This window comes from Camarhynchus parvulus, chromosome Z (assembly GCF_901933205.1).
Source record: "Camarhynchus parvulus chromosome Z, STF_HiC, whole genome shotgun sequence".
Lineage (NCBI taxonomy): Eukaryota > Metazoa > Chordata > Aves > Passeriformes > Thraupidae > Camarhynchus > Camarhynchus parvulus.
In genome coordinates this window covers 37,824,633-37,896,721 of record NC_044601.1, presented here as the reverse complement: position 1 = coordinate 37,896,721, position 72,089 = coordinate 37,824,633, and the positions used below count along the sequence as shown (strand labels likewise).

General features: G+C 39.0%; 1 protein-coding gene across 1 annotated transcript; it reads right to left on the bottom strand.

Annotated features, from left to right (window-relative positions):
* Nucleotides 1-32,642: 32,642 nt before the first annotated feature.
* On the bottom strand, nt 32,643-70,467 carry SLC28A3 (solute carrier family 28 member 3). The gene is made up of 18 exons (XM_030968942.1): nt 70,351-70,467; nt 62,688-62,792; nt 58,670-58,752; nt 56,087-56,178; nt 54,510-54,699; nt 52,495-52,639; nt 51,063-51,176; nt 49,617-49,694; nt 45,124-45,204; nt 44,082-44,162; nt 42,958-43,083; nt 42,527-42,657; nt 41,584-41,752; nt 39,742-39,939; nt 37,074-37,155; nt 36,152-36,250; nt 34,240-34,363; nt 32,643-32,745 (listed from the first exon to the last, which is right to left on the bottom strand). Exons 1-18 carry the CDS (start codon nt 70,405-70,407, stop codon nt 32,643-32,645), a joined length of 2,058 nt encoding a protein of 685 aa, XP_030824802.1. The 5' UTR covers nt 70,408-70,467.
* Between the last annotated feature and the right edge of the window lie 1,622 nt (nt 70,468-72,089).

Genomic DNA, 72,089 nt, shown 5'->3' with positions numbered 1-72,089 from the left:
GGAATGCCAGGACCTGAGACCTGTGGGAAAATCGGGAGTGAGGAAGTTACCTTTGGTGCAGAGGATCATCTTAGGGAGTGTTTGAACAGAGTAGACGCATGCAAATCCATGAGACCTGGTGGGTTGCACCCACAAGTGTGGTGAGAGCTGACAGATGTCATTATGAGACCACTCTCAATTCCCTTTTAGAGGGTGTGGCAAGTGGGAGAGGTTGTTGGGGACTGGAAAAGACAGAATGTCATTCCTGTCTTCAGAAAGGGCAAAATGGAGGACCCAGGGCACTAGAGGACTCTCAGCCCCTGGAAACCTGATAGAGAACATAATCCTGGAAGTAATTTCTATGTATATGAAGGGCAAGAAGGTGACATGAAGTAGTCAGCATGACTACTTGAAGTAGTCAGTTCACCATTTGCAAAAGGAAACCATGTGTGGCTAGCCTGATAGCCTTCTAAAGCAAAATTACTAGCTCAATGAGTGAGAAGCAAAGAAGATTAGGGAACAGTCTTCTCAGTGGCACACAGCAAAAGGACAATGGGCATATATATATATATATTTTTTTTTTAGGTTTGTTTTGTTTTGGTTTTTTTTTCAGTAAGGGTGATCAACAGCTCAAGCACGAATCTTGGAAGTTGTGTTGGCAAGACTGATATGTTCTTAGTGTACTCGTTTGCTGTGGTCCCAAGGACCTGACAAAAAGACAGGAAATCTTACTTTTTTATGAAGACAGAGTCAAACACACCCATATTTAGCTTTGTTTTGATGTCTTTCTCCCATCCTAAAATGCCCAAATCATGCCAGCTGAAGAACAATCTGAAAATAACAATGGCTATAAACTGATTTCTGTCTTCTAGCTTCAAAATAGCACCACAACAGATGCTGTGCAAGGCAAGCTTTTTTTCACCAGCTTTGGGGTGGGAATTTCATAATTTCTTGCATACATAAATGCTAAGCTTCTAAAGAAAAGCATTGTTCATGTGGTCACTCAAGTATTTCAGAGCAACAGAGCTCAGTTCAGAAAGCCAGTACTTGGCCATCTGAATTGCCCAAACTAGAAATGGCTGCTGAGCTGGTTTCCACCGTACACTGGCATCATCCCAATAAATTACTTAAATGAAAGCCAAGAAAGCAAGAAAGCCCATGAAAATGTAGAAGAAAAAATTCATTTTGGGTCCCCTTATCTGAGGATGTCCTCTTTTAAATATTTACAATATTCAGCATTTAAACATGCTACTAAATTTTAAGATCTATTTCTGCATGCATTTGAGTGCATACAGATTTACTGAGCCAAAGACTGCTCCCAAAATATCACTGCCCTCAAAAATATCGGACACTCCTATTTGGGCAATTTCTACCCCCTTTTGAAGCATCCAACAAAGTAACGATATAGCACATCTGGCAACTTTGAGAGCAAGGTGATTTGTTACACTCACAAATGTTTATGTGCAAAAGAAGTGTAAAGATTAAACACTCTGTGATGGGATGTAGATCTGTTCCCCTCCATATGTGCGCTGGATCTGGTACAGCCTGTCTGGAGCTGAACTTGTGTGTGGCTGTCTAAGGGGAAAAACTGAGGCAGTCTTATTTGAAGTTCTAATGACAAATATACCTTTTAGAAGTAGCAAGCCATCTTCTCTAGAGATATTGGCTGGCTACTCAAGGAGTTGTCCTGCACAGGGGTGGAAAGTGGAGTGAGGTGAGAGTGAGCCAGTGAAGGGATATTTCTGAATCTCAGTGAGAAAAACCCAACATAATAAGGCATCTGCTTTAATAAAACAGAATAAGAAGATGATAATAGGTAGTGAGAAGCACCTTACATCCCCTTGGGTGCTGGGCACTCCACGTTTGTGCAGCATCAGGCAGGGTCCTTTGAGTTTTGCCATGGCTAGAGCATGGGGAGAAACTCTCCTTTTCTGTCATTCACAGTCCTGTATAACTTCCTTACATGTAAACAATTTTGGGAATAATGATAAAATTATTTATCTGCATTATGGATTCTGTCTATCCTGCTGCTATCAAGCTTTCCCTGTGGGTAAGTGATTATTGATATGACAGAAAAATTCTTAATTTTTTATTCCAAAGCTATACCACAACACTGTTAGAGACTCTGAAGCACAATGTCATGTCCCAAGGCAGAAAAAGGAGGTTGTTGTTGTTGTAAATAACCAAGATGTAATTGCTTAACACTGTCAGCAATAAATATGTGGCTTTTCTACTTCAGGTAAACTCTAATTAATTTCTAATAATGATTAATATGAAAGACCACCGTGTCAGCTTTCAAATTTTCATCTCTCTTACAGGTAATATATTTGTAATACATTTGGGGTAATAAATTATAGCTAAAAGAAATTAAAATCAAGCTGGCTGGGAATTTTGTGCTTGAATTTGTAAAAGAGAGTTCTTATTCTATAGCAGGAAAAATTTACATATTACGTAGAAGACAATAATAATTTTTATTTCTGACAGACACACTAATAGTAATGACATGAGAATTTTGTAATTAAATTACAAATCCTGCAGCTAAAGGAGAGAAGTTGTATTAGTCATCTTCCAAATCAATCTTTTATACAAAAAAAGATCTGGGAACAGTAAATGTCAAAATTATATATAGTTAGTTATAGGTGAAATATAGTGCTGCAACTTTGGATTTCTGAAGGTTCTGAGTTTTTTTTTTTTTTTTTTTTTTTTTAGGCAAGCATTACTGCAGGCCATGAACTTTAATCCTGACAGGCCCAACAGTCCCTGCACTAATGGTGATTTGCCAGGACACCATAGGAATGTCCTATGAGTGAAGGTAGGGATGGAGAAGGCTGGCTGCTCTCTATAGGCAAAGAGGGTCAAGAGTCCTTGGAAGAGCAAGGATGAGAGGAAGAATATAAATTACACAGATATGGTCCAGTGAGGTACTGCATGGCCTTGTTTTTCAGCTGCTTCACAGGATCCACTTTAAACTGGCATTAGGCCACTCTCTGCTGGGCACAGCAAATTTACTAGGTCACTCATGCCACAGAGGAGTGGTTAGTGGTTATTTGCTAGAATAATACTAGATCTCCTGCCAGGCTTTTGGGCAAGAAATATAGGGTCTGTGGCAGAACTGACACATCATAATTTTTCTTGCACCTCTGCAGTGATTGAAGGACACAGACCCTGCTATGCAAGCAAAATCACTTTATTACACTAATCACCAGTATTTATAGTTCTCTAACTTACGTACAAAATTTTCCACTTGGATCCCTTTGCCCCTGTTCCCTTAGCAACACAATCTTTGTGGTTATCAAGTCATGCTTACATTCTTTTGTGCCATCACTGTCCTACTTACATCTTCCCTCGTCAGAGCAGTCAGAGTGACCAGACATGACATCTTCATTTCTTGTTCTTGCCTTGAGCTTAACTCTCCCACAGCTTTCACTGTGCCAGGGCCAGGAGGTCTACAGCACTACCCAGCTCAGCTTCTCTAGCTGTCTGATCTTCCACACTCCTCTTAATTCTTAGTGGTCGCATTCTGTGAAAGAATCTGTTTCCCTCTTGCACAAGGAAAATTGTCAGATTTGTAATAATTAAAAGAAACATGATGACAATGCCTTCTTTCTCCCTTCACACACTCCTTCTGTGAGCATGCCCCCCTCCCTGGGGCAAAGAGTGGGCTCTCGCCCTTGAATAGTCTCCCAGTTTCCAGTTAGTCCCTGTGATTATGCTGGTGTTCATCCTCCATCCTACCCTCAGTTTCCTCTTCTCCCATGACAGGCTGGAACTCAGAGATGAGCTCTTGCTCTTTGGTATCCCCCACTGCATCCTGCTCTCCTGTCACCAAGAGCTCCTGTAGATGACCCTGCTTGCCACAGACATGTGTGATCTGTGCCCTTATTTGTCTCACCCCAGAAGAAATGGCCCAGCAGGATTAGAGGTCATCACTGAGGACAGCTAATACTCCAGCTCTCTCTCCATGTCATGCCTTTGTGGTGTCACTCTGGATCATTTTTATAACAGAATCACGTGGCATGTCCTCATAGTCATTATCTTAAAAGGCTCAATCCCAGGCATCTTTAAAGCCACTATCAGTTATTCCCATGCTTAACTGAAAGAGCCACAAGGGGATACTAGAGTCTTCTTGATTATCAGCAAAAGCCTTCCCAGGCTCTTTGGAGAAGAAAGGGTCTGAGCTGCCAAAAGTTGCTGAGCTACACCACATAACCTCCTTTGTAAAAATTGGCTTTGAGGTCAGAGACAGAAAAGGAAAACATGGAGAAATGTTTACCCTAGAAAGTCTTTCAAGAGCCAGCTGGTAACATTTCTTGAGTTGTGTTTCACTGCACTTGATTGCCATTGTATCATTACCATTTATTTTTGCACCAGTGAAATAAGGTAGGCTGCATACAAAACTGCTTTGCGAGAATTATTTCCCTAATTTTTCCTGTATTACAGTCCTGCTACAGATTGTGCAGAGGAAGTATATGGTTACCATAACATAAGAGTAGTTAAAAATATTGAGAGTTAGTAAACTTACAAAGTCTTTGAAAATGCTCTTTGCTAGAATTTTCAGAACTTTCCTAAATACTGTGACCTATACAACAAGAATCCCACTTAAAAGATAGCCAACAGTGATTCAGAAAAAACTTCAGCAAGATGTAGATTCCCTATTCCAAAATTATTAATTAATCAATCAATTAATTCACTGCTGGAGCACTAAAAGGCTCTTTCAAAAGCTGCTATAGTTCCTACCTAAACTCAATATGAGAAATCACAAAGTTCTGCTTTAGTTTTACCAGAAGAGTAATTTAGTAAGCCTTAAATGATTTCAGTGAGCCATGAGGAACAGCCTTCTGCTAAAAATTTTAAACATTTTAAAAGAAAATACTTTTCTTCTCTTCCTTTTTCACAGAATACGTAAAATCCGGGATTTGACTTGAATGCGTTAGAAGCCTAAACAGCTATTAAGTAGTTTGTCATTGCAGTTTACTTATATAACTTCTATGTCTACAAGAAATATGAAACAAATCTAGACTTCATAATATGGGAACAGGAACATTATGCCTCCTGGCAAGAGTGCATGAAAATGATAAGAACATGCTGCCAATGTACAACAATTACCTCTGCAGGTAATTTTTGTCTTCCGTTATAAATGAGATAGATTAAGAGTTTATGAATGATTGCACCTTCAGATCACATGCGCCTTCTGTGATTCGAATGTGCAATAAAAATATTAGATTAATTCTTTTAAATTAACACACTTGGGTGAACATACTGTATATAGGGAATTAATAAGGTATTTACTTAAAAATCACTGATTGCCTTCAACACCTTTCTATTTTTAATAGTAGCCTGACTGTCAGGCCAATCAGTACTAATCAATAATCAATACATTGAGAGCGTGAGAACTCTCTTGGCTCTTAGCTTTTGGTAGTGCATGCCACACTCAGCCTGGCTTGAAACACCAGTTATGTACATAAATACAGGCAAACTGATGCTGATACACCATGTCCCTGGGGACCACTCCTTCATGTCAGAAGGAGTTTCCAAAGCATTGTTTTCTTCTCTTCAAGCCCTGACATCATTACATTCTAATGCCAGATGGTCAAACACCTAACAGACCTTCTACCCACACTCTAGCTCTTATATTTAATCTTTTCAGTGGTCATAGCAGAACCCTTGGTTCAAATAAATTAATTTCCTTTATGAGCAGACCCAGCACCTTCAGCCTGGAAAGCATCATCATCAGGTTACAAAAGTCACCAATAGCTTGGTTAAATTTCATTAAGCCTGGATCTCATGTTTCTGGTCTTGATTTCCTCAGACTCACATTCAGTTGGATGGACACATAATAACATCAAATATTATGCAGCTACTAGCTTTGCATTAAGCTGAAGTTGCAAAACACAATTTTTTAGTAAGTACAGCGCTCAGAAAAATAACATGAGGGTTTTGATTGTAGTCTAGATGAAAACTAATCCATTACTGAGGATAAGGAGTAGTGGCCAAAGCAAGGCAAGATGAACAATTGTATAAGAGCATGTTATAATCCCTGAGATGCACTAAAGTGCACTTCAGAAAATCATAGAGAACTTGTAGTTACAGAGATATGAGGTTTTTTCCTTCTCTCTGCCTCATTTATCTAGAAAACAAATTGGTATACGTTTTGTTTGAGATGTTTACCTTATTTCACCCACTCCAGCTTTATTTTTTTTTTAACTTTAAAACAAAATATAGAGGCAGGTTAGTGCCATCTGGTAGAGTTGAACAAGTTCTGATGTATGGGTCAGCTTGGAAGCTGAAACAGCTAATGGTCAAAAGAAAGGCACAATCCCAAACAGCTACAGTGTGGCAACTTCACACTATGTTTGTCTCTTGGAGAACAAGCATTTGACCATGTACGACTGACACAATCCTTTCAAACAAAAGGTTTTTTGAGCAAATTACACAACCTTTGCCTTCACGAAACTTGGGAACTGAAGACCTGGAACAAATTCTCTTTTGTATCAATTTCTTTTGTTTCATGGCAAGTACTTCTTAATACAGCAAAATTCATATTGTATCTTTGCCTTGCCCATTTGCATTCTATTTCCACCAATGCCTGCTGCTGATATAGATTGCACAGTTAATAATTTTGAATCCCAGAGCAGTCAATATTCATTAGGCAGTTAAATTATTGTTTTAAAACAGCTTTTGTGATATGGAGGACAAGTTTTTCTGTCATCTGCTCAATATTTATTTTAAGCATTTTAAACCACCTCAGGAATATTCAGTGCGTGAAAACCTTTTTATGTTTGAATGTATTAAATTTTCAACTCCAAATTTAAGACATAAATTGCATTTACATGGTTCATTCTCCACAAAGGGGAATTTGTTTTGTATGCGTAGCTTTTAATATATGCAAATGAAGATGAAAATACAACACATGTTGCTAACCTGGAGTTTTTAGACCGTTTCAACCCCAGGCTGATGATCATTCTTTCAGTAGCTGTGTTTCACAATTATGCAGCATGTACATGTGCTCTCAAATAAAAAGGAGCAAAGTAAACTCAAATAGATCTCACTTTGGCTCTTAGGAATATAATAATGCTTCAAAAACTATTATTAGGATTTTGGTTTTTAGCATAAATAGGAAAAGGTAACTGGGGATAAGCATCATAATTGAACAGAAGGTTAGGCATTAACTGCCTTTCCTTGTCAGATTGAAACATCTGCAAGAAAAACAAAAACAAGATCAGATACTAATTAGGATTCGGCTTTGATTTAAGAAAAACTAAGCGTTTCCTAGAGTTAACCAATGCATGTAACCCTTTTGTCATGTTTGAAATTGGGAGAATTTATGTTTATAAATCTGTCATTTTGAAGTCACAAATCCCACTATAATTTTGAAACTATGAAGTGACTTGTACATTTTGAATAGTTGATGTTAGCAATTTGTTTTGCAAAATAGAAAAAACTTAGTATAGCCTACTGGTCAGTTTTAGAAAACCTGTCTTGTATCATACTAACAACAAATAGTGTTCTTAAGTATAAAGTATGGAAACTTCATAAGGTGTTTGATGGCCCAATCTTAATTGATTTGTGTTCATTTAGATGTACTTAAGAAATCAGATTCCCATGTTTTTCTCTTATCAGCACATGCTAGCTTTTTAGGTCAATTGGAACATTGAAATTATCCTCTTTCTTCTGCCTTTAACATGTTTTTTCATTGATTAAGAAGAGAAACCAAATCCAAAACTGTCTACACGCACCTACCTGGCAGTCACAAATAAAATAATTGATGCCTAGGCATTATTTGAGTGAATTTGAAAGCAATATTTAAGCCAGCTCATTTTTTTTAAAGTTTGTTGTCTCTGTCTCTTTCAGCAGAATATATGTACACAAATTCAATCATCTGAAGACAGAATTATGCCACTCTTACGGATTTATGTCCTATTAACTCACACAGACACATAAATTAAACTTAAGATTAATGTGGACAGAGGTTCTAGAACTGTAATTATTAGTAGTATTATTATTTGTTACCTCAGCACATATTTCTAGAGCCTGAATACTCCTGCATTGCCTTGCTTCAGTGATGGGTCATCTTTCATTTATTAGTGCCACCTCATAATGTGTATTTCAGCTTTCATTCCAAAAACTCCCTAAATGATCATGTCTCACTAAAATAAATGCAAGTTCATACCAAATATATAAAAGAAAACAAAATTAGACCAACAGTATGGTGAGGATACAGGCTAGTACTTTGGCACTAAATTTTGTACCCTTGAATACCCTTACAAAACACCTCAATGGTCCCGGTTACTGGGGCCCTTCTTGCAAGGATGCTTTCCTCATGGGAAACAGCTCTCATGTTTAAACATGTTTCCACCCATGCCTGTGTAGGACCTCCAGTCAGCAACTATGCTCTCTTCTGGGTTTTGTCTTGTATGGAAAACAGCCGTGGGGATCACACTGATAAAGTGTGCAGACATTGGCAGCTTGGGGTGATCTCAGAAAAGATACTGTGTTAAACAGAAAGTAGATGTGCTTACTGCCTGTTAGAGACTGTTCAGCAATGTCTGCCTTATGTCAGAGCCTACCTCCACCAGGGAATGACATGGTGCTTTCTGAATCTGGAGGTGCTGTTATCAGCAGAAAGCACATTTCAGTTTAATTTTTTTTTAGCTGATTGGGACCAGCTGTGGGTTTATTCACTGCACTCCAATCCCTCACCCTCTGTGGAACTGTAAGTAGCTCTGAGTATGATATGGGTTTTACTGTTCATGGCCTTGGTCTTGTGGCTACCACAGGACTTGTGCCATACTTCTAGAGGAACCAAAGCAGTTTGTACTGCAATCCCCTTATAGTCAGGGAACACATGTTGGTGTCTCCCTTTTCAGCTATGGAAAATCAGTCAAGGAAATTTGCAGTGGAGATAATACAAAAAAACCCAAGACTGCTGAGTCTGGTTGGGATGTAGTTAATGGTCTTGTAGCAGCTTGCACAGTGCTGTGTTTTAGATTTGTGGCCAATACAATACTGATAGCACAGCTGTATTGGTGAGCAGGGTTTTCCCAGCATCCAGGGCTTCTCTGTTTCTCCCTCTGCCACCCCAGTGAGGGGATTGGGGGTGGGCAGGATGTTGAGATGGGACACAAGGTAGATGAGCTGGTTTAACAAGAAGATATTCCACATTGTGTCACACCACAGGCAGCAATGAAATAAAGAGGAGAGGGTTTAGAAACATTGGCCATATTACTCTTCAGTCTCCCTGTGAGAGGTGGTGCATGGTTTTGCAGCACTTGTTTTGTTTCAATGTGTTCCTTTCTTCTTCTACTCCTTCACTTACTGAACAAATTTTAGCTGGATCTGAAAGGTTTTTTTTCCAATGCACTTCCTTTGCTCCTCCTTCCACTGGGGGAGGGTGCAAAGTGAGAAAACAGCGGTGTGGTACTTAACTGCCTACCAGGGGTAATTCACATCATGGCAATTAATGTTTGTAGGGCTGAAGTTTCTGCTAGTTTTGTGCTACTGTTCAGACAGAGACAAGTGGACTTGGAAAGTACATCTAGGTCAGAAAATGCGAAGTGTTGTGGGCACATTGTGCTGAAGTCTGGCTCTGAGGAAAGTGCAACATGGGGCTAACACAGCGTCACAAGCCCTCATCAGAAAGATGTGTAAGGTCTCTTTAGAGAAAGGAGGGTGTAACCAGGTCAAGATTGGTCTTTCCTCCCAGGGAATCACTTACAGGACAAGAGGACACAGTCTTAAGCTGCATCAGGAGAACTTTAGGTTGGACATTACAAAAAGCTTCTTCACAGAGAGGGTGGCTGGACATTGGAATGGGCTGCCCAGGGAGGTGGAGGAGTCACCATCCTTGGAGGTGTTTAAGGAAAGACTGGATATGGCACTTGGTGCTACAGTCTATGTGACAAGGTAGTGTTGGTTCATAGGGCGCAGTGATTTTCCAACCTAGTTGGCGCAGTGATTTTCCAACCTAGTTGGTTCTGTGATTCTGTCTTCCTCCTTCACTCTTGTGTGGAAGGACTGTTTGACCAAGACTGGAGCTGTTCAAGCCCTTATTTCACAAGCTATAAGTGCATATTTTACCTTTTTATTGCTTAAAAATAGCCCATTGAATAAAAGATGATTACCAATGAAATCATGCTTTCATTCAACTTGTGCTGTCTCTCAAACTCCACAGAAAACACAAGCTGTGCTCTGAATGCCATTTGGTTCTCTGATCCCCATGTCCTGCTGATGCACTCACTCTTTTTCTCTGTGCTGTTATATCAGATGGCTCCCACTCCCAGCAAAACTGCTGGCAGTCAGCCATTTGGAATAGACAGCCACAGCATGCAGAGAGACTCTTCCTCTGCTTAGTAAATGGATTTTACTGGACAAAGAGTCATCAAAAGCTGGAATTTTCCTGGGAAGTGGAATATTTGAAAGTGGTAATTTCCTCCCTTTTTTAAATTTTATTTTTGCAAGATGCTGTTTGTTTAGTAATCTATGTCTCAGTCCCTCCTCAGTTGCAAGTTCATTAAATAGAGCTTCTCCTGCATGATGATGGTTACAAAATATATTTCAGAGAGAATGATCTCCCTGTTTGACAAATAAACAAATACACACAGGATAAACCTTCAGTCTTACAGTTCTCGTAAGAGGGAATGAACAATGTCAGTATTAGTACTGGATGCAGCTTAGAGTACTATTTGAAAGAGAAGAAAATCAGGGAGTGTATAAACACTGGACCCACAGGAAATACTTGGAGATTTACTCTTTGTTCTGTTTGATTTACATCCTGCAGCAAAGTTGCAGGAGCACAAGTACCAAAAGCAAGTAAATTCTCCAGGGAAAACTCAGTTCAAGCAGAAGGGCAGCAGAAATTATTGCCCTAGAAACCTCAGCAACAGATATTGAGGATAGTTTGTATTAGGATGAAGCAAATATATATATTTGAGTGCAAAAGTGTGAATTTCCTGAACATAATCACTAAGTTCAGTTTAGCAAACATCCTAATTTCTTTTATTTGCCATATCTAGGGCTGACGTTTCTCATCAACTGCTTTCTATTCCAGATATGTTAAATCATTCAAAGTAAAGAAATATGTCCATGAAATAAATTATTCCAGCTGGATTTTCCAAGTCTCTCAGACTTCAAAAAAGGACTTTTGTTTTTACTATTACTCATATTTTCAGCAGCTACTTTCAAATCAAGGATTTCAACTAAAAAAAAAAAAAAAAAGAAAACCTTTTCCTCCGTCTACTTTTCATTTTTGTTTTTGGGATTTTTTCCAGCCATATTTTTTGCCAGTGGATCAGCTTTCATTTGAAAGCTTCCAATGAAACTTTTGGAGCTTAAATAAGTAAACAGAAATGCCAGGTAACTTGAAGCTGCATCTAAAAAATTAGTGAAGGGAGACGAGCCTTAGAAAATAACATACATATTGCACTGATATACTATGGACACAATGAGAAAGGTCTAATCCAAGGATTTTTGCTGCAATAATATTGTTCAAACAAATAACAAGCTTTTTTCCCCTATAACTGCATTTCCTTACCCTGCTGCTATTATATAATAAACCTGATCCAAAAACCTCAACTCTCCATCTGACCCAGGTAAATCCCTTCTCCGCTTGAATCCCACAAATGAACCTCTTCAGTCTTCTTTAGGTGCTGTTCAGGGGTTGTGGACAACCCCATCTGGATTTTCTGTTCCAGTTCCAGTACTGCAGCCAAAGTACAAAGAGTTGTTTGTGCTGCTTTCAGTTTTAAAGTAAGTTCGTGTAGCCCTGCATGTGGGAGAAAATAACACACCACAGTATTACTAACATTTTCAGGGCATTCTCAGGCCTTTGGTCATGGGGATTTTTTAAGTGCTTTAAGTTCCTGAAATGTAGGATGTTATAGAAATGCTAACAATTATTGATCCGTCCCAAATTGTGATTTTTGAATTGTAAAACCCAAGGACAAATTATTGTAGTGGAAGGGAAAACTCCCATTTTATAGCTTTTACAGAAAAATTGGATCCAGTCCCAATGTAGAATATGCTGCACATTAGCATTTAAAATAGCAGCACTTAGAAAACAAAGCAGCAATAATAAAGCAAGGTCCATTTAAATTCAAGATAAAAAGAAATAACTAGAAGTAATCAAAAAGATAAAGACTTTAAGCAGGTCTCTGGTGATATATACTTGAAAAATCACTACTCTGATACACATAAAAATAAAATTAATGCATTCCTTAATAGCCTCCAAGTGCTCAACATGCCTACATACACAAAGGGCTGACGTTGAGGAGCATTTGTTGAGGAGAGCATTAATTCACTGAATTATAGGAAAATAGCTGGATTGGATGTTTTCCCATATAAATTCTATGAAATATTTAAAGAAACTCTGAGTTTCATTTCCTGTGCAACATTCACCATGGTCCTGAAAATGGTGACAAGCCAAGACATTTGGCATGATCCTCATTGAGACTGTACATATCTAACATCTTGTCATCTATCTGCGAAGGCATTTCCAGAGGACTTAAATCTGTGTTTCCCCATTACTGAAAACCAGAAGTAGATAAACTTTTTAAACAGACATTATTTATTTAATAATAAACATATTTATGTCTTTCCTGTATTAGTCAAAGTGAGTAACAAGAATCATTACTCATGAATATTTGGTTACAAAGTCTTAACTTTGAAACAGTGGTAAATACGTTCTACATCTGTGTTAGCAAATTGCACTAGATTTTTCAAAAGAGCTTTTGTTCCTTAAGTATATAGAGCCTGGAATTATTCAAAACATCCTTTTCCTCCCATAAAATGCAAATTTCTCAAACAAAAAATGTTTTTGAGGAAACAATAATTTCAACAAATTCTTGAGCTCAAAAATGTTTGGAGAAGTTTCAGAACTATCAGAAAAGTCTCTTCAAGATGCAAAATTGAGTCTTTTTCTTGAGTGTGAAAAATACTAGTTATAGTGGCAGTTTTAATAGATTGTTGGAAGTATGCCAAAGAAATACTTTAATCAACCTTAATCAGTATGTCCCCAAGTTGAAGGGCAGGGCATCAAGACTGAACCCTTTCACTGTATTTCCCTGTTAATAGTTTAGAAAGATACTCCTGTTACTCTGAGGCAAGCAGCTCCTTCTGGCCTTCTTACTTAGCAGATCTATACATTGCTCATAGCAACGGACTGAAGGTTTTCATTCACTTTGTGTAGGCCAGAACTGGCCCAATATTTTCTTAATCTGGATCAACTGCTATCCTTTTGTCATTTTTTTTCTTCACAGGGAAATATACCATAGAAAGAGGTTTAATGCATAGGGAAAAAATTGGTATCTGTAATTGTGGCTTGCATTTGCATGCTTTCCTGGGGTTTTGAATTATTTAATGTCCTAATAGGGTCTTCTCTGATTTTTATTTCCACTTCATCATCCTGGTTCTATAAATTCAGTGCTCCTACTCAGTTCTGCAACCTTTCTTTCACTCCATCTACTTCGTTTCTTCCATTCACCCCTTTCTTTTTAATCTCTGCCCAAATGACAGCAGACTGTTCAGTTTCTTTGGCAAGCAGAATTAAAAATGAAAGCAAGAGCAAATTACAGTAAGACAAATGAATCAACCTGTGGAAATTATACCTACAGCTCACATTCTCATTTTAGAGGGAAGAGGGGAGATGTGGTTTTAGGCCCTGCTGAAAATTAAGAACCACACAGAACTTGCTCAGCCTCCACTGTCTCCTCCTCACTCTCCCCCTGTAAAATGGAGAGGAGAATCAAGGTAAGATTTATAGGTTAAGAACGGTTAATTAATTGAGTAGAAATTTAATAAATTGAAAATAAAATACAGTAATAATAGTTAATAATAATAGTACTAAAAAGGAAAAAAACAATGTAATTGCTCACTGACCACTGAAGGATGCCAGACCCTGTTCCCACGCCCAGATCTGCTGCCCTTTCTGGTAACTCAGTTATACTCTCTCCCCCCAGTTTATACACTGGGCATGATGTTCCCTTTTGCCAATTTAAGTCACCTATTCCAGCTGTGCTCCCTCCCAGTTTCTTTTGTGCTCCTACTCACTACCAGAGTATGAGACTGAATGAGTCCTTGAATCAGGATGAACACAACTTAGTAGAAAACCAAAACATCGGTGTTTTATTAACACCATTCTCATTCTGAATCCAAAACACAGCATTGTAACAGCTGCTGAAAAGAAATTAACTCTATCCCAGCTGAAACCAAAACAGAAAAGTATTTCTTCTTCAAGGATGACAAAACCCATAAATCCATGAACTGCACTGCCACTGAGGGTAGTAACAAGCATTCAGCCCCTCAGGGTTCCAATGTGGCAAGCCACTTGAGAGTCACTCATAATTGCCATGTAATCAACTCCTCAGTATGATGTTACATTACTACAGCTCCCAGTAATGATTTTTCTCTTTCAATAAAATATAACTAATGCTCTGCAAAAATTCCATTTGAAAATCCTTAGATAGGCATCTCTTTACTTAAGCTTTAAAAGCTTCCTTGTTCAGATATTGATGTCATTCTTCAAGTTTCTTCAGGGAAAAAGAGGCAAAACCCAAGGGTTTCACTCATTAATTCAGATGTAAATCATATAAGAGAACTTGTTAGTTGCTTAGTCCTATATGAACACATATTTACTGTGGATATTTTCAATCTCACTTCAGAGTGACCTTGAAAAGACTGTGTCAAACATCTAAGCCTACACAGTATCTGTTACATGCAACCTCCTTCCCATCAGTTTCCCCTGACAGTGGCAGCTCAAGAACTCACATACATTGTGTTTTTTCCATTCACGTGCTTCAGGTTATAAAATGACAGGTAACTTAATCAATGTTTTACATATACAGATCTATTAGTTCATCATTTTACAATAACATATTACCACATATATCAATAACCTCAGCTACTGTCAAACTCAAAAGTACTCTGAAATTATTGTGACTTCCTCTGACTCTGCTTGCATTTGAAACAGGCCCTACACTGTGTGACTCTCTCACAGAGCAGTAGACAGGAAAGCTTCCTAATGTTTGGCATGGCCTTCTCCCCCTTTTATGGTCAGATATTAGTTACATGGACATTTAATTACATATATTTACAGCTGTTCCCTATTCAAAAATAGACTAGAAAAACAAGAGAAGGATGAAATCCAGTAATGAGTGAGGGAAGCCAAGAACCTAGGAATGACTGTGACTGGATGGTCCACATATGCTTAATTTTCAGAAAGGCTGAACTGTTCAACAGGTTTGTGAGAAGGGACTAGAAAATAGAATGCAGTGTAGCTGATGGGCTCAGAAAAGTATTTTTAAAAGTGGAGAACTACAGAAACACCACACAGCTGAATCAGTAGGACATGAGTGGAACAAAGCCAGCTTAAACCAGTGAAAAGAAGCAAGGAAGCAATAGTTTAAAAAAGAGGAAATTTTAGAAGATGGGAGAAGTTTCTAAAGTAGATGAAATTCCCATTATTCTCAGAGAATGAAGAGGTTAGAAATGAGTTTTCTATCAGCCAGAGATGATGAGGTGCAAAAGATCAAACATGCCTCTGTGAAAGTCTACATAAAATTTGGAGTGTTGGAATATTCTGTTTTCACATTGAAACCTAGAGTTTTCCAGAGATGGGTGTTTAAAAGTAATAGGTCTCTTTGGGCTCAAGAATGATTACTGCAGAAAACTCACTTGATGAAAAGTGAGTGCACTTACTATTCTGTCACCTCTCAAATGTTGCGCTTATCACTTCTCTGATGCTTTGCAAACCCGAGCTCAGAAAACTTACAATTAAATAACAGGAAGCTCAAAGTGAGAGCAGCCATTCCCACAAAGTGGTTGGCCCGTGGATACAAGCCAGTTTCAAGCCTTTCTTTCTAGAGCATTTCTCATCACAGTAAATACACTCTAGCTGTGTGAAGAGGTGTTGTGGTAGACAAAACAAATAAACAAACAGACAAACACTCATCCAGGAAATAAAGAAGTTGACAAAGTAAAAATTAATTCCAGCTCTGAAAAACATTTCCAGTCACCCCTCTGTTTTTAATTATTGAAAATTTAAAATTATTTTTTTGGAAACCAGGTGACACAAGTACTGCGAAAATATCAGACAACAAAATTAAACATATACATTCACAATGAGATTCACAAATAAGAGATGGAGGAGTCAAATTTTCAACATTGATGGGAGTTATTACACATTTTTCTGGATATGCACATTGTTAAAATGTTGTCTGAAAGCTAATTTTAAATTTAAGCCTTTGCCACCATCTGTGTCAGAAAAAATACAGCTTTAAACAAATTGGTCGATTAGCAGCAATCATCATATGTCATATGTCAGTTGTGTAACACATAATAATTTTGGTAGGTTGGGAAGTCCAAACACAGAGCACTAACAAAAATGAGTGATGGTCTCAGCCATCATATGGAAAACCAAAATGTGTTCTGAAAAATCTCTCAGAAAATAATAGTTGCATGGAAAATATACAGAGGTTTTAATTTCCTACTGTTTTGAATTTTGTATTTCAGGTCCACTTCCCAGGGTTTCTTAACTGCTGCCATCTTTTACCTTTGGGCTGGTGAGAAATTTAAGGTATTTCTGCGTATTTCCAGACTACTGAAAATCCTATTGGAGTATGAGAGTCCTCAGCTCATGAGCAGTGTTTAGGTTCTTGTTTTGCAAAGACAGCTTTGAAACTGGGTGCTTTTCATGTGGTCAAAGCCCTCACTCCCATCCCACCCCACACCATGCGTCCCACAGCTCCTTTCCCTACACCCCTTCCTCCTTGTGGCACCCTTTGCCCTCCTTCTTGTTCCTCAGAGGGAAAGCAGTCAACTGGGAGGCAGCAACACACTCTGCCCTCTGAAAAGAGAGACAAGGAAACACTGGGAACCACAGAGGGGAGAACAGAAAAGAAACAAAAAAGTGTCAGTGTGAGAATGGAGAGAGGAGCAGGGAAGTCCCCATTCCATGGATGCTGGGGAGCGAGTCCACTGACCTTTGGAAAGCTCCTTCACAAAAGGGTCAGAGGGGACATGAAGAAAAAAAAAGAGATTTGAAAATCTTAAAAAGATGACACACACTTAAAGAAACCACAAACACTTAAGTAGGAGGAGTCATCCATGCTTTCCGTGCTTGGAGATCCACATTCTTTCCTGCCTCCCTACCTTCTTACTCCTCAGGAGAAGACTGATGCTCAGAACCCTTCACAACATATGCTACAACATATGTCAGTATGCCACCAATGCCATATGGATCATTACAGTCTCACAGTGTAAACAGTATGGAGGGCATTTTTCAGACCTAAGTACTAAATGATGACTAGAAATGGCTCTAAAAGCATACCCATGATGGGTTAGTGGTTAGGATCCTTCAGTCTGAAGATTTCAGACTTTTCAATTGTAGCATTCATCTATTGAGAGAATATAATTACATTAAACTCCATGGCATAAAGTTTTACATTTCTTCAAGAAATCCTGTGAATTGCTGCTTTGTCCTTGACTAGAGCTGAAATCCAGAGGAATAGGCAGTACTCTCTACATAGAATAGTACGCATACTTCAGGGTACTTCAGGATACTTTATTACTGATGGATGAGCCCTACAAAGCGGTCACATGGACCTCTCAACCCAGGGAATGTTTCTCATTCAATCCTGCACACCCCATGCCATACTTGCTGGTTGTTTGCTGTTTTCTAAAATTATTTTCTTTCCTGACATATGTTTGTGGAAGAATCACAGGATGCTCTGGCAGACTGAAGTGAAGCGGTCAAGCTGGGGAAGGATTGTCCTTCTCGGACGTCCCGGCTAGCTATCCAGCACCGCTAGCAGTTAAAGGAGCACTATCCCGATCTCCGTGGTTCGGCACAGCACCTAAGGCAAACGCCCTGTGCTGTGACAGCAGCGCTACCTTGTGGTAGGACATGGCTTGGCTTATGGCTACAGTCAGCAGAAGAAGAAGAGAGCACTCTCCAGCCGCGGTGAATCCAGGCTTATTCTGTCCCAGGGGAAACCGACAACTGAAGAGAAAGAGAGAGGGGTTGCAACAGCTTATAAGGAGGAAGGGGAACAGGGGAGGAGTCAGTCCTTGGACAAATAGGGTTTTAGAGGGGAGTGGGATACAAAAGATTGACTTAGGGAGAACACCAATGGGGATAACTTGAGGGTGGGGCCCTGGCCCCTGAACCAATCACTCGACGCTCTAGCTGGAAGTTTCTGGAGAGAAGGGTGGGAGTGCCAAGTGATGGATAGGGCACCGGGGAGGGATTTGAGAAAGGATACCTTAGTCTCCAAGGCAACTGGGGAGGAATTGGGATAACTGGCAGCACAAGGGAGGGGAAGGAGAACCAGGGCAGAACCATTACATGACGGGGGGAACAGAACAGTCCAACTTATACGGACACAACACAACACTGAAGCAACCTTAAAGCCATTTTTAAGTAGAAAAATGCTGATGAGGAAGGTTCATTTGAAAAAAAAACCTTGGCTGATGACAGAGACCACCGCAGCTCACAAGCCTAAACCCCGTAGAAAGTCTTCTGACAAGTTTACCCGGGGAGCATTGTTGGTGCACAGTTTGGGAGGGGCATGAGTCCCATTTCAGCATCAGATGTACAAGACTCTGGATTCTCACCTCTCTGGCCATTCTGGCCAGCGTGCAAAGTTCTTGATGATGAGCATGTAAAAGATGAGCATTGCCTTTATGTGAGACACGCTTGAAAAGCTGTCCCCAAACTCTTCTAACATGTTCACAGCAGCATGGCAGCTCTGAGCTTGGTCACTTCTTTTGTGGTTGCACCCAAACTTCTTGGGAGTGGAACCACAGGGCAGCCCTGGTACCAGCATGATTGAAATGCCTAGGCAGGAGTGTTGGAGTGGGTGATCTTCAGAGGTCCCTTCCAATCCTAACAATTCTGTGAGCTCTGTAGAAATGCATACAAGAATAGAAACAAAGCCTGCCTCTGCAGATGTCCTTTTCCTTCTTTAGACTTTACCAGGTTTTAGGTAGGTTTTAGCTATTCAGGAACACATTGCAGCTCAAGTAGCTGAAATGAAAAAAAATGAACTTTATCCTTAAAGACTCTTAAAATTTATATGAGAAAAAATAGCATAGATTATGGTCACACTAATTAGAAGGGTCAGACAAGTTAATGTAGCCCCTTTTTTTGTTAAATAATATTGTTAAACTGGCTTGTTCTGTATTTCTAGTGAGACAGAAGGATAGTATAAAGTGTAATATTTCCATTAGTTTTGTTTATGTTATTTCTAACTCTTTATTAATAGACAGCACTTGGAATTTGTTTACTGTTTTCTTTTTCATGTCCAGTCTGCTGGGGCACTCAGACCAATTTCATAACCTGAATGTTTTCCATAGCTGCACATAGACAGTCTGTGGAGGTATTTTCATATACAAAATATGTGGACTTCAGTGGTGGGTCTATTTTGGAGCTTACTGTCTGACATGTGAACGGCTCTTGTCTTTTATTGCAAAGGTTAAACATGCAGCCCCTCACTACCAAAACCTTGCCACATAATAAGAATATACCTCTTCCTTTGTGCTTGTGTGCTGAAGTGCTCCAGCAAGGGCAGCTCCATAACTTCTGACATTGATTTCAGAAGAGCTCTAATGGCAGCACCTATATTGGTTTACAGTGCCAGTCATAGAACTAATGTAGCACAGAGCTGAACAAGATAGTGCAAAATCAAGATATTCTTTCACTTTTGGTCATTATCAAGCTGACTAGTTATAAGTGAGCAAACAAAACCTCCAAACAAAATTGCCTCCCATCCTCTCCCTTTACAAACACTTATGAAAAGTTTGCCTTTGTTGACAGTTTTTAGGCCCTACAGGTGCTGCCAGCAGCACCATGGGAGTCATATGTCCCATGGCTCACTCCTGGTCTACCTAGACTTGTGGGGAAGTGACCAGGGCTAAGACTGGTTAAAACAAAATACTCACCCTGAATACTCTTACTGATTCTATAGATATATATGAGTGTCTTCAGAAGACATATGTATATAAAACTCAAGTTTCAACCCACTGAGAGCCAGTGTTTTTCTGTGCTGTGAACAAAGCCCCACAAGCCCATCTCTGATAATAAAAGAGACCTTTGTATCTTATGCATTGCCAGCAATGGATGTGACTGATACAGACATACCAGTGGGACACTAAATGTTTTCAAAAGCAGGAGATTATCTGATTGCAGCATATGGTTTTACCAGCAGTTGAGGACTGCACTGCATAAGTAATATACAAGTGTAACACATTCATACTCTTGCTTAGGAAAAGAGGCCTAGTCATATTTGTATTGCGCTCTGTATTGTATCATTAGTGGCTGCTTAATTTGTACTGACTTTATGGTGGTGCTTCTATGATCCCCACTGCATGCACCATTGTCTGTTGTTGCCTCCAGCTCTACACGTTCTTCCGTTTGCTCCATAAAAATTGGATCAAAAGGTCTCTGTAGTTTGGTCTATTTCTTTCCATAATGTAGACTAAAAAGGAGGTTAGTGCCTGTTTATTGTCCCTGATAAAGCAGTAATATGCTCAGAATTATACCAACTGTGCATTAGAACATGTTTTGCCAGAAACAGTGCCATCAGACAGAACAGGTACCATCAACATAGTCTTATTTTGTCACAATCAGGAAAAAGACACTTAGTAGCAGGTATTTTGGTGGTTTGATTTCTGGTTTTTTGTTATTTTCTGTGGCATTGTTGTAGTTTAAACCCAGATGGAAATTAAGCAACTTGCATGCTCAACCCCTAATCTCTCCCTATGATGGATGCCAGACCCTGTTCCCACACACAGGTCAGCTGCCCTTCCTGGTGACTCCCCCAGTTTATATACTGGTGTGGAATATCCCTTTGGTGAGTTCAGGCCACCTGTACCAGCTCTGCTCCCTCCCAGTTTCTTTTGTGTATGGCCTAACTGGCAGAGCATGAGACAAGAAACAAAAAGTCCTTGACTCAGGATAAGCATGACTTAGCGGAAACCCAAAGCATCAGTGTGTTACCTACCCCACTCTTATTCTGAATCCAAAACACAGCACTGTAACAGCTGCTGAGAGCAAATTAGCTCCACCCTAGCTGAAACCACGTCAGGCATGCAAGCATGAGAGGATCTTCCAAGAATTCTAAATGAGATCACTTTTACAAAGACAACAGTAAGGGTTCCCAGAGTCACCATAATAGTTCCTCACTAACTTGTATCAGCACCTTAGGATTCAACTTTCTCTCTCTGAAATGTCTATATTTACAAAGATAATCTGCAAATGGAAGATTTCTTGTATTTTGAAAACTGGTTTCTTCCATCTCCCCTACCAGAATAAACCAGGAGAAGAATTAACATTCTCCTCTGCTTTGGACAGCATTATCAAATTTGGTTCAATGGAAGCTTTCTTTGGTAGATTCATGCTTGTCAGATAATGTGGGGGGTTTGTTTGGTTGGGTTTTTTTGTTGTTGTTGTTGGGGTTTTTTGTGTGTGGGGTTTTTTTTTTTTGGTTTTGTTTTTTAATTGACCACTAGAGCAGCTAAGTCAAACAGTTCTCAGCTTTAGGCTCTCTCTCTTTTTGATGGCTAATGAGTAAACTACCTGACTGGATTTGTGTAGAACTATAACAAATGTATCTGGGAAAGCATAAAGCATGAAAAGAATGCAGTTCGCCAATTGTGGTCACCTAATGCAGTTTTAATTGGGAGGCAAAGACTTTGAAAAATACATTTTTTGTCTAAGCACATGCAAATGAGAATAGTGCAGAAGCCATTTTTGCCTGATTTCTGTATTGTAGGATTTTGTGAGATGTTTGCACAGACCAAAGACCTTGTCTCAGAGAAGAAATAAATCTTGATGCAGCTGAAAGCACCTATTGCTATTTTAGGGATTGTTTAAAGAATAAGGAGGGGTGAAGGTAACTTGTAATGCAGAAATAAATTTGGTATGTTTTTAGCATCCTATTGAATCCTTAAAGATCTACAAAGGACAAAGTCTTTATAGATCAGAAAAGCAATGGCTAGATAAAAATTTATATTTTTATAGTTATTGCAATATACTCAGATGTGGAAAAGAAATTCTTCCCCTTGGCATGAATATTTTGAAGGAACTTTAGGGACCAGGCTTTATGGAAAGTAAATCTACTTCTATTTAAAGTCTAGAATTTCCCTATTAAAAAAAATATAGAAAATACTATGGTGGATAATATCAACATTTTAGTTTTTTCCTTTTGACCATTATTTGGCAAAGTCTTCTTTGGAAGCAGTCAGGTTGAGGTTACCAGGAAAAAAAAAGGACCAAATCTGGGTAATGCTTGTGATACCTTAAGTTTTATCTTTCCTATTTTTCAGATTCTCTGTTGCCTTGGTGTGTAACTCTGAACTTCATATTAAGTGTTAGCAGGTTCTCTTCACAGGATACGCAGACAAAACAATCCTTTTCCAGGTTGAGACCAAGGACAACTGCTACAAGCCTCAAGCCCAAAAAGCATAAACAGTGAATTGAAGAGGCCAAACGAGGATGGGACTTCATAACCTGAAGCTGTAATTGGACAATTAACCCCAATATGTAAATGGACAATTAGCCCCAATATGTAAATGGACCAAAACCTATAAAAGGGTGAGACCCCGTGACCGGTTGTCCATTTTGTGACCATGTTGGGTCCATCTTGGGTGTAGTCCTGGGCAGGCTCTTGTACTCCCCAAGGTGCATCCATTGAGGCCTTTTAATAAATACCTACTATATTCTTTTATCTCTGTCTAGTCTTTGTTCCAGGTCAGCCTCTCAAGGCATGGCTAGTAAGAGCAAATCCACCACCCATCCTGTACTGCTCCCAAGGGCTTCAGTTCATTCTGTTGACAAACATACACACCAGGCTTTATAGAATGACATAAGGAAAAATGAAGAAAAGCTAATGCAAGAAAGTCGAATCTATCTAGGCTCTCAACAGTACATTGTTGTTGAAGGACTTTGAACCCTTCAAGTTTTTTGAAAGTGTTTTTTGGATGGTTCCTGAGGAATATGTGCCCTTATCTTCTATATGCCTTTCCTGAAGTTCCCATTAACAGTCATAGATCTGACAGATGAAGAACAGCCCAAAGTCAGTAGCTGTTGTCTCATGTTGTTAGATGAATCCTTTCACAGTAGGAGTGAAGGTAATGGTGAGACATTCTTATTTAGGTATTGAGAATACTATACCCATCCAATTTCTTTTAAGGAGCCTTTTAAATTCTCTTGAAGCTCTTGCAATGCACTGTGAACAGGTTACTGCTCTGAAAAGTGGATTACTTTGCTGTATTTAGAAGTAAGTATTTAAGCTCTTGAATAGTGGCTCTGGTACCTCTGGAAGGCAAGGAAGGCTCATTGTTCTTCCCTCTTCCTTGTAAACAAAGAGTTTGCCAGACACTGCAACAATCAGTACTCCAGAAACAAACCATTTACTTGAGTAAATGAGTACACCTTATAAGGATGTCTTGTCATTGTTTTCTCCACAATGAGTTTCCCTCTTCTTTCCAAGGGTACCATTTTCTATTACTTGTCCTCAAAGTTTTGTCATCACTAGTATGTTTGTCTGAACCCTCTCTCCCACAGTGAGATGATTGCTCCTGCTCCCCCTTACGTCTACAAGGCAACTAAAGAAAACTTTATCATTGCCTGGAATAAAACACGTATCTTTCCCAAACAGCATTAAAATTATTATACATAAGCAAATCCTTAATTGAAAGGCTTTCAAGGTGCACAAGATGGCAATATGCACACATAGTGTTTCTGCAATTTTTTTAGGGCTAGTTGATTTGTATTGTCCACTTAGAAGAACAGTTGATTAGGTAATTTCCCCTGCATTCTGCCCCAATGGAGTTGTTGCAGGGGCTTTCTTGTTATGACTTTTAAGTTCTAGTGGAAAACAAAGTGTCCCTGCTAGTCTAAAAAGCAAGACTAAGCAGAATTCCAAGAAGAATTCCATATTATCTTGGAAAGTGCAGCTACTATGTTAAAGTGATAAAGAGTTAGAAACTATACAGCTACACATTAAAATCTACAAAACTACAGATATACACAAAATGCTAAGATCTTTAGGTATCAATATCAGCTTGCAAAAAGCCTTATTGTATCCAGCAGTCCTGAAGGCAGAGGACAAGCTAAGAGGTGCACGGGTGGTGGGGATTACAATAAGATAGACTTTGGAACAATTATTGCTGTTGCTATTCTAGGCCATGCAAAATTTTTAGAAACCTTTAACCTCGTATTACCTGCAGGTAAAGAGAACAAGGATTTTGTAGCAGGATACACAACCACCCTCTTCACACCTCCATCTTCTGCAAGTTCTTTCAGCATTTAAATTTTATGTATTCCATAATTCATTCTACTACTTTCTCTAAGGTTACTACAGACAGGCACTAAACACCCTTCACCAGAACCTATAATGGTAATAAGAAATGTAGGGCAATCAGCACACATCATTTTAGGAAAAGATGATCTTCAGGAATGCCTGTGTGGCACTCCAGGAATTGGAGCTGTAAGGTGCCCAGAGTGGCCCCTTAAAAGGAAACCACCTTAGGCAAAGCATATCACGTTTTTAGATGAAAAAAAAAATCTGAAAACAGGGTAAAAAAAGTATTTAACGTTACATTTTGATCAACAAATACCCGGCGTGGACCACACACTAAGTAAAAAGGCTACATGTATCCCTACCTATTTTCTGGGGAAGAGTTTTTACTGAGTCTCTTCTGCCATCTAGTGACCCAAAAAAGGAAAAATTCCAACATTTCCGTGGTGATGTGTGAAATCAAAATAAAGGTAATCAAAATTAACAAGTAGAGAAAGCAAGATGGGAAGTGTGCTTCTGTAAAGTCATAGAATGATCAGAGTAAAAAAGGATGAAGGGAGGGAAGCAAGACGCTTGGGAATTCAACAGCTCTCTGGGAAAGGAAGTCTCAGTCTGGGCTCTGCTGTGGTTCTGTTATGGCAGTGAAGTAGCATAGGTGGCAAAGTCATTGTTATGGAGAGATCTCTTATTTTTCCTAAATCTGGTTTCAGGTGAATCCAGGTCCCATAATCACTTATGAATGGAAAATGTGCAGAGTACAGAGGGTACTTCAGCTAACTTCATCTGAGCAGTCTGCAAGAATAGCACATAGCTGCAAGGATCAGTTCCTTTTCTGAAACGCCTGAGCATGATTATTCCAAAAACTGTGGAGGATGAATGTCTTCCATGTGGTATTCCTGGACTGAAAATAGAGAAAGTCTTTTTTTAGTGGCAATCTGGGGAAGTACCTTTAACATAAAAAGTATTCCAAATAAAGACACAAGATACGTCAGAGACTTCTCTTATGTAATAATTATTATAATATGGCCATATAGCCAGCTAGAGTCAAATGACAGTTTTGTAAGACAATTTCAGTCAGCAGTTAATGAAACGTGGATTATTTAGGGCTATGAACAATGTGGAAGACAGGTGAGATTGTGTGATGTAACTAATTGTTTGGTATGAACACCAAATTTGTGTCCCTGCTGTTGCTTGAGCTAAGATGCTGCAGCAGTGTGAGAATTTTTCTTCAGAGAGAGGAAATAACACTGGTATGAACCTATCCATGGTCTTGTTTCTGAACCAGAAACCACAACTGTTAGCTCAGGCAAAGTACCATGCTGGTTAAATTATCTGTTTCAAACCATGTATAAGAGACAGAAACTAAGGATGTAATGTATAGTTTCTCCTTGTTTTTCAGCACAGAATCAGGCAGATGGATTTCCTGGGTGTATAATCCCACACCTGCAAAATTCCACTCTCTCATTTCTGATAACAACTTTTGTTTTAACACGACTCACAGCAATACACCCAGGTAACTGCTTCATTTTACAGCTCAGGAACAGAGATAAGAAACTTTCCCAAGTGAACCTGGGGTACACTCACAAGTGGACACAAATTCAGCTTTATTATATTAGGCATAGGGCTATTCTCCCTAACATGGGGATTCCAAACATTGTAATGCAATTGATGTTGAGGTAGGAACACTTCCCTAGCAAGTGGAAAACAAGTAAACAAGAAAACCCAAATTTGATATTTCTTACCTATGTTTAATTCTCGTAACAAGCAAGGTTTTGCATATAAAATTTCAAACTTTTCTCATTTCATCTAGACAAATGTGATCCTTATCTGCCATCTATATTTGCTGTCAGGGAGCAAGCAGATTGTCATGTAGGGTGCTCCCATCTCCCTCATATTTCTAGCCACCTGACATCAAAGGCATCAATCAATATAGCAAAAATTAAATATTCACTGTGGCAACCATGGCAACATATGCATTCTGATCAATGTCTTATGATGTAATGCACTGGTTGCTACAGTGAATACCTATGCTGCAGAATACCATAGCAACAAGAAAATACTTTGATTTCCCCCCCCTCTAGAACACCATTAAGACCGAAAGAGTGAATGGGTTTTCATCAGTTAAATTTTCTAGTTTTGTATTCTCATGCTTCAGATGCATAGTTTCACAAAGCAAAACAGAAGCATGTGTACACATACAATACACAATGTTTTATGAAATGCTTTCATTGGGGAAACAACTCCTGTCTGATTTACGTTGTCATAAGTGTATAACTCCAGCTTCAGTGAAGATCCACCAAGTTTAGACCGACACAAACTAGAAGAGAATTTGATTCAGCCTCTTTTATATGAAAGTTTTGTGACCTGATGCTTGTTTTTATGTTGATACCAGAAAACACCCTAGGGTTGCAGCAGACCTAAATATTTTGTGGGTCTGCTTGCAGAACTGAGATGGTCTCACATAGATGAACTGTGCCCACAATTGTCACACACCAGCTGCTCCCAGGGCAAATCCAGCTGTGCTGGTGGCTGCAAAGCAGGGCTGGGTCCCCATGCCATGTACCTCAGAAGGACAGGGAGCTTCCCTTGCCCTGCACCAATGCCCTTGACACACATTTGTCTCCTACAACAGCTGGTGGGTCTGAGGTTCACAGACACCTTCACACCTCTATGGCACTGCTAAGCATTTAGTCAAAGCTGTTTCTGGTTGAAATTTGGAAGTCTGTCAGTGATCCACAGACTCAACTTTTAGCACCAATGAATTTTTGGCACTGTATAGAGAGAAGTAGACTGACTGCTGCACAGCAAAGTTTCAGTCTGTAGAAGAATAGGGATTAATATTCTCTATCCTTGGCATATTACCTCATTCTATTTACGACTTTTGTAAGAAACAGGTGGTACTTATTTTGGAGAACACTGATTTGGCTTCATAACTTGCTGTGTATGACATGCCTCTTGGACCGTGTCCTTGTTTTGGCTGGGATAGGGTTATTTCTCTTCCCAGCAGGTGATAAAATGCTGTATTTTGGATTTAGGATGTAAATTATATCGATAACACGCTGATGTTTTAGTTGTTTTTAAGTAGTGCTTACACTAAGTAAGGACTTTAGCTTCTCATATCACCCCAACAGTGAAGAGGCTCGGAGGGAGCACAAGAATTTGGGAGAAAACAGTCCTGGTTCCAGACAGGAGAGGGTTCATTTTTGCTGTAGCCAGGAGAGGGTGTGTCCAGGACCTGGTGGTTATTCTATACCAACTTATCTGTACCACTTCATCATTTTATACCACCTCACATCACTGGTAAGGGACAGAGGAAGGGAATCTCTGCTGAGGTGTTGAGTAAGTGTGGGAATAAGTGAGGAGCAGTAGGGTAATGCTGATTTCCACACAGAGGGAAAAGTTGGGTGGTTCTGCTTCTGACACTGACCGAGCAGTTGGGGTAGCGTACCTGCAGGCAGGTTGAGCTCTGTAGTAATGGCATTTTTACACGGGAATCACTCCCTCCTTTTGCACATTTTTGCTCTTCATATTGCTGCTGTTACTGTTTGTTTTCTTATCTCATTGCTGTTTCCAGTAAGTTGCTCTTATCTCAGTTGTGATCTTCACCTTTTGTGCCTCCAATTCTCTTCAGCCACTGACAGGGATAAGGGGGAGCAGGAGGGGAAGCAAGCAATTTGTGGTGTGTTTTGGAGGGTCTCAGTGAGAGCACTACATTGGGAAGTACCATTCCTAAACCATGAGCCACACAAAGAGCCAGAACAGCTGACTTAGGCTGTTTGAAAGGTTATTCCATGTCATATGGTGTCATGCTCAGTGTACAAACTGGGGCGAAGGCTGGCTGGGGGCTGCAGACTAGGGACTGAGTAGCCAGTAGTCAGTGGAGAGAAAACAATTGCCTTATGTGTTATTTCTTCTGTATTACTACTACTACTATTATTATTATTATTATTATTATTATTATTATTAGTGCCTAAAGCTGTCTTTACCTCAACCCACAAATTTTGCCTTTTTTTTTGCTTTGAATTTTCTTCCCTGTCCTAGGCAGCAGCCGGAATGAACAGGTGACTGGGCAATGTTTAGCTGCCTGCCAGTTAAATCACAACATATAGTCAACTACTTGTTCACAAAGGTATATAGGTTGCAATGGCTGCTGTAATATGTAGAATTGGAAAAAGGTTGTTTCTAAAATGTCCTTGTTTTTTCCATCTGCCCCTTATCTTAGCCAATTAATATAGAAATATTCATGTTACCTGCCAGACATTCCTAATTTACATATTTCAGTACTTTTCTAAATTGGGTTGAGAGAGAACTCAGTCTTACTTTAAGGGTAATTTTCATTGATGGTACATGTTCTGAGCATGATAAAGGCTATACAGTAGATTTCCTGGAACTGTTGCACACAAAACTGCGTAAAAGTTTTCCTGGAATTATTACCAGTGACTTTTAGTGACTAACACCCTGTGAAAGCTACAGCACAAAGCTATTAGGTATGTACTGACATCCAGTGGGTAGCTTCTGAGGGTGAGAAATTGAGTCATGCCACTAATGCTTCATTCACTTGTCACCTTCATTAGTTCCATCCTATTGTGCACTGCCATTCTGATAAAGGAAGTTAAACTCCTTTTCTGCAAGACCTTTGAAACAGAGCTACCTCCACATAGACTTCATTATTTATTAATTGACAAAATATTCATTTCCATCTTTGAGCTTATAGGTGTAGACTGTGTGCTGGGTTTACGAGGCCAGGTTTGGGTAGTGGAGGGGGAGAGGGAAGTATGCTACAGGGTGGCTTCTTTGAGAAATTACTGGAAGTTTCCTCATGTTCAATGGAGCCAATGCCAGCTGGCTCAAAGATGGACTTGCCACTGGCCAAAGCTGAGCCCATCAATGACAGTGGTAGTGCCTCTGTGATAACTATCTAAGAGATGGGAAAGAATCTCAAAAAGAGATGAGATTCTTCTCCCAGGCAAAAGAGAAGAGTAAAAAAATGAGAGAAAAAGTCTCCAAGGTCAGTGGAGAAGAAGGGCCAGGAGCTGGTCCAGGTAGAGCTGAGATTCCCCTGCAGCCCATGGTGCAGCCCAGGGTGAGGCAGCTGTGCCCCTGCAGCCCAGGGATGTCCATGGGGATGCAGAGATCCACCTGCAGCATGCAGAAAAGACCCCCCCAAGACCAAGTGGATGCTCAAAGGAAGCTGTGATGCTGTGGGAAGCCCACATTGGAGGGCTCCTGGCAAGACCCATGGCCCCATGGAAAGAGGAGTTGATGCTGGAGGAGGGTCCTGGTAGGTCTGTGGAGAGAGGAGCCCACACTGGAGCAGGTTTCTGGCAGGCCTTGTGATCCTGTTGGGGACTAACAGTGAAACAGCCTGTTCCTGAAGGGCTGCACCCCATGGAAGGGACACATGCTGGAGCAGTTAATGAAAAACTGCAGCCCATGGAAGGACTCAAAGGACTCACATTGGAGAAGTTTGTGGAGGACTGCCTTCTATAGTAGGGATGCCACAGTGGAACAGTGGAGGACTGTGAGGATTCCTCTTCCTGAGGAAGAAGAAGGGGTAGAGACAATATGTGATGCACTCACCACAATCCCAATTCTTCATTGCTGTGGGCTGCTGGGTGGTGGGGATGGAGGCAGAGAAAATCACAAGTAAAACTGATCACAAGGCACAGAGGGAGGTCAGGGAGAGTGCTTTTAAGATTTGGTCTTGTTTCTCTGTATCCTACTCTGAACTGATCAATAAATTTAATCTTCCCCAAGAGGAGTCAGTTTTGCCTCTGATGGTACTTGGTGAGTGATCTCTCCCTGTCCTTATCTCAAGCCATAAACCTTTCATTGGATCTTCTCTCGCCTGTATTGCAAAAGAGGAAAAGAATAGAGCAACTTTAATGGCACCTGGCATCCATCTCACCACAAGGTCAACCCATCAGATGTGCTAGCAAGCATTTGATTAAATCAAATGTTTCTTTTCAGGTCTGTGATGCAGATTTGTTGCTGCTGGTATTGTCAGAAATGTGTTCCTGGGCACTGATAGTTCAGGGTCCAATCTACCAGGGTAACTCCAAGGTGGTGAAATGCACTATTCCACTTTTTTGTTGAGAGAAACACAATGAGTTCTACACTGGACTCCTAGCACCATCACAAGGACAGAGAGAAAAGAGTCACCAGAACACGTGATGGTACTTGGTAGCAATCCCCTCCTGCTTTCACTGCTGTTTTTGCTACATTTAAGATGTAATGTCCCACATATATTGTCTTTAGATCAAGCCATCATCAAACCAGGTGGGCAATCTCTTTGAGTAAGTGTAGAAAACTATCATATATATTCTGCAAAAATTGCTTTCCATCTAATCCATCTATAGAGGAGTCTTAAAAAAAAAAAAGAAAAACACCACAGCTCTTCTGCAGAAGGAAGGCTTCAGCTACATGAAAAGCTTTTTTAGCAGTTTATACATGATTGTATTTACTAGCCCAAGCAGCCCTTTTACCCAGCATACAATTGTGAAATGGAAAGAGCAACCATTTCAAAAGACTGATATTAAATAGAGCATGGTAGGGAGTAGCAAAGAAGAAGAGTGCCTGTGATGATTTGTAAACAGAGCACATGGGGTGTGCTCTTTTTGACAGTGAGAAGTAATGTTTCTGATTAATTTGCCTTGAAATAATATGTTACTCTGCTTCAGACTCTAAATTTACTTGAAATTCAAATCCTGCTCTAACCAGCATGCTGGATAAAACTCACGGATGAAATCCATGCATTTTCTTTAGGATGGATTCACATTAAATATATGAGCATATATCTCTCCTAATCAGCATTATCAGCATCCTTTAAAACCACTGAAAATTAAGGATGACATGCCTATGTGGATGAGGCCAAAGAAAAACACCTAACAATATAAAACCAGAGATAAAAAATCACAAGTAGTAGCAACGCTGACATTTATAACTTTTCTGGGGATTAAGTTAATAAACTGAGCTTTACAGGAAACTAGCACTTTCATAGCAAGTTCAAATAAATACCCCCTGGAAATAACTGTACTGGCAGCTGTCTAAGTTAATGAACTTGGATTTCCTGGAAAAGATTCTGCAGTAATTAATAGAAGCTCAAAAAATTAGTAATTGCTTTTCCTGAATAGACCATCTGCACAATTTTTATTTGCAGAATGTGTCAGAATTTTCCAATGTTCCTGTATTTTAGTTCTGACCTTTTGTCCCAAGCCTTTAGCATTAACAATGTCATAGGCTAGTAATCAGTCTCTCTCCCTACCTCTGCACAGAACTTACCAGTTTTCGAGTCCATGAAAGTTCTGAAGCTTAAAATCATAACACACTTTCTTCTTCAAAGGGATCCTGTGGAGGTGTCCTACATTAAGCTTGCTTGACTGGGAATAGTCATGGTTTGAACCTGATTTGTCCTGCATTTGACAGTAGTCAAATGTGTGTAAAAGTTACTTGTTGGTGACTCCATGATCAATTTTCACAATGGTTAAAAACATAGATTTAGAAGAATTAATACAGGAAACTTGGAGGCTGGACATTTTCATTCATAGGAGTTAACTGTAAAGAGTGACCAACTTCCTGCACTCTTCTGTGGGTAGAAGAAGGACTGTAGCAGAGTTGCTAGCCCCCAGTTTGGGTGCTTCAGGGCCAAGCTGATAAGGTAGAACAGGTTTGCAGCTCAGTTCATGTGCAGCTATAGCTACCTAGGTAGTGGTAGGAAGATAGATAGATAGATAGATAGATAGATAGATAGATAGATAGATAGATAGATAGATAGATAGATAGATAGATAGATAGATAGATAGATAGATAGATAGATAGATAGATGTATATGTGGATGTATATAGTTACCTCTACACAAAATGCAGATCTCTCTGCAGAAAAGTAAGTTCACTGCATTTTCTTTTGCTGAAAAGTAATTTCTTTTCATGCAGTAAAGACTTCTTTGACATCAAAAAGGCCAGAAATAGTATTAGAAATTGATGGTAACTCTGAATATTATTTCTAGTTCATAGCTATCTGTAAGTGGCAGCCAAATCTTCTGAATCTGATTTTCTTCACGCTTATAGCAATTTAATCTGGCAAATTAGTTAGTTTCAGGGTAGAAATAAAAGCAGGAGAATCAGGCTTAGAAATGTTCTTCTATTCTGTTTTGTAGTGGGAGAAGAGTTCTGCAGCAAGATGTGTCTTCCACTTATGCCAGTTTAATTTATAAATAATTCCAACCAAGTAGAGGAATTGGGCTGGTAAGAGATGAAAAATAAAGATTGCATGGGGAAAATTCACACTCATTGCAGTAAAGCAATTTTTTAATTTCCTTTCTTCCAAGGAACACAGCTCTTATTATGATCAATCCTGTAAAAAAATTCAAACTTAAGTGCAATGAAAAGCAGGTTGACCCAGTATTTGGCAACACACTTTCCAGGAATTCAGACTGTAGTTTCCTCTGGGAAAGATCTCCTCCGAATGATTTTCACTGGGGGAGGAAATAAAGCAGAAATCAGATAAAACTCCTTTTCACAGAATCACAGAATTTTGTCATGGGAATCTCTCTCTGCAATATATGTGTATACACACACACACACATACATGGCAACACACGCTTTCTCCAAAGCAACTTTAGATGTGTTAAAATTTTCATGAGAAACAAAATAGAGAGAAGACTTTCCCAACTCCAGCCAAATGCCACATCCAGATGTTCTCCCTTTTTATCAGGATAACTTTTGGTTTTTTGTAACAAGTCCTCATGTCTCTGGTACATCCACCTAGATAATAAAAATGATTGAGTCCTTCATTTCCCTATTCAATATTTTTACATTTTCAAAGCATCTGCTTAACATTGATTCTGCTAAAAATAGAGCAGGTTCTTGTCTTTGTAGCAACACGGTAGAGCTGAAATTAGTGTTACGAGGAAAAGTTGTAGTAATGAAGAAACAACAATGATTGAATGTACCCAGAGATGATATCTGCTGAGTAAGTTCTTCTATTTTCAATAGCAAGAAAAAAGGATGAATTAAGAGCATGTATTTCTAAAGTAATTAGTTTTGAAAATAGATTAAAAGGGGAAAAAAAAGCAAGCACACTAGGACAAATTTGAAAGGTTCTTGCCATAACCTAAATACACAGACATTTGGTTCTTTGTGAGACAGTGTTAGGTATATCTGAATATATTCCTTTTTTAATATCAGTATTTCTTTCTTCTCTGCCTTGGATAGAGAGTTGTGAAATACAATTTATCTTGAAATATTTTTCTACTTTAAATGCATGTAAAGTTTTCAACATAAACAAGCCTGATTATTATTATCTTTAGTCACCTTACAGACAGAAGAGGGAAGGGAGGGAAAGGCTCATGACTTTTTTTCAGCTATTGCTAACCTCAAATACTAGGTTAACTTTATATTAGTTCAAATATTTGATTTATTTTCTTGTTAGTATTTGAGATAAACCAGGAATCATCAAGGGCCAACTCCTGGCCCTGCACAGAGCATCATCTCCAAGAGTCTGAGAGCATTGTCCAAATGCTTCTTGAACTCTGTCAGGCTGGTGCTGTGACCATTTCACTGGGGAGCTGTTCCAGTGCCCAAGCACACTCTGGAGGAAGAACCTCTTTCTAATACTCAACCTAAACCTCCCCTGACACAGCTTCAGGCCATTCTCTCAGGTCCTGCAACTGGTCACCACAGAGGAGAGATCAGTGCTTGACCCTCCTCTCATGAGGAGGTTTCAACAAAGATATTTTGAATTGTCTGTTGGCTCTGTAGGTGTTTGTCATGCAATGGAAAAATGCCCCAAGAAGAGGAAGACAATTCAACAGCACTAAAATAGCCATTCCTCTAAAAGACACTAGTTCACTGAAAGCAGATGCCTAAGAAAAAAAGCGAAATACAAAAAAATCAAAATAACATTAGGTTTTCAGAGAAGATATGAGCTCCCTAAATTTTACTCCCAGAGGATAAAGGGTTCTCAATACCTGGTGAAGAGTTGCTGGCAGCATTCAACTAGTTCTGTGCTATTGGCAGGGAAATCTGTGAAGTTGGAAGCGTTTCCTAATAAGATGTGGCAAGGAACTTCCAGACTAGGGACAGTCAGCATTCCTGTGAAGTAAGTTACAATTTTCTTAATGAATAATGAAGAGGAAGATAAGATTTGAGAATGTGAGTCATGAAGCCATGATCAAACAAACCATTCTGTCTGTCGCAAAATCACCTTTTGAGGTGATTATGTAAAGGTACAAGGTCAAAACCTTTGAACTGTGGGACTTCTAATCTGAATAATTTTTAAAAACTGAATTAAGTAGCAACCACAACAATTTATCTACTTTTTATATGTAGGAATTAAAGTACAGCAATGTGTTACACTTGGATACATTCTGGTTTTCTGCCTCCTTTAATGATATTAATATTGTGTAGTAATGCCTTTCTCACTGCTGGGTCAGTGTGTTTTCATTACCTAAGATGAAGCTATGCTGTATTTATGGAAGTGCAAGTAAATACAGAACCTCTTATTTTGTTTTAAATTGAGTTTGCTTTGCTACATATTCTCTAAAATTTCCTACAAATACTAATGTCATCAGTCACTGGAGTAATGGAAACACAAAAGTATGAAAGTGATAGCTCCTTCTATATGTAATGTTGTAGAACTTGGACACATTTTTAGTACGTTCTTATCTTAACTGGGGAAATAGAAATTGCTTGGCTTTTCTCCTTTCTCCTGAGTGTAAGGAAAGCATTTACCATGGCAGGAGTGGGTGGAATGCAATTTTCTTTCCAAAGCAGATTCTATTACTTTGGAGAGATTTTCTCAGTGGCTGTTCACAATATTATTCTTAAGATCAGTATTGTGAAATGACACATTTTAGTAGAGCTTCCTGGTTCCTCAGTTATGCAGAATAGTGTCATGTATTAAAGTATTATGGATGGCTATGAGACTAATGTTATTTCAAGTTTGCTGGTTCTGTAGCCTTCAGAAAATAGTGTGGGCTCATCTTTAAAATGTGTATGTTTCTGTTGCTACCATGAACACCAAGGCATAGACAAGTTGTGGTAGAAACGAACATAGATACCAAGATCTTTCTTCTCTGTTGACATATGAATGCTTTAACCTTCATCATTCCACGTCATACCAATTTTGTGTATCACATGCTCAGGAAAGAGAGCTGGAAAACGGATTGTGAAATACTGAGGATAAATTTATAATCTACTGAAACATATCAATGAATTAATCTTTTGAATAATTACTTTGTTCTTTTTAATTTACTCCCTTAGATGTCTGTTGTATTGTGACTTTTCACTCAAATTAAAGCTGAAATTTTGAAAATAAGGATCAGCTGTGGAGTCCCATTTTAGGACCATTTCACAAGCCTAAGTGCTCTGTGGAAATATTATCCCCTCAAAATATTGACTTAACATTATGACAAAGAGTTGTTCTCCCTTGCTTACTCTTTTACACTCTTTCATTCCATTTTCCTGTTTCTTTTCCAAATTTAGTTCAAAATTTTCCAAAATTAGTTCTCTATTCCTCTATCTAGTGGTGTGGAGGAGGGATTGTAATTCATCTCTAAATTGCTTTGTTTATGAGTCACATGTTCTGCACAGACAAACAAATTAACCAAAAAAACCCAACAAAAACCAAAAAAACTCCCCTATTAAAACACCATACCCCTCTCCTAAAAACACAGCCATAATGGAAGAACTGAAATATTTACATCTTTTCAAATTCTAGTTTTCAAGAAACTTTTGTCTCATATCAACTTTTAATCCTGCCAAGCACAAAACCACTTGTGTTTGAATGACAGAGGCAGCCTAGGAGGATATAGTATGGTGCTGGTGCAGTGCCCCATGGTGGTCACTGACCTCAGGGGACACCAAACCTGAGCACTGTACCTGCCACACAGGCTGTCATGAAACAGGCCACCGTTCCCGCAATCATCGCTCTGAAAGCACTGTCGGCTATTTCCTTCTTTTTTGAGGGAGCAATGCTTGCTAGAAGAAATACAAAGTGTATGTCAAACAGAAATACATATAAGGAAGGTGAATCTGCCAGCTTTTGCCCCTGCAGGAGTAATTTCCCACCCTGCAGTTTAAACTAAGAGAAACATGGAGGAAAAATGGGACATTTTTAGTGGGCTATTTGAAGGCCAAGTGCCAGTGTTGGCTCTCTCTGTTAAGAGGGTTGCTTATATTTAAAATGGTAACTTTTGTTTTCTTTGGCAGTTTGCGTGTCTGTGCTGGATGACTGTGCCCTCCAAAAGAGTCTGGCCCCATGGCTGGGTTTTGCTCCTCTATGCTGCCCCACTGCTGAGCCCACTGTGTCTTCAGGGCAAAGATGACTGTCAGCAATTCTGGCAGCCTGGTGAGGAGCTCAGATAGTTTTTCAATTTTTCTTTTTCCGCTGAGATCTGAAAACCTTTTTTAAAAATTCTTTCCCTGTAAGCTTACTGCATATATATGATATTTTTACAGAAAATAACCAAATTCATCTGTCAAACCAGCATGCTATGGAGTTGACCTGCTCCTCCTGAAGCTCATGGGCAGTAGTAGCTCAGGTTCATGTTTGAGGTCTAAAGAGGGAAGGCTATCAGAAGGTCTTGGTTCCTTCCCCTTGTCTTCAGCACCTCTCCCAGTACTTCCCACCTAAGCTTGTACCCCCGCTCTGGGTGCCCTTACATTCACAATTGAGTGCTAGGCTTTGGCAGAGCAGCTGCTCAGCCCCTAATGCTGCTAAGCTTCACCCCCAGCCTATTCCTTTTGGTGCTTTCTTTGGGATTTGCTCAACAAACAAATTGTCTGTGAGAGTGGTTCTTACTCAGGCCTCCTATTACCAGTCCCAGGGAGCCAAAGTTGGCAAATCCACAGAGAGCATAGGTGGCAATGACTTCAGAGCGAACCTGAAAAACAAAGACACACCCTCTGAGTGGTTTGAAACAGTTCATTGTGATTTAAAGGTCTAAAAACATGGCACTGTTGCTCTGAGTACAAAAATAACTGTTTTGCTTGGTTCCTTCCCAAGGTGTGGCTTTCAGAAAGGCAGACTTGTTCCCTTGTTGAATGTCACAGGCTTTTGTACCCACTGCCCATGTGAGGACTGACAAACTATGCGATGATTTTATCTTTCACATATATTGTTGTGCCTTTTTGAAGTGAATAGTAGTAATTAAAGACAAAAAAAAAATCTTATCTTACTAGTGGCAATTTAACTGCTGTTTTCTGAAAGTATGAGTCAGAGAGCTATAACTCAACTTGTTTTTCACAGCTGGATGCCTCCATAAAACTCTTTTGAAACCTCAAGTTTTGGTATGCATGCCTGCATTCTTGACCCTGAAGAAGCAGAGGGCTCTATATACAAAGCTACTTTGTGCATGCTCCACCCTGTGTGAGGAAGACAAACTGGTCTCCTAGGAAGTGTGTGTTGACAGGCAGAGATGGATGTTATGATTTTGGAATCCCCATTAACAGCTTATTTCTGTACTGATTTCTGTCACCTTTCTCCCCTTGGGTAACACCAACGAAGCCTGGACCCCAGAGTAGATACAAGGTTGGCCTTTGCCTCCAGGGAGGGTCCCTCCACAGGACATAAAATGGTCCTTTAGGCGAAATCAGGCTACAAACCTTGCAAGCCTTCAGATAAATGTAGTTCAAACATTTTGAGAAAGGAGGCAACATATCTCAGCAAATGGATTTTTGTCCCCTGGCAGCTCTGAATTCCTATCTACTGTGGTTTAGGTTAAAGCTGAAAATGAGTGAGTGTTCTAGCAGGTTTCCTGTTTATTAGAAGTTCCTCTGGTTTAATTCCTCTTTTATGAACATCAATTTGTAGATACTTTCAATCAATCTGTACAAATGCAGGAAAATGTTTTTCAAGTACCCACTCTGCCAGCTTTTCCTAGAAAAAGCTCTGTGTACCCTGCTTTCATTTGCACTCTCCTAGCTCTGAAAACAGGAAGCCATGTAATTAATGACTCAGGTGAACACACTTGTTTGCTCAGTCTGAGAGAATATCTGTGTGTGGATGAATTAGAGAGCTCTGAAACTGAAGAGAAATTAAAAACGGAATCCAAGCACACCCTCACCTGAACTGTTGTGCTGTAATTATAACGGTTATCAGCCAATTTTTACCAGTGTTATGAATTAAAATTGTTTATGTTTCTCAGAGCTTTTCACCATGGAAGTTAATACAGCTCCTTATAGGTATTAGAAGTGAATGTGAAAGTTCTATATGACATCTTATGCAGGGGGAAAAAAAAAGTTAAATAGAGTTCCTAAGATCTGTGTTTTAAGGCTGCATTCCATACTAAAATAAACCCTTATTCACTCATGCAGGAATTCAGTGTCATATTCATGTAGTAGAAGGAAGCACAGTTATAACAAGGCACATCAAAGATCATTCGAGCCCAGGGTTCTATTGCCCGGAATTTCAGGAACACTGGCAATGGATGCTCAGACAAGGGTGCGAATATTTGATCAGACTGCCTGGCTTTCTACCTCCACATGTGAAATATGTTCTGGTAATCAGGAATGCAAGTGATCAGGAATTTGGTTTTGGTTTTTAATATAAGAGGTATCCACAGCATCCCATCTGATTCAGAGAAGAAAGTAAGAGCTGTACAAAATACTTTCTAATCTAAAGGATTTCTATACAGTGACAATCTGTCTTGATTTAAGAAAGAAGGATCAATGGAGGTATAAAGTTGGATGTCATGGTTTCCGTTGCCTGTGCTTAGGACAAATTCAGCATGGGGTGTGTGTGTGAATGCCAGATAGTGGAGCACTCATGTCCACAAAGGTCAGCTTTGATCTCTGAATGACCTTTGGCCCCCTGCACACATGCAAGATGCCCTTAGCAGTGCCTTTCTCAGGGTGCTATAGTAGGAGCTAAATGTCTGTTGGGTAAACTGTGATTGAGATGGGACAAGGCTGGAAAGCTTGATTGAGACAGACTGGTTGGACTCAGTGTGGCAAGGGAGGTGTATGGCATGTACTACATGTCTTTTATTACTGCCCTCTGCAGAGGGAACAATAGCCTACAGCAAAGGTGTGCCAGTAATGCCACCTGCTAGAGCTTGCTGGATGCCTCTCTTCAAGTTTTATGCTTGGACAAACCTCTGAGGGCAGGAGGATCCTCAAGTTCTTCCTTAGGGTTTTCTTGGGAGAGTAACTCATAGAGAAGTATTGAGAATCAGGTAAGAAGAAACTTGACTTGAAGACAGCCTCTGTCTTAAGAGTGGTGTCCTGTGGGATACTGCATGTTCCCTAAACCCACACCCTTCTATCTCTATGCTTGTTCAAGACAGCTAGGGCAATGAGAGTCACAGCAGCTGCACAGAGCAATGCCGCACTTTCATAACTGAACTCTGTTGCTCAAAGACATATCTTAGAGTAATATGCAACCATTTTATGCCCATATTAAAAAACAAGTCATTTCAACACTGAAGTATTTGATCAAACAAATCTGTAGGACAGAAAATATTACTTACGGTCATATACTGTTTCACACCATTAATGTACATGCTTCCACCCTTTTCTCGGTTTTGAATTAGTTTTGAAAGGCGCTTGTAAGCCAAAAATTCATTGAAGAAAGTTTTGTAACCTAGTAGTCCACCAACAATGAAACTGTCTTCCCAGTCTACTCCCATCATGAAAGAAAATGGCATGAAGACATAAGCACAAATGTTCTGCAGAATATATAAGAAAAAGCAGGTCAAAATACATGTCAAAAAACGATAGCAGACAGCAACTTTTCTAAACTTAAAATAAGGATGGTTTTATTTTAGGGGAGGTAAATTGGCCTTCAATTTTTGCTGCCATGAACTCTGGGAGAGTTTTTAATTGTCAGGCATGCTTGAGTACCTTCTAAAACATTAATCAAGACTCTAGATATAACAAAATATTTATATATCCCTAATTTTATATGTAAAATAAAACAAAGGTTTCTGTGCCATCTTTTCCCTCAGTAATGGCTTCAAATTGGGCACAGTGTTTGACAAAAAGAAGGAAGATTGAACTAAAAGAGCTGATACGAGAATTGAAGATTCTAATTCTTCTGCTAGATTAAATCAAATGTGTTAATGAACACACTTAATTATCAGGTTATTGAACTCCAACTGGTGTAAACAAGAGTTGTCTCTGCATAAAAGCTGTGCATCTGACACAATTAAAGGTGTATCTATTTTTCCCTGGCATTATAAGGTTTATGCAAATTGAAAAAGGAATCCCATATCACAGTATACCTTGTTTCTATACGAAAGAAAATAGCTCCACCTGTGAAAGGTTTTGGTCAGATTGTGCTCAGAGAATGTAATGGATGTGTTTAAGCAGTTACTATTTCTGGTTGGTTTCTCTGCTTACAGAAGGTTATGCATTAGTGTCTCTCCCAAGGGAAGACTGACTGCATGCATCATGTCTGTGTGTCTCAATTCCTTGTGAACTATCTACCTGTCCAAATCTTACACCACCCAGCAGTTATGAAAATACCAGCCCCTGCACGAGTATGCCTAAGGCATGTATACTTGTGACTCTCCTCAGCTATGAGTGTATGGGGTGCAGTGAGAGATCTCTGAAAGCTTAGCAGGGTAATAATAACTTAGTGAAGCTGAAGCCATATCTGTTATGAGTGGCTATTCACTTCAGCAGCACCTTTAACACAAGTTATATCTGTGTTTCTCCCAGGGCTTTTATTAGAGTCTTGTAAAACAAAAAGGCCATAAACACTGAAACTACGTGATTGCACTGGGTCAAAAATGACATATTGACCTAGGTTCAAACAGAAATCCTGTTTGAAACCCATTTGCTCTGTTGAGTGATTTGGGTACAGTTTTACTTTGTAATTATATTGAGAACTAACTGATATGGAGTAAGTCTGGTTTCAGGCAAGTCCAGCCTTTCCCCCGTGTCCCCATATAAGTGAACACGGTGAGCATTAAGGGTTTGATGGGACCTTTTGAAGATAAAGACACTTTTATGTTTAGCTGAAGATGTTAATGGCTTGGCAAGCATGTAGCTGACAGATGTGCTGCACTGCCAAGTCAGAGGAGGCAGGTGCTAGCCTGCTCTGTATAAACATACCCTGGGAGTTAGCAAGAATACCACAGAGGGAAACAATAGGTGGACTAATAGATACAGAAATACTTAAATGGTAAAAATTTTACTTTAACTGTTAAGAAATCTTTCAGAACATGCAAATAAAATATGGGTTTAGATTATGTTAAAATACAAAATGAGAACAAGAAACAACAACAAACAAACCACACAAGCACTTAAATTTGAGAAAGACAAATTATGCATGTATGTCAGCTGCATGAATAACCTGGAGATCATACCTCAAAGGTCAGCTGTGGATAGTCAAACAAATTGCCCACCCAAGAAAGGGCTGAGTCAAGGAAGCTCAGCAGGGCAAGGAAGGAGATCACATTCACAGCGATGTTTGCTACCAGCCCGATGGAGGTAGAGGCACCCTGGCTGGCTGCTTCTAGCAGATTCTTTGATTCACTTTGCCAAGGAAGAGAAAACCAGAGTGTGAACATTAAATTCAAGAACAAATAACAGAACTAAAAGGCACATGTACTTGATTAGAATTGTAGTACTGAAGCTGTCTGTACATTCATAGAGAAAATAATGAAGAGGAATGATGAAGGTGAAGTAGGCTTTTCCTGTCAATTCTCATGGCAGACATTTGAAGCATATGCTTGTGGTGCCCTGAGGATGAATTCTGGTACATTCAGGGTTGGGCAAGGTATGGATCAGATCTCAAAACTGTAGCACTGCTTGTATTAGGCAGTGGTCACTGCTCTTCTCCCACACAGCCCTTGCAGAAATGCTTGGGTCATTCAGAAGCAGATCCTTAGAAGCCTTTTTGCTTTGCCTATCATTGCCAAGAGAAATGTCCCTACAGATGGGCAACAAATTTGCTGCTGTTGTGAAATTATTGCTTTGCTTTTGCTTTTTACGTGTTTGCATTTGCAGATTCATTACAGAAAAAAGACAATAATATTACAAAAGGGAAAGCCTCATGGCAGGTCACCTCAGGTAGTTATTTCCCTCTTTCTTTGGAGTTTACAGTTTGGCCCAGGTCCTTGGCATATGTTAGATTGTAACAGGGCACGCTCACCAGAATTCATAAATCAACCATTTGCAGTATTTAGTCTGTAATTAATTTATTGCTTGCACACCTACCACATAATGCCCTTAAAATTTATGTCTGAGCAGTTATTTTTCCAGACCTCATTTCTGCAGTGGTATTAACTAGTACCTAGATCAGCTTACCTTTTTGCCATTTGTATGCCACTCCTCAGAGTTACCAGAGGCTTTTCAGTTTCAGGCCAGAATAATTTGGAGACAGCTAATGATGCTGGTGCTGACATAACGGAAGCAGTCAGTAGGTGGGAGGAGGAAACCTAGAATTCCAGGTGAAAGAAAGTACTCCATGATAACCATATTATGCACAAACATGTAGGAATGCAATTAATTTTTTTAGTTGTTCGTATTATTTTTCTACAGGATGTCATTAAATGTTCATATTGCTCATAAGGAAATGAAGAGAAGGCCAGGGATTTTTGTGGCTAATTCCTTCAGAGACAAAGAAACCCAAACAGTGGGAATGATTGAGGGATACTTTCAAAGCATTGCAGCTGGGTGAAATACTTAAAAGATTTCAAATAAACCATTTATTTTCTAGTTCTTTCCCCCTGTCTTACCCCAAAAGAAATATATGCTCCTAAGACACTTCCAGCAATAGTTGAAAATCCTGCTGTCATGACTGCATGGAGTTCAGATTTGGTGATATACGGTAAGTAAGGCCGTACCAGTAGAGGAGACTCTGTCTGGAAGGGTAAAACAAGCACCAAATTAAGAAATCCCTAATAAAAACCCAAAGATTTCTTTTATTAAGGGCAGGAAAATGAGTGTCTGCATCATACTTTCTTAGGTATCTTTGACTAGTTAATCCTAGTGCTAGCAAGTACTCCAATTTCAATAGATTGGGGCTTTTCTATACCAAGAAAGAGAATGTCTGAAGACAATTCTGGCTGGTTCATTCTGCTGTCTCCCTGCAAAACACAATGAAACTGCCAAGAAATTCTGTTCCAGTTCTGAGTGACTTAGGGACAGCCACAGGTCTCAGCACAGATAAGGCTTTAGTCAAGTGAAACACGCCCCTCTGGCATGTGTGTGAGCACATCCTAGAGGCAGTGTCATGCAATGGTACCACTCTAAATCGTGAAGCAGTGTGATGTCGCGATGCACCACTGCTAAATATCATGTTAATAGTGCATTTGGGCTTGGATGTTAATTGTTGATTTTCTACATTTCTTCTAAGTTTGGGACAGACCTTATTGTAAATGTGGTTTTAATACACTTCCCATTAAAGCGGTCTTGTTAGATGCTGTCCACTCTTTTTGTGAATAAGGCAAATACCGCTAGCCCTGGATCTTAGTTTTCCTCATTGTCTCTCTCTCCTGCCCTTGCCTGCTTTGTATGCCATCTCTTCATACCACCTGCCTTTTCAACTGAAAAAACCCCCCTGAAATTGTTATTTCTTCATAGCTTTGGAGTAGTCTACCAGGGAGATCTAGCATCTACATTTATGCTTGAACTTCTGTTGGGAAAACATATCGCTTCCCAAATCCTTTCCACTGTGCATCACTACCGATATATGAACATACTGAAATTTTGGAAACTGATCATCAGACTTGATGTAGTGGAATCCTAGCTTTGAAAGAGATTATTTTTTTAATACACAACTGTTCAATAATCAGCATTATTTCCCTAAATTCTGTAATATTGTTACATGCTAGCATGTTTTTTTTGTGCTCCAGCTCACCTGTCCCACAAATATGTTACCTGCAGCTACCAGAGACTCAACAGGAGTTGTTCCCATGAAGACATGCATTATCCAACCAACCTAAAATGATTTTTAAAAAAGAAACAAAAATTTGTTCTGCCTGTTCCATGCCTTTCTCGAGTTAACCATATCAATCTAAGAGTTCAGAGACATGTTACAATACTTCCTGAGTTAATGATTTCAGCTTAAAGGTATAGCACATTTGTGTAATTGGTACATGCTAAAATAAGACAGAGGAGAAGTAATTTAGCAGAACTGAAAGTACTCCAGGTTCCTTCTGGGCATAAAAATGTTAAACTAAATTAAACAAAGCAGATATTCTGATGTGTTCTTATTATTTATATTCTTGTCCAAAAATACTTGGATCATATGAAGGAAAAAGATATGAAACTTAGATTAAGGCTAAAAATGCCTCATTGCAATTTTAGCACAGTAATGTCAGCTAGGCAATATTCATGATGCCTTTATAACAATCCTGTGAATGTAAAGGGCAAAGAACTTTTAATTTAAGAATATCTTCAAATTAGGTTTAACTACCATAGAGGAAGATCTTTTCCCTCGTTTGACAGGTTTATTGGACAGAGACGACAGAAAGTGGACTTGATGTAGACAGTAGCACAAGACATAGATGCCGACAGAAATGAACACTTAGAGAGTGAGGTGAAGAACCTGCTTTGATCTTATCTGGGTATCTGTGATAGGAAGGTATATGTGATTGCGACTGGAATACTTAGCAGAAATCCACTCTCTGTGATTTAATCTCCATCCTGCACTTTGAGGGCTGGGAAAAGAGCAGGCAGAAAGGAAGATTTAAGCAAGTATGGCATCAGAAGAATGCTAAAGCTAACCAGGCAAATCTAACAATTAATATGACATAATCAATGAAACCAGACTGAGAGATGCCAATCAAGATTTTGCAATGGCAACATCTGGAAATATTTCCAGGCTATGGCTCCTCTGCACATGTTCAAAACATTTCCCACACTAGCCAAATGAGCATCTAATTGGCAAAAGTGCATACCTTTCCAACAAGCCACTGCATGAATCCAACGTGGTAAAGCATAGACATAACCGTACTGAAGAAAACCACAATTGGCAATACCTGATTTGAAGACAGAAGATCATTAAAACATCTTCATTTATCTGCATAGCTCTCTAACACAACTGTGATTGTTTAGAAACTGTTTAGCTTAGCATAACATACAAAGGTTTACAGCCATGTTTAAGTCAATTCAAGCATTTACATCCTTTAAAAAGAATCTATTTAAAGGTACATATTTACTAAATACAAAAAGCGAATATAGGTCTCTCACAGTGGATACTGAAAAATACTTTCTTTCAACATAATTTAAAAGAATTGCATGAATGCCTAACCCACTCTCTGATGGGCTATTAAAACCACTCTGATTGGGTTTTCACCCTGAATAAAACCAATAGAACTTGATTCTCAAGTATGTGAAATACACAGGACACCACCACTTCTATCCTAGTATACAACAGAAAGAAAAATCCACCCCCAAAAGGTCCAAAATAGTTTGACAGATTAGTTACAGCTAAAACACTACCACAGTTCTGTGAAAAGGGGAGGCTTCCTAGACCATTAGTGTGGAGAGACTTATTTGCCCCATAGCATTTAATTTGTTTGTCAGTGTCCCAGGTAAGCCAAGACCCTTGTAGCTGACCAGTCTTCCAGCATCCCATTAGCGAGACCCTTAACTGAGCAGTCCTTTTGGATTGGAGAGTAGTTTGACTGTCTTAGAGAAACACACCACCAGCATAAGGGAGTCCTCTCAGCAGGTCTTGCCCTTTACTAGAGTGTATTACCCACTACCAATTGCCAGCACCCATAAAGGATTCACACTAATAATTTCAGGAATAACACTCTCATAAATGTAAGATTGTGACATGGTTAGAAGATTGTTGCTGATTGTAACTGACTGCAAAAATATACTTGAAGGAATACACAGACAGGCTCTAATCCCGAGTAAAATATTCAGGGCACATAGAGCCTGGTTCTTACCAGTTTATAGCTGTCCCTATGGGGACGAAGACAGGTTCAGACCATTGACTGATCCCAGCAGTTAAGATGGAGTTTTCCTTAACTTTCCCTTTTTCTCAACTTACTTATATATTATTTCTTTATGTTTATGTGGAGTTTGAGTGACTCTAGTCATACATACCTTTGTTACTGATTAGCACAAAATTCTCTCCCTTTGCTTTTAAAGATAAAGTCAGAAAGAATGTAGAGTGCATTCCTGTGAGGGTGTTCGTACATCAGGAGCAGGTAACTTTACATGGAGGTGTACATTAATATTATTATTATTAGGCTTTAATGAAGCAAGTTTGTCCAAGGAGAGGGATTTTGCCACAGTTGCTGGCTCAGCAGTGGGACATCTTCCCCTCTTTCCCTGGTATGCTGTTTATAAGCTGGTATGCAGTTTATCAGCTACAAAGTACCACCAAGTTCCCTTCCCTGCAAGGATTTCCACTGAGTCTGGTGTGGTGCCTCCACTCCACTCCACCCTCCTTTCCATCCCCCTCAACAGGTGATGGAGAATCATTCTGGAAGGGTTTCAAGTAATGCAGCAACCATATTCCATCCAGAAAGCAGCAATTGTGATTTACCCTGCATTATAACTCCTGTTAAAATGCAAATATAACCCCTTAGTTTCCTCTAAGTGTATCCTCAGTTACCAGTGCACAGAGCCCGCAGTCATTTTCCCACAGCCACGAAGGCTAGGAAGCTTTCATGTGTGTTCATTAATGACATAATGCATTATAAATAAAATCAAGTAACAGAATGAAAAATAACAAACCACTTTGTTAGTTCAGATCTTTTCAATACATAGACTCTATGCCTTTCTAGAGGAGAGTTGGTACTCTAAACAATTTTGATACACATTTAGAAACTCAATTTCGATGATCAGAACATTTCACTGAAAGGACAGAGTGCAATTAACCAATATTGTTGTGCTGTTCAACAAGTCAATATAATGCTGCTTTCTCTGGCTTGGTTCCTTGAACCTTTTTGCAATTCTGCAGGGACAGTTTGCCATGCAGTTTAGTTTAGTAAAATTAGTATCTTTCTCCCCTGCCTTTTCTTTTGTTATTACCACACAGAGGAGGAAGTTAAAATTGTTGACTGCTCTCAACTCCCCTCCTAATTTGTGGCTTGATGTTTAACTTTTTCCCTATTTTCCTTTAAAAAAGTTGCTATTGATATTTAAGAAACATCCAGCTTTTTCATACACTCCTAAATTTTGACCTTGAAAGCAAAGCTTTTCTCAGGGAACCATAGTTCTCCTGGTGTAAAAAAGAAGCTAGAGATATAACAGAAGTCTAATTTCTTTCTTGCTCAAAGCAAACTTTGTCTTTTGTAGTAAACAGGATAGAAGACTTAATACCAAAAGGTCTTTTCCATTTACTTAAGTACTTGGAAGCGCTTATTTATGTGGGCAAGTGGGTATTTTTTCAGAACTCTGAAATTCTGCATCTGCTTGCACAAATACATATTTAAAATAAACCAGTTTATGCATGCAAATATGTGCATTTTTGACTAACTAGTGCTTCCAGAACCGTGTGCTTGCTCAAAGACACTATAGGACTGATAGAACTGGTCAGAACATGTACAAGTGTGCATATGCACAACTGGGATGTGTCCACTCTGGTAACGTGTCCACTTCACCTGGCAGAAAACTGATGTGTCCCTGCATATTGCTGAGGATGCAGTGTGGATACAACTGGACTCTGACAGACATATCCTGCCCCTCGTCTAATCTCTGAGGAGCTAAGCATTGTCTTATGGATGATGCTTTGAAATATCTTGGGGCAACATTTGAAGAACTCATCACAACATGCAAACCTTATAAAATATCTGAAAGACACAAAAAAGCACTTTGGACCTACTAAATGTCTAAATAAATAACAAGTGTTTCAAGAGAGAACAGGCTGGCTGTCACTCACTGTTGTTGGAAGAGGGAATTCCCTGTCTAGAGAAGAAGCAGATGGAGCGTGTTTCCATACACTTGTCTGCAATCCCATTTACCATATTTATATTCCATTTACCGTATATATTCTTATATATATGCAGCTCTGAAAACCAACTGGCTTTCTTGTTTTTCAATATGAGAATAATCTACTTGTACCTGTTATAGAAACAAGGTCTAGAAATTCCGTTATTTTGCTGGCTTGAACCATAGGATAAGACTGATGTATATTTGCCTACACAGAAGCAAACTTTTGGCTGTCTAGTCCCTAGTTATGGCTTTAGTAAGCAAAGTATCTTGCATTACCAGTGAGTACTCAGAACCATCTTGGAAGAAACATATTCATAAAGCATTGCCAAAAATCATGAGAAAAATTGGGGGGGAGGCGGGGAGAGGTGGGAATTAAATAATTTCATCCCTAAAACATGTAGTTGAGAATCACATATTTGAGCACTCAAATAAGTAAAGTAAATACCTGCTTAAGTAAAGGAGGAGCTTGGAAAGTGAAACAAAAGGTACAAAAGAACTGCTCTTAAAATATAATTCATATTTATTGATAAAATGCCTAAATTTTTTTTCCCTTCTAAGATGTTCTGACTGTTCTTAGTAGCAGGCTATTTTACAGATGGAACCTTCTCTCTCAAGTAATGAAAGAGAAAAGTTTGCAGAACATCTAGTTTGGAATATCACCTCAAGAAAAAAAAAGAAAAGGCATGTAAGCCCGCAGTCAGATATCTGAAATATCAAAAGAATGATCTCCAAGTAAGTCCTAATACATTTCCCATATTTGTTTCAGGTTTATTTATTTGTTATTTGGGTTTGGGTTTTCTTTTGCTTTGTATGTTCTTGATTACAGCCTAAATAGGCATAGTGGCATGAACTGCTTCTCAGAGCAAAACCAGGAAGGATGCTGGTGCAGATTAGAGAGCACAGAGCAGGTACAGAATAGCTGTATTCCAGCTATTCCCAGGAAGATCTCTTAAGAGAGAGATGGGAAATCCCTCTGTGATCTTACTAATGCAATATCATGTAATTCTTCCTGCTTAGGCAGCTTCTAGCTCTTCCCCCAGGCATGAATAAATACACATCTAGGCTCTCCACTTCTTCAAGGGGAAGTCTGTGAAGCAGTGGTCTGTACAGCACTTAAGGGTACAACAGCATGGCATGGTAGAGCATTTTTACTCATGGAGAGGTGGGGAAGATAGGTAGGAGGTAATATTTCTGTCAGTGGCCAGGTACAAGGCTTTTAAATTATTCCTTGTAGAAAAATATTCTAAAGTTCTGTATACATGCAATATATGTTGTTGTTATAATTAGACTAAATAAGGGCAATCTAACTCAGTGTTTGGCAGTGAATGAAAGTGGTCCCAAATTTTCTATTCAGAATATAACATAATAAGGAATAGTTTAGCTGTTGATTTCTCTGGTGACTACATAGGTATCACAAACCACGCACTTTATTTCCCAGCTATACTGTTCCTCTTACCATTGTTTATCTGCCACATACAGTGTATAATAACCATCTTACCTTAAAAGCAAAGAAATGATCTGTGTATTTGTCACCAAACACAAACCTGGCACCTGCATCAGAGTACTCCAGAAAAGTCTGGGGGCAGAAAGCAAAGTAAATTACCCATAAGCTCTGGATGCCTGCCAAAACCATACAAAATACTGCTAGTTGTCTTGCAGAAATATGGTCACGTCCAAGAAGCTTGGGCTCTGATTTGTAGGGTCCAAGCCTTGCTGACTGTATTTGGCTGAACGGAGGGTATCCACTCTGCTCTGTCAAGTACCTGACACAATAGAGGCCATGAGCTACACTGGAAAAAATTTACTTTTTAATCCCAATACTATGGTGCACTTCTATGCTCCATCTGATGCAAATAACTACAATGAATTATATAGCTTAAAATGGAGATTTGACAGCTGAAGTAATGAGTTTTGAAAGGTGCAGCTAAGAGCTAGCCTGAGGGAATCTTCTAGTTCAAATTTTGAATTTTTATACTTCTGATGAAAATATATGCATTACTGATACCATTTAAAAATGGAGTTAAAGTACAGTTTATAATAGCGACAGTAATTAGTTCTGACAGGATAGACTGTGACTTGAGAACATGAAGCTAGCAAAAAGGGGTACCAGACCTGCTTCACTCAGAGACTGAGAACCTGGTGACAAAACCCAGATGATTCCCACTGCCTGCAGATTAGGCAGACATCAGATCTGTGCCTTTGCTCCTGCACAGCGACAGTACATTCTGCTCTGTCTGGTTTTACATGTCCTTAATTACCTGTGAAATACAGTTGTGAGAACAGTATCCCTGAGATGAAAAGTCTGAACGTCCTTCAGTGGGTACTCTCCGATGTATATTTTGGATGTCGCTTATTCACTACTTTACAGTAACCGACTTTTTAAAAAACTTTGTGTCTGCAGGGCTACCTGTGGATGGATCCTGTCCACTTTCTAGAGATCCCTTCCAGCATGCAGATTTGTATTTTTCCACCTGTATATAGCTGAATTAATTTTCTTGTATGTCATGAGGACTATGAAATGTCTCTGACGCCAGGAATGTTGCTGCTCTGAAGATAATTAGGGCTGTGCCCTGAATCCCAAGGCTTTTCAGCATATTGTGTTTATTGCAAGGATGATTTGGAGTTGAGCCATTTCTAAGAGTTCCTATGAGTGCCTTGACACAACAGAAATTTGTGTTTCAAGAATGCCAATTTATAACTTCAGCCCAATGATGGTAAAGCCATTAATAAATGGTATTACTCTGACCATTGTATTAACTGAACAAAAAAAAAAGAGAAGAAGGTTGAACTCAGGAAGCCAATTACCTTTCTGAGAATCCAGTTTTTCTCAAGAGAAGAAAAAATCAAGGGACAAATGGATCCTTGAACAACCTGTTTGTATAATCTAAGACTCTCAAGACAAAAAATTCTATTAAACAAGCAAGGATTTTGCTCAATAGCTTACCTGGATCTGAATGCCTAGCCAGTTAAATACATCAAAACCCACTTTGGTCCTCAGAATAAGAATCCCAAGAATAAACTGCATTCCTATTCCTGAAAATACTGGTCTCCAAGCAACCTAGATACACAGAAAAATAAAGAAACTGCTTGTTATTTAAATAAATAATAGTTTACTTTGGATGTTTGTTTAAATAATGTAAGGGGGTAGCTTGACTATACTACAGAATGGGAGCAGCTGCCAAAACAGGTTGTAGGGGACTTGGATCTTCACATAACTGGACAGAGCATAAGGAGATTTTGCTACAGGGTTTGTCCTTGGGTAATTTCAACTCTGTTTATGTCCCCTAGCTTTAAAGACTTTTGATACTTGAGAACTGCTCAGTTTTATATTGTGATTCATCATATAAAGGCAGTCATGGGAGAAACTGCAGCTGCTTATGATGAATTCTTCTTCACTACACTGATGATTCCTGTTCTGCTGCCTCAGAAAACACCTTTGTTTTGTGAAAATTGAATCAAATCACTTACAAAACAAAGAGTTACGATGGCATTCTCTAATTTAATCAGATCATATTCAAATAACACAAACCAGTTAGGTACAATGAGGGCTCATGGGAGAGCACAAAGCATTGGAGTATGAGTTTTCACCTCAGTTGGAGACAGTAGCAGTTGCAAAGAATATGGCAAGTTCATTAGTCCTTGTTGAGAGGACTTCACCTGTTAAGAAAGTCTCAGCACTGATGAAAGTAATGAAAAGTATTGGGAAAACTTGGTGACCTGGACAATGTATGTATGATTAATGAAAGAATGCAGAGGTATATGAGGCATGCAAACAGGAGTAAAAGCTGAAGTGGTAAATGTGGTGGCTGAACAAAGCCCTTTGTAATACCACGGCAAAATAGAGCGGATATTTCTCATGGAAAATTAAAATACATGGCATTTGTGAGCCTGTGGGAATGGTGAGCAAAAAGTGAGGACATCAGCTCAGCCCCAGCTGCTGAATTTGCAGTGGAAAACAAACTTGTGAGGGGCTAAGAGCTATATAAGTCTATCATATCACTGGTTCCAGGCAATTTGTACTGATGTGATAACAATGTCCTCAAATAAGTGACTGTGATGTGCTAAGGACTGTGGTGAGGCTCCTGTGGGTGAAAGCATAGAGAAGTTTCCAGTTTGAACTGTACCAGGGCTGGAACAGAAGGTGGACAGCAGGTTCCCAGATAGTGGGACAGGCGTTGATACAGCCCCATACATGGTCCCCAACAGCAAAATTACTTTCCTCAGAAATTAAACGCAGTGCTTGGTCTCAGACAAGGCTATATTCTTACTTTCCCACATCTGTTACTTTTACTAGACTTGGTGCTAGGGTAGGTGAATAGCTTTTTAAACGCAGAATAAAAAAATCCCCAAAAGTGCATAATGGAATAAATACTCACTTGGGTTGGATATTTGGAAAAGATAAGCATCAGGACAACATACATCACAAGCCCACCAAAAGAAATTAGCTGATGGGATCCTCGTTTTGTTGTGTCAAAGATGAGCCAGCAGATGATCATTATAATAAGAGCTGCACACAACACCCTAGGAAATAAAAAGCATCACGATATCCTGAAGAAGACGTTTGGGATATTAATTTCCCTTCCCATACCCAAAACATTTACATCTCTGTTTGTGAATAAACTCTTTGCACAATGTATTTCACTGAAACCTGTAGCTCTACACAAGCAGGAACCTGCCTTTGCTGATGTGCCTCTGGCAACACCTCTTGGCGGCATCTGGAAGAAATGTCCTCCAAGACAGAGTATGGGAGGAAACCCAAGAAAAGCATGAGTGACTCTAGCCTGAGAGGTATTTCTATTAAATGAAATGTGATGTCTTCCTTTCTCACTTCATCTTTGTTTTCTTTCCCCTCCTTTCCTTTGTTGAATCTTTAGTTCTGGGCAAGAGAGGCTGTGGTATTTATGACTTGCACTGTGTTGTTTAGCTGGTGGGCCTATGAAACACACTCTACTGAGGAGCAGGCTATAAACAGTTCATTTCTTTGTAACCATTTGTAGTCTGTTCAGCTATCTCAAAAACAATGACATGTATTACTGTGTTTCAGTGTTTCTATGGTTACCACTATCAGAACCACCTTAAGCTTATTTATTGAAGGTAATTATTGTAACAACAGACTGGAAGACAACACAATAAATCACAGAGAGGAAACACTGTCCCAAGTCTTTAATGCTAGTTTTGTCTAACAGTAAGTGGTAGCTAGATACATCAATTCGATGTTTAGATGGGGATTAAAAACATTGCAGGCAAATTCCACAAAATGGTTTGGTCATTGCAATGCTGAGTAACCCTTTCTACACCTGAAAGACTTTCTCTCTGATGGAAGAAAACAGTTAAGCACCTAACCTGTGATATGTACAATTTAAAGATTGCAGCCCAGGTAATACAGCACTTATTGCCCCCATTTGTGCCATCTGTTCCTCAGGGCTCTCCTGTTCCTTTTCCTACTTCTCCCAGAGAGGCTGCCAGATCATCTAATGGAAATGCCTCTGTGTGACTGCTCTCTAATATGGCTGCTGAGCAGAACGACTGCAATCTTTAAAACACCTTTCTTAGCAAAGCCATTTCTAAATCTTAAGAATAATCTGGGACATTATCCTGAACTGAGAATGACTCCTCCTTAAAACTCTTTCTTTCTCAGCTAGTAGGGGACCTAGCTGAATCAGATGGTAGCTGGCCAATTTCGTTTTCCTTTTATATGATATTTCATATGGTTTTTCTTTGGTCTACGAGATTATTTTTTCTCCTTATTTTGCCACAGATAACTTCAAGATCCCCGGTCACAGCTCAGGAATACTTGAAATAAGTGTCTGACAGGTCTAATTATCTACTATATATCTACCAGATGAATGTCTACTATTTCAAAGGATATGTAAGGTCATACAACCTTATTATGACATTAAATCTGGCTGGCATGTTTTGATTCCTGAAGGTCAAGTAAAAATTGCTAGGGGGATATGTGGAAAAACAGGGTCTAGATAATATACTCTAATCTTTAGCAATTTGCAAATGTTAGAGTTAAGGCTCATATGAACCTAACAGCTCTGTGAACAGTACAGAACTTTCTGGTTTTCAGAATGAATGCAAAAGGCTGCAACACACATGAACTTTTGTGAACATATTCTTTTTCAACCACAAACTTTTCCCACCTCAATTTGTGGTATTTCTCCTATGCTTTCTGCCAAGACTCTTGATCCCTAGCTACTGCATTGAAATCCTGAATGTGTTTCTGATATTTCCTGGTAAATACTGAATTATTCTGTGATTTTAATGAGATATGTGTGATTGACCCATGTCCCTGTTCTTATGGGGAAGTAAAGCTGAAATAAAAGCACAGGGGTAACCTGACTAGAGCATTGTCCTTCTACATAAATAGAAAGTAATTAATATTTACCATTTCAGCCAAAACCACTGTTTCTTCAGATACCGGTCTCCAGGGGAAAAGAATGCAGCAATTCTGTCTTCATACTTAGCTATAAAAAAATCCCAGCAGATGAAGAAGATGGCTAGGACAGTGACGACAAAGAGTGGCAAAGCTCTCTGAAAATTCAAAGTGCAGGCTGCAATAACTACTGCCAAGTATGCTGTCACAGAAACAAGAATATATATGTCAGGTAGGTTGGTCTTTTTTAAAACAGGATCAAATTTTAAATTTATAAGAGGTGATCGAAGTCAGGCCTGCATTTATCTTTTAGGTGCTTTTCTGATTCTCAGCCTAAATACTGAAAAATCATGCTTTTTTGGGTAGTTTTGTTACGTACGATATGCTCATTGATATGAAAGGTGGCTTTCATTCTGTCAAAGCAGATTATATGTTTTTGCCAAGGTAAGTTCATATGAAACATGTTAATCACTGAGAAAAGTGAAACCCATCTACAGGAACTTCTTTTTCCTATGTAAAAACTATGAATTAAGAGCATGAGTCATGCTCTTTTTTTCAAGAGGATGAGTTTATCCAATAAAACTAGAAACAAACACTTATATGTCATTCGACTGATTTGATGACCTCAAGTAATTGTGAAGCTTAAAAGTAACTTATTTCATAAAGTAGCTATGAAATTATTTATTTGACGGGTTCACTGCACATAAATGCTGGCCAAAAAAAAAATCAGTTATTGTAAAGAATGATTGGATTTCATCTGTTGCAAATAAAATAGAAGGACTACTGATTTTTGTAATGCAAATTGGTTTTTATGGAATTAAGAAAATCCTGACATATTCTTAGAAGTCACTCAGTTTCTGGAGCCATAATATGTCTGTACTATGATAAAGCACGACAAGATTAGTTATGAGGGCAGGATACTCAGCATGCAAGCAACACTTTTATAACCACCTCCTGGTGTACTCATGGACATATTTCAAGTCTCTGTGTTCCCAGTGTTCAAGTAGGAAGATCTCAAAAACAAACTTGGTGAAGTAGAAGGAAACAAACCAACCTACTGGCTAATTAGGAAAGGGAGAAAGAAGAATATCTGAATGATTTTGCAGTGCATACTGTCATAAGTACATTTACTCCAGAAAAAAAATTTGCAGTGAATATGGAATGATATGGGTCAGCAAAGAAAGCTTTCATTTCCAGCCTGATAACTTAAGTTCAGTCCTATTTGGTGCCTGACAGTTTTTAAAATGATTTCATGGTCTTGGACAAGTTACTGAAACTGTAATTTTGGAGTCAGCTGGTAATGGAGTAGACCCAAAGTCTGAGCTATGCTGTTATCACAAGTGTAATTGCTAGTCAGACTTTAAACCTGCTGGAGAAGCAGTTCAGCAAGATTTGTGCTTTTGTTATGTTTGGGAATGAGTGGAGGTTTTGCAATCTGGAATTTTCTCTGCAACTAAATTCTTAACTACTTTGAAATACATCGTTAAAGAGAGTCAAGAGTTTTTATTCCAGACAAAGACAGTGCAGCCTATAGTCTCATACAGGTAAATAAAGAAGGCTTCAGCAATCCTGGGTGTAATATACTGTACCTGTTATTAAAATTCCATAGACCACATAACGAATTCTGGTTTTATGTTTCTTGCAAAATTCACAGACTTCATCATATCTTTTTTCTAAATGCCTAGGGAAAAAAACCCCAAAATAATAGACATGTAAGCTTTTGCAGAAGAAAACTGTGTTAAATTGGTCAAAATTTCTCCACTGAAGGTCACTGAATTTGGAGAGGATTATATTTGATCTCAAAGTGCCAAATATAAAGTTCCTTTTGAGAGGGACTTCTTTGTGTTAATGTTGGACAGGTGAAAAAAAAAAAATACGGCAGATATCTAATGGGACAATCTGTCATCTACATAATGGGCCAAAGTCAGCAGGTCAGTTCTGCTACCCTCTGAAGTGCGGCTCTTCTGTGAAGAGATCTGTTAACAGGGTTGATGCAAACTGAGTGCATAGTTATAAGATTCAGTGTCCATTACTAGACCCACAAAATCTGTTAATACAGCCAGTCCAGCATTATGATGTGGACTAGTAGTATTGCTGTAATTGTGAAGGCCTAAGGCTGCATTTGTGTGTGTGTAAAATAACAAATACCCATCTAAAACCTTACTACAGCATGCATAGATGTTTCTGTACTTTTTAAAATTTGGTTGTTATTGCACTAACTTTTCATCTCATCATCTCATGGAAGTTAAAATGGTTTGTTATATTTGAATGTCATGCTCTAGTATCAGTTCTTCCAATTATAACACATTTCACTTTCTTTGTTTTCCTCACTAAAGGTAACAGCGTGATTTCATGAGGGAGGTCAAAATTTAGGGAAACAGCAGTTAAGGGAGTTAATTCAACAGAGGTTTCCAATGTTAAATATGCTGGTGATGTAGACTTACATCAATTACAGAAGCAGTGGCTAAAAAAACACCTTCATATTGTGCAAGCTGGAAAAAGATTACAGCTACGTCTCTTTCATCTCAGAGACACTGCTTTAGAGATGCACATCTCTGAAGCAGTCTCTTGCATTCCCAGTCCATAAAGGCAATGTTATATTTAGAGATGCTAATTATCCAGACTGTACTTGTTTGGAAAATAAATGCAGCTGGAGTTAGATGCATACTGAAATCCAACATGAATACCCTTATTTTCTGCACTCAAAAAACCTCAATTAATGTAAAATAAATTTAAGAGAAACAAGAAATATTAATTTAAATTATATCAATACACTGAAGAACAGAGCAGGAGCACACTCCTTCGCAAGTACAGAGAGTAATAGGTTCTCAGAGAAATCCTGATTGTTTGATACTTCAATTTCAGTTCTGGGAATTCCTGTAGCTTCACAAATCATGGCACATTTTTTTCTAACTTGTAAGAACATTAGGGTATCTACCCAATCTCAGCAGAAAGAAAAAAGGAGAAATGAGAGACAAATAGATGAAAAAGGCAGTTACTTTATCAAATTTATGGTTCATCCATCATCCAAAGAAAAAATACCGTTACTGCTACTTATGCGCCCTTTGGGATTTAAAATTCTTACTTTCAGATTACAATTTTTTTGTAATTTCTCCTTTTATCTAACAGCTCTCTCCTTTTTACTTTATTAATTTAGGCTTTTACGACTTTGGTACCACAATATTTTAAAATATTTAAGTACAAAAGTCATAAATATGCAGCTCTGTTCTGAAAAGTGGCAGAAAAAATATGTTCCTTATAAAATTTGGTTAATTTACTAAGGAAACATTCTTTTCTAAAAGCTGATCCAATAGGCTTGAAAAATAACTGAAGATGTTGAAAAAACAGATCTCACTTTAGCACATTAATGTAAAATATTTATATATGTCAAAACTATGCTTGTTTGCATTTTGTAACTCAGAAATCAATTTTCTGTTGTGCATGCACTTAAGAAGCGAATGCTAAAACCTTGCACTTGCAGTGAATCTGTGTTATCAACAGACTAATCTTTCAAAAGGGCTATGTCTTAGACTGCAGGCTATTCAGTACTATCTATTGGAAGAAATCAGTGACACACATGAACATTTAATATGATTTTAAGTATTGTGTCTTAACTTTTTTAATGCCTTAAACAGGGCTTGCAGCTTTCACAAAAATACCTAATCCTCAAGTAAAATGTGGATGTGTACTTTCACTTTGTGATCACTTGGAAGCAGAGCAAACACAAAGCAAAACTTTTGTTCCACTAAAATGGCTTTTTTCACAGCTATTCTGTTCTTACTTTGTGCTGGAGCAAATGGCTATGCAAACTGAAAGACACTAGTGAATCTTCAACTTCCGGAAAGAGACCACTCTTTAAGACCTCTGTGTAAAAAACACTGCTCTAGAAATATTGGAAAAGAAGTTATTGTACAAGAAAAAAAATATTGCTCCTTTAATTTGGTAGGCTTTAAAAGCATAGTTCCACAATCACAGATTTCATTTGTAAGGTATAATAATTTTAAACAAGCTGTGTTTCTGTATTACAAAAATTGCTAGGCAATACAAAGGTCTGTGTAGCATAGGGGTATGGCAGTGAAATTTAGACCTGTCACTCCAGAAGCATAAACACTGGCAGCTTTTTCATTGGGCCAGGATGGAGCGGAAGACTTACTCATGCAAAAACACATTACCCTTTCAGGCGTGGTTGCTCATCATCTATGGAGGCACGTTTGTTTTCATGCAGATCACTCTCAATATTGATGTATTCATCCCCCTGGAAAGCAGATCAGTGCTGAGGTTGTCAGAAGGGTTTATGCTTCTTAGGTAAGGTGCAAAAAACCATCCCCACTAGCAGCTGGCTGAAGCAGCCTCTAGAATTTCCTGCCTTCACTGCATTCATGGCTCCAGCTCTCCCACCTGCCACCAAATCTGTGATTGGTGTTTAGACCAGCTGAGGAGTTTCCCAAGCCATCCACACAATTTCTCAAAATGGAAATAAAGGAGGGAAAAATACCAGCATTACTCAGAGTTGAAGAGGGCAGGGCCTCATAGCTGGAGGCCCTGTACTGCCTATAGTTGAAAAGAGCAAACTGTGAATTAGCCAGCTTGCCCAGCACCTCCTATATACACCTCCAGGTTTTGTTGCTTGTCTCTTTGCAGAACTGATATGATGGAACTTTTGTATACAGAGACTGGTTAAACTGAGCAATGCTCAGTGTTTTAAAAATTTAACTAAGTCGAGAATTTTATTCTTAAGAGAAATTGTTGCCTGAGCCCAGATAATCATGGCACTGTTAAAGCTTTTGTATGACTACAGGCTGCCCTGCACCCTGTCTGGGGACTGCCTTGAGGGCCAGGAGGGGCACAGCCCCGAAGCTGCTTAGCACACTCATAAGGGCTGGCTACCCCCCTGGCTACCGTCATGCCCACGCTGCACCTCGTCCCCTGTCCCACTCTGGTGAGGAACAAGGATGGAGCTTGTCCCATGGCTACTTACCTCCATGCTCATGGTGGGGCCTACAGAGTGGCCAGGGCCCGGGGCAGGTGACCATTGTGTTCAAAGACAGCAGCGTACCTGCATGCGGCACTCACGCCTCTCCCTTTGAGCACTGTGACCGGCTGAGCGGCCTAGAGTGTCTGGCCATGACCAGGGTGATGACAGACAGTCCTGGCCTGGCCTGGCAGACATGTCCTACCCTCTTCACAAGAGCGGCCCACAGTGCTCAGCCACCTTTGGAGCAGTGACAATCTGCAGGTGTGTTTACCTTTGTTATTTTGTCACTTTTGTTTACAGTAAGTCAATTCCCCAGTCTGTTGTGGAAAGCAAGGCCCACCACAGACCTTGCACTGGCCCCTGCATTCTGGCTGTCTGTCCTGCTGCAGTTGCTGCCAGAAGCCCTGGAAAGCTCTCTGTTAGTTGCCAGGGAGAGACTTGAACCACAGAGTCATGGAATGGCCTGGGTTAGAAGGGACTTCAAAGATCATTAAAGATCAGAGTTCCAACTGCCTGCCATGGGCATGGACACCCCACACTACACCAGGTTTCTCAAAGCCTCAATCAGTTTTACTTTGAACTCCTTCAGGGGCACCCACAACTTCTCCGGGCAAATCATTCCAGGGTCTCATCACCCTCACAGTAAAAAATTTCTTCCTGATACCTGATAGAGACCTACCCTTTTTCCATTTAAATCCAGTCCCTCGTGTCCTATGACTACATGCCCCTATAAAAAGTTCCTCTTCCTTGTTTTTTGTGAGCTCCCTTTAAGTGCTGAAAGACCACAGTGGGACCCTGGAGCTTCTCTTCTCCCAGCTGAACAGCCACATTTCTCTCAGCCTGTCAAGTATCTTCAGGCTTTAATGATCTCAAAGGCAAAACCTAACACATGGTGAGACCAGGGGAATATATTCATGGAAGCTGCTGTTCGTTCTCCTAGGGAAAGCTCAGCATAAGACCAGCAGGAATCTGTAGGTCCTCTTGCCTGCAGTTTTTGGAGCAGGGTGCTATGGAGCTGCACTGCAACATATGACTGCATCTTCACTAAACTCTGTTTCTTTAGCTCTTTGGTCTTGACTGTGAAATAAAGCAAACCTGAAAAATGCCTACTAAGTTACTTTTGGTAACTGCCAGTACTCTTCTCAATGGCTGTACAAGGTAGGCTTCTTATCTGAGGGACACTGAGTGGTGATAATATGTAAATATCATTTATTCCTGAGACTAAATTTGGAATATATTGCATACCACTGCTTCTCACAGATTTTTTTTAACCTACATATAAAATCCAGACAGTCCCAGCCCTCTGGGTGGAAGCGCCATGCTTTCACGTTCCCAGGCAGCTGCACTCCCTTTGGCACTGTGGCAACTCTCCTGGTCACAGCTTGAAGTTCATGTCCTACAGATATTGCTTTCATCCCCACCGTCATTCCTACTGCCACCACTTCTTGCACTGCCTAGGCCACGTCATGCTCTCCCATCTCTTTTCCCCATGCCACAACATACTCCCTGTGTCTGGATCACCCACAGCCTGAATTCTGACTCTGAATTTCTGAAGTATATGGTTTGTTTTGAGAATATAAGCTACTTTTTCTTTTGAAATTGCAAATACAAAAGCATCAGTCTACATCTTTTCACATTGTTCACAACGTATTTAATATTCTTAGAATATTACTATGTCACTCTTGTCACAAATGCTTTCCTACAATGACATTAAAATGTGAGAAAATCTCAAATCAAAGACAACTTTGTGTGAAAGTTGTCACTTACAAATACAAAAGGAAACTGGAGAATGGATGCAAACCCCTTTTATTTTTTTTCATGGCCAAACATGATACCAGGTCTGGCTCATGGAGTGTTGGCCCTTGCTGAGAGTTACCTAAGGGCTGTGTGGAGCATGTAAACTTCTGCAAGCAAAGGGAGACACTGCTAAGTCCATATTGTAAAGACCCTCAAAATAAATTTTTATGCCTCTGTCACAGTGTACCACAGAAATTGCTGGTGCAAATATACACATCTTTGATACTCTTACACCAAGTAGTGGCAGAACGTTTTCAGATGAACTTTTTCAGTGGGAAATTGGTTTCCCTGATAAAAATAAAGCTTTCATAGATGTCAGTACTTTTCTCCAATTTTATACAGTTTCAATCAGTTCTGAAAGTCCTTTAGAGTTTTTTTGTTTTGTTTTGTTTTAACAATTTCCTTTTTCCCAGCTTTTTTGAAGATGAAGGTATAGACATCATCTACCACCGTTCTCTCCTAGGATCTCTCAGCTTCCAATCTAGTTTCCAGGAGTGCTTATCTGAACAGTCTAAGTGATCCTTTCCATCACTGTATATCTGAAATTAATTCAACTCTGAGAGCAGAGACATTACTTTGCACCATGCCTTTGTTGCTTCTGATCATATTCAAGAAAACAATAGAAGATAGAAATGAGTACCCACTGCATCAAGTATTTCTTATATGCTGCTTTGAGTACCATTACCAAACTTGGCAAATAGATATGATTACAATAGAAGAGAATTTTTAGAGTAGCAAGTTATTTCTGGAGTGAGGAGGTGAAAATATTAATACCTAACAATGGTGAAATACCTGCGGATTTTTTTAACCTGACTCTCATGTTTTCATAGTGGGATACTCAGTATGTGGGCTTAAACCAACATACAGTCAAAAGAAGTAAAAATAAATGTGTTTATTATTACAATAATCTGCATTGTGATCTCTTCCTCTCTGGTCAGTTTTACACAGGACCAATTGCCTCAAGTTTGTGTTTGTCTGAAATTTTCCCTGTTTAGGACATTTATTTAATAATTCAATATTAATTTTTATTAGATATTTAGTAATATAAATTCTTTGTCTGACTGAAGGATTGTATCTCTAAAACCAATGATTACAGATTCTCTTTTTTCACCTTCTTATGAGAAAATGGGGCAACTCTGGGGCAACTCTTTATCCAGTCTTCCCCTTGATTACCACTTCTGATACCTCTTTTGTATTGTGTATGAAGCCATTATGACATTGGAATACATTTCTTCTGAACCCTACACGTGCAATTTTTTTTCTTTAATGTATTTTTTGAGAATAGAACATTTTAAATAATATTCAGATTTTGTCAGAATATCTGCCTTGGATATACTAATACATTGCTGACATTAATTTTGATGTTTACTAATTTTCATAAGGTTATTTGGAAGAAAGAAAAAAAATAAAAAACATACCTGATTAATATGCACTGTTTCCTTATTTTGTGAATTCTTGGTTGTCTGTGAATTGTCTCCAAGGCCTTTCAGATTTTTATCACCCACAGCATCATCGCTGTCATTCTAGGACCAGAAATTACATTGGTTCAAATCAGAAGCTGAAAGCCTTTCTTGTGTACAGTAAGAACTGATTTATAATCTGATGCCTGGGCTACCATGGAAGGTGAGTGGGTGACAGGAAATGGCCTCAAGTTGCACCATGAGAGATTTAAATTAGATATTGGGAAAAATATCTTCACTGAAAGGGTGGTCAGGCATTGCAACAGGCTGCCCAGGGAAGTGACAGATTCATGCCTGAAGCATTCCAAAAACCTATAGATGTGGCACTTTGGGGACATGGTTAATTGGTGAACATGGTGGTGCTAGATTAATGGTTGAACACAATGATCTCACAGGTCTTTTAATACCTAAATGATTCTACAATTTTCTGTGCTACTTTACAACAACAGGGGACCCAAAACTTGGTGTGCAGAGCTGGGCTGTTCAAGTCCCTGCACTACTGCACAAAGGTGCCTTGGTCATGAATGGTGCTCAACTAATGAATCTGCTTTTTTCTTGACTAAAGTCACATGTCTCCCACAGTGAATTGTGCTGTCCATTTCCTCAGGACTGGTTCAACAAGTTTATAAAATTCCAGGCCTTCTCCTCAGCAAGGGCAAAATGGACTATTTGGGGCCTTGCCCAGTTGTTAGTACCTTTGCTCCAGTATTCATGCTCCTTACACAGATGGAATAAATGTGAACGTGTACTTGTATTACTCTAAGAATAAAACACTCAGGGCATCTTTAAAGAGAGAAGTTAGCTTTATCCCATTAATCCTCTGAGTTATACCGTTTATCAGAGAGATGAAGACAGCCATAACCAGCCCATTTAATTTTAATTTTTTGAAATAAATCCTGAATCTCATTTTTCTTGTTTCTTAATGTTTTGAAGGATATCTCTTTTTAATGGTGTGAGAACATCTGGTTTTGTAAGAAAGCTGTCTAAACAAAATTTCAGATAACTTACATCTGCAATTGTTGTGAATGTTTTGTATTTCAGTGGTTTCTTATGGCAGCAGTTACAGTATGATAATTTCACTGGGTTTTATTGCATGAAGTATCTCATTATTTACATGGTAATAAACTCGGTAAATCAGTATTTTCAATTAAAACAATCACTTCCACATGAACAATACAAAATAACCTGAATCATGGTAAATTCATAAAAATTTCTAAAGACAAAAATAAGCAGTACTACTAGAAATAAATTGAATTTTGCCTTTTTGCAGAAACACGGCCTTAGAAGCAACTAGACACAATCCTTACTAACACTTTTCCTTAAAGATACTTTGCCTCTAAACTTCCCAAAAAAATCAGTTTCAGTCAAAGTGGTTTTGTAACTTTTTGTGTCTCGGAGAAGAGAGAGTCACAAGAGGTTTTTTATTCAAGTGTTGTGGCCTTGATACATAAGTTTCCTCACTTCTTTCTCTTAAGAGAGGCATTTCTGTTTAGAAACACTTGTCACTTGTTTGCCTGCTAACCATACTATCAGAGGGGTTTGCTATAGCTGCCCCCGCAGCCAGCAACAAACACAACTACTGAACATGCCATACAATTAAAAAAAAATCACAAGAAGCAGAGATTAACTGTAGCATTGAGATATATTAAAAATACTACAGAGGACAGCCTTGCAAAATCAAAGTGCAAAGTGTTCTGTAATTCACATACAGACACCCCACACACACCTGAGAATGTTGTCTTTGAAGAGTTCTATACTTGCTGCTGAGGTAGAAAAAGCAGAGATTTCCTAGCATTTTTTCAGTAAATGTGTGAAAAATAATAATGATGCAAGTTGCTGTTCATGAAATACACAAGTAAAGGATAATCTATGTTGGAAGACACCTCTAGAAGTCACTTTGGCGAACCCACTGCTCAAGTGCAATAATTACATAAGAAGTTTCATTTATAGAATAAGTAAAATATATGAATGTATGAGTAATGTAACAAAACCATTAAGAGCATCACACAATTGCTGGAACTCAGTAGCCCACACTGCAGATTGATAGAATTCTGTCCTTCTCTGTGAATTTAAAAAGATGCTATTTCAACTGATCATATAACATTTCTGGATTATTACTGATTCAGTAGAAACTGGTTAATTACTATTGTTAACACGTTTGCTCTAGTAAGATTTCTGTTGACTAGAATAGTCTTTGAATGAGTGCCATGAAGCTGAGTTGTTTTCTTATTTCACAGGCGATTTTTTAAGAACCAGGTCTTCATTCTCCCCTTTATAGAATTTTTTGTTTTGTTTGGTGAAAACAAATTATTTAACCCTACTGTTTTAAGAAAAAAAAATCTATTTTTGATTTCTAGTAAGAACAGAAATATTCAAGTGACAAATAAAATTACCTATTCCCCTTTCCTGCTTGCTTAGTATCTGAGGTACTGAAGGAACGCCTCAACAAAATATTGGTCTGTGCTTATCACCTACTGTTGCTGATTGCTATATGTAAGCAGCTCAGCACAGGCAGAAAACGTCTACCTCATTTAATCAGTATCCTTTTCAACTCCCTATAAATGTCTGGAGAACAAAACAGCGCAAGAGAAAGTGGGAGTTCAGGCCTTAGGAACTATAGTTAGCACAATCCTGTTATGAGCACAGGCCAGTACAGCAGCATATTAAGTCACTTCTGAACCCCCTCAACCTCCAGGTGACATGAGAAAGCAGGAAGTTCACAGAGAAGCTTCAGAAAATTCTCTTTGCTTTAGTACACAGTTAAAGGATTACAGAATTGGCCCATCTATTTTGAATGCTTGTAATATGACAACTGTTTTGAAACCTTGTTTCTGCTTTCACAAACTGCTTTACTTTAAGAGCTTGGAATTCCCCTCTTGTAAAATACTTGATTAAATGACAAGGACATAGCTGTGTCAACTGTGTATGCTCTTTCAATATTTGTTTAGTTCCCTCTTGACGAGCTGTTAATTCACCTAGTATTGTTGTACAACTACATTCATTGATCTTCCCTGCCAACTCCTCCTTGATTTTAAAGTAGGATGGATTTTGCAAAGGGCTATTAGCTTCTGTTGTGTTTTTAACAATAGTAGACACTCTGTAGTAGATGGTGTAATGCTCAGGCTAGTTAGGGAGGAAAATAGGATGACCAACATTGCATTGAGGCAGCTGCTTAAACTGTTTATGGTTTAAGGGTGGGTCCTTACATTATGTTGGAGATTAGAATCAGGATACTCAAGGAACTGACTGGAAAACAGATGCTTCAAAAGAAAATAGTTAAAGTTATAATGTCGGATTCTTCTGCATCTCAAGAGATTTTTCATTGTATTTGCCCAGCAGAAGTTAAGCCATCTAGTTTACAGTTTAAAACTTGCTTTTCTTTAAATATTCAGCTACCCTGAACACCATTCATCTAGGTTTCCCCTAATGTACTATCTTTTGTTAGCCAGTGCCGTGATTCTGGAGTTTAAATGCATTTTAAATATTGAGGAAGAATTTATTTAAATTAATAATCACAGCACTCATAAATACCTGTCGAATTATAAAACTCAGTCTACAAGGCAGGAAGGATGAATATTCATTATCCATGTACTAAACTACAGCAAATGAGTTGTATAAACAACAGATAACAAAAAGGTTCTGCCAGGTATAAACTTAGCAGCCTACGTCTTCGTGGGCTGTTTTGAAAAGGACTGTAAATAAGACTCCCCACCTCTGAGTACATTGTCGTTTTCTTAAAAAAATTTAGGTTTCAGGGTAGGATAGTTGGCTATTATCCTGAAATGTAGGGGTTTTAATTAAAAAAAACCACCCAAGTATGGCTTTGGAAATCAAGTTTTGAAAATGTGGAAAAGGATTACATAATTTCCTCTCTGGATCTAGTTAAATAATGCAGTGCAATGCCATCTTCATTCCTAAGGGTAAACATAACAGGGATGCTCATGAAATATAAGTTCTGAATAACATCTATAGTCTTAATTAACCAACCAGACAAGAGTATCTAGGAAACAGTGAAAAATGGCAATAAACAAAAATTGTATTTTTTAGGATATGTTTTAAGCTTGTTTGAATGAAATGGATGCATGCCTTGTGACAATACAAATGTCCTATGCACTGTGAGCAAAGGACAGAATATTAAAGGGGATCCTTCCTCAAGTCAACTTCTTAAGAGTGTGCTGCGTTCCGTGCTCTGCTACAGAAACAGGTACAGGCTGTTTAATGCATCATAACACTAGGGATAGGAGGCCAGTGAACAATAAATATTTATTAGCTGTTATCTTCCCTTTGCCCTGTATTTATGTTTGCCTCTGTGTTGCTTTTAACTGTACGGCAGTTTATTCATCCCACCTACTGTTCCTTTTTAAGATGCAGCTTTTATAATTCCTTATGGAATAAGTGTGACTTGATGTTTAATGTTATCAGAGATCTGAATTATCAGAACTGATTAGATAAAAGTTTTGCCTCTTTAATGAGGACTAAAGACAAGCTAGGTAAATCCAATCTCAGTTTTAGGGTTATTATTAGCAATACAGGGTTTCTGAGCAGGAAACTGCGGGCAAGTGTAGTGGTCCTCCAGCCAGCCAGTGCCATGTATGAGAGGTTAACTGAACCACCTTGAAGGCAAGAGACACAGCAGCATTTCCACACATTGCATATGACATTATTGTAGCTATAGATACAAAATCTGTTATGCTGGTATATAGGCGCGTAGCAGGAACAATTTTCTGAATTGAGGATACTGATTGATCTAAGTTCCTTAAATTACACGACATTTTTAAGATGAAAAAAAATGACAATCTGAATGTCTCATTATAAACAGTGCAGAAATCTATAGATTGTACCTATGAGGCAGCATCCAAAGCAGGCAACTTTAGCATGTAGGTCTTAACAACTGCATTGGATTTTATTAAGTTAAATACTTTATTACTGAAGGGTAGGAACATGGTAGGGAAGACTGGCAGTATGGATAAAGAAAGCTATGTATCTTCTTAAAATCTATAAAAAAAGCTCACCCATTGTATTACACCCAGATGGCTGTGGGTAATTGAGATATTCCTAATACCAAAAGGGAGAGAGACAAAGAGGGAAACAGCAGAGGTATACGTTTGGGGTTTATTGTCTGTTGTCTTTTGAGACCATTTTGAGCTGTTAATAAGGGGGAAAGTTGCTTCTGAGTCTCCTAGGTACTGGCATCCCAAGGTAACAATGCATGACCTGCAATTCCAACACTACACTCAAGTGGAAACTGCATAGTGCACAAAAGAAGTAGCTGGTATTTTGCAGAACCAGGCATTTTTAAAAATGCAATTAATGGTATTAATGTAACTTCATGCTGCACGGTTGCAATCCTATCTGAAAGTTCACATTTTTTAAATGAGGGTGTACTACACTACTATTGAAAATAGTGATGCAGTGAAAATCCTACCACAGTACATACAAATGGATGTGCGTGTTTACATATCAATAGCAACAGAGATTTTGGGAAGAGCTCATAGTTATCACTCTTTGACGATTTGTGGGACAAATCAAAAAGCAGACTACTCTATATTGCAACTTCTTCATCCCGTTAGCATCCCTTTGCAACACAAAGCACAGTGCTTCTCATTCTTGACTTAATAAAGGTCTGATATATGATCCTTCATCGATCACTTGTTAACTTTGAGCGGCTTTGTATTACATTGAGAGTTGTTTTACTAACTTATTATACTTTACAAATCGCCTAACTCGGATTTACTTGTCTGTTACTTTATCCCTATGTGCATTAATCACTAAGTGGTTCAGGTGCATCTGAAGGTACCTACGGATACTTAAAATGATACCTCTGCACGGATACTTAAAATGGTTTAAATTACACCTTCTCCAGAATACTTCTATATTTTGTGGTTTAGGTAAGATACTCATTGCTTAAAGATCCATTTATTTTGGAGGAATTATATGTTCACTCTTTTTGCAAGGAAAGCTTTAAACACAAGAAATAGTGGGACATGATGAGACTGTTTAGTTTTTAGGTGGTTCACAGTGGCTTTTACTGTGATTTGCTTATATACAGAATTTTACCTATTTCCTTCTGTGTCTTACTTTTTCTAGGGAGTGACTTACATATTGAAACAGAGATAAGACCGTGTAGAAGTAAATAAAAATGGCCCAGGTAAGCTAGCTGCGTAAGGCAGAGGGTTAACCCGGGTTACTATACTGTGCTACACAGATGTCCGAGGAAAAGGTGATTTTTCAGCTTATGCCATTTAAGAGACTTCAACACCGAGCTTTTGCAGCTAGGGACTCCTCTCCTTTTTGAGTTTGTAAGTACAGATTTAGGAAGCGGATGGCACTAGTTTAGTAACATATTTTGTGTGAAAACACAGGATAAAACCTCTTATCTCTTTTACTTGAACTGATGGAGACTCAAGTTCAAATTGCTTATCCATCTGTTCCCGAAGCACAGATGAGTTGAGAGCGCTCTGATTACTCAGGAGAAAGGCCTAACCACTGGGCTATCATGTTTTAAGAGTTAACTCTCTTGCCTACATTCCGTAAATATTCCCTGACAGGCTTCTCTGTCCGAATAGCGCAATGAATAAATATACAGAGCAGTTGAATGTCGGTGATGTTATATAATAGTCCACATGCTTAGCATTTACAAAGCCCCTTCTGTGTTATTTGGACAGTGCCGGCAGATACCCACATCAGCTACACACTTCCTGCTAGCTGAGATCAGGAGCAGCGTATGGATCGGAGACCGCAAAGGAGAGCAAAGAGCTGCTTTGTTAATATAGCCCTCCAGAGTATTTCACAGCCACTGTCTCTCCCCGACTTATTCTACTTTCAGCAACAAGTACAGCCAGCCAGCCCGGCTGTGAGTTCGCAAGTTCCTGTTTGTGTCTGCTCTAATTCCAGTGAAAGCACAGGGATGCTGGGCACTGGGAAACAATAAATAAATAAATAAATAAATACCTTTGGTGGTTTTTTGTTGTTTTTTGTTTGTTTGTTTTTTGTGGTGTTTGTTTGTTTGCGGGGGTTTGTTCTTCCGCTTATGAAATCTGCGGTTTTTAAACGGCTGTTAATATTACTTTATGCCTAGAAAATGCAAAAATCATCTGGGTTGGCTCCTTCTCTTTGCACTCTTCTCGAGAGCAGAAGACAATTGCGCTTACTTCATGCATGGAAGAATGCTATGGCTCACTATGATTACATTATTACTTTATAATTTTTCTCATATTATTGAAATACATTGCTTTGATGAGTTATGTGTCTGCTGCATAATGCTGCCCTTCTCTTCAACAGAACTGTAAATGACCTATCCTCAGAAAAAATCAGCAACTGATAGAGCAGATGGGAGCCAGTTGTGAGATCCACCAGCCTATGAAATGTTACCAAGTCAGGACACTTTTCAAAGCTAGCTGTATACCACTGAGGAGAGCATAATCCTGAATAAGTCAATTGTGCTCAGCTTTTTTTCACAAGAGCCGTGTACTTTGGCAGGGTATCAGCACGTAGAATGATGTAAAATACCTGCAGGCAGAGCGCAGAAAATGCTTTTTCTTTGTTCGGGGTCTGAATCCAACATTGTTCAATGTTTTTAACTGTTTCCTCTTCCCCAGAAAGCAAAGGAAACCACGCTTACCTGGAAGGCCAAATTGCGCACTCCTGAGTGATCACGGTTGGTCTCCGTCAGTTCCATGTGCCTGGTATGGAGTTTTTGGGTGAACGCTGGAATATTGGAAGCTACTTGCAGCACAGGACAGAATCAGTCAGGACCTGGTTAATCCACCTACAGTACCGGTACCACTTGAAGTCAAGTTAGCTGTAGGCCTTCTCAGGTTACCCTTACTCCCACTTAGCTCCACCTTCTCCCTCTGCTAGCGCAGCCCCTTTTGGCCAGCTTGGAAAACGGCCTTCAGAGACAAGAATGGAGGGCACCTGCAGGCCCAAAAAACATCGTTTATACAGTATATCTCTGGGTAGTCCTAAAGGCAAATGTGTGTACTTGTATGACTTCTGTCTTTCCTCATTTGCGTGGGATGAAAACTTCCATGTCCAGATTTTGAGAGGCCAACAAATTTTTGTCCTTGTTTAACAGGTATTCTCAAGCCATTGTTTTTGTGATATCATGGTAGCTTTATTTTTGTCAGTAGCCGGGGACTTCCCCTAGCAGGAATAAAAAAACAAGAATAACACTCAAACGTGAATAACACTCAAAACTCTGACAAGTCTGGTAAAGCCACTTTCAGTTGGCATCCTGTATTTCATGGCACAGAGTCTTTTTGATCATCTGTCCTCAGATTACTCACCTTTAACTGAAGAGTATTTTTGATACTTTTCAGGCATGCTATTTGCAGTATTGAAAATAGGTGTTCTTAAAACTATCAATTGGACCTCTTACCCATGTGTTTTGTTGACTATGGACTTTGTGTATACAGCTTGTTCTGTGTAAGTCCTGAAAACACTAGCAGTATTACAGTCAGGATGTCAGACAGGATTTGTGTGAATAAAAATTGCCTTTAAGAGTAAAAATGACAGTGTTCTGTTTCTTGGAAATACAGCAAAGTATATTTATGAATTCATTATCTGCCTACATTCATAACTTTTTACATGCAGATGGAAAATGTCATGAGTTATGCCTCACCTTGTGAAAAGCAAAAAACTGTGCCCTGTTTTACGTATAAAACCAGAATGGATTGGCATGACTGAATATATTATTCAAAATAATGAACAATTACATGAAAAATAAGATGATGCATCTTTCTGAGTAATCTTCCAACTGTTTTACAGTATTATAAATCATACTGTTGCTTTCTGAATATTATAACTACTGCTCAAAAATGAGGACTAGCTGGGGATTTTTGGCCAGGAGTGTATGGTTTTTAGTGATTTTTAGGTTTACAGTATTCAGAATATTTTTGGAGACCCAGGTTTTGAAATCAACTTGTTTATTGGTAATTGTATTTGCCCTGTGAGTAGAGGACGTTTTTTGACTAATTACTTCTTTCTGCACAATATTCTTCAGCAAGAAATAATTGCAAATATCTTTACCAAGTTTTTATACAATTGCCTGCTGATTTCTGCATACCTCAGCTACTTTTTCCCTTCCTTTCTCCCTTCTCTCCCCCCACTTCCAAGTTTGAGCATGCTTTTACCACAAGAAGGTAACAGAAGAAACAATGAAATGAATAATTTTCAAATCCAGTCTGTGCAATCTTAAAATCTGTCATCTGCATTTGCATGGATGGAAGAAAGTTCTACCATCCTAACTATTACAAGACAGTTCCTTGTCCTCATTATATAACTCATTAGATAATTTTTAAAACAGTTTTTCTCATTTAAAAAAATCTCAGAATAACACCGATTCAATAATTTCAGTGT

What these genes read in the sequence shown, in the direction of transcription:
- SLC28A3 (XM_030968942.1), bottom strand. Translation starts at nt 70,407, where the DNA reads ATGGAACTGACGGAGACCAACCGTGATCACTCAGGAGTGCGCAATTTG. An exon ending in ATCATTTCTTTGCTTTTAAG is followed by an intron (nt 45,205 to 49,616) that starts GTAAGATGGTTA and finishes TCTTCAAATCAG; the next exon opens with GTATTGCCAATTGTGGTTTT. An exon ending in GTAACATATTTGTGGGACAG is followed by an intron (nt 43,084 to 44,081) that starts GTGAGCTGGAGC and finishes TTACCCTTCCAG; the next exon opens with ACAGAGTCTCCTCTACTGGT.